The sequence below is a fragment of the Triticum urartu genome, chromosome 4A (assembly GCF_056163025.1).
Source record: "Triticum urartu cultivar PI428250 chromosome 4A, HENAU_Tu73, whole genome shotgun sequence".
In the NCBI taxonomy this organism is placed as follows: Eukaryota; Viridiplantae; Streptophyta; class Magnoliopsida; order Poales; family Poaceae; genus Triticum; species Triticum urartu.
The window spans coordinates 30,075,419-30,137,500 of record NC_141876.1 but is presented as its reverse complement, the minus strand read 5'-3'; the positions used below and the strand labels follow the sequence as shown (position 1 = coordinate 30,137,500).

Genomic DNA, 62,082 nt, shown 5'->3' with positions numbered 1-62,082 from the left:
CATAAACTTTGTATAAACCCAAAATCTTTGATCATCTCATCAAAGCGTACATTCCAACTCCGAGATGCTTACTCCAGTCCTTAGAAGGATTGCTGGAGCTTTGCATACTTATTAGCATCTTTTAGGATTGACAAAACCTTCCGGTTGTATCACATACAACCTTTCCTCAAGAGAATCATCGAGGAAACAATGTTTTGACATCCTATCTGCAAGATTTCATAAATAATGCAGTAATCGCTAATATAATTCCAACAGACTCTTAGCATCGCTACGAGTGAGAAAGTCTCATCATAGTCAACTCCTTGAACTTGTCGGAAAAAATCTTAACGACAAGTCGAGCTTTCTTAATGGTGATACTTACCATCATTGTCCGTCTTCCTTCTAAAATCCATCTGTACTCAATATCCTTACGACCATCGAGCCGTTCTGCCAAAGTCTACACTTTGTTTTCATACATGGATCCTCTCTCGGATTTTATGGCCTCGAGCCATTTATCGGAATCCGGGCCCACCATCGCTTCTCCATGGTTCGTAGGTTCATTGTTGTCTAGCAACATGACTTCCAAGACAGGATCACGTACCACTCTGAAGTAGTACGCATCCTTGTCATCCCATGAGGTTTGGTAGTGACTTGATCTGAAGTTTCATGATCACTATCATAAGCTTCCACTTCAATTGGTGTAGGTGCCACAGGAACAACTTCCTGTGCCCTGCCACACACTAGTTGAAGAGACGGTTCAATAACCTCATCAAGTCTCCACCATCCTCCCACTCAATTCTTTCGAGAGAAACTTTTCCTCGAGAAAGGACCCGATTCTAGAAACAATCCCTTATTGCTTTCGGTTCTGAGACAGGAGGTATACCCAACTGTTTTGGGTGTCCTATGAAGATGCATTTATCCGCTTTGGGTTCGAGCTTATCAGCCTGAAACTTTTTCGCATAAGCGTCGCAGCCCCAAACTTTTAAGAAATGATAGCTTAGGTTTCTCTAAACCATAGTTCATACGGTGTCATCTCATCGGAATTACGTGGTGCCTTATTTAAAGTGAATGTGGTTGTCTCTAATGCCTAACCCATAAACTATCGTGGTAATTCGATAAGAGACATCATGGTATGCATCATATCCAATAGGGTGCAGTTATGATGTTCGGACACACCATCACACTATGGTGTTCCAGGATGTATTAGTTGTGAAACAATTTCCACAATGTCTTAATTCTATGCCAAACTCGTAATTCAGATATTCATCTCTATGATCATATCATAGATATCTTATCCTCTTGTCACGACGATCTTTCAACTTCACCCTGAAATTACTTGAACCTTTCAATAATTCAGACTCGTGATTCATCAAGTAAATATACTCAACATCTACTCAAATCATCTGTGAAGTAAGAACATAACGATATCCACTACACGCCTCAGCACTCATTGGACTGCACACATCAAAATGTATTACTTCCAACAAGTTGCTTTCTAGTTCCATTTTACTGAAAACGAGGCTTTCAGTCATCTTGCCCATGTGGTATGATTTGCATGTCTCAAGTGATTCAAAATCAAGTGTGTTGAAACGGTCCATTTGCATGGAGTTTCTTCATGCATATACACCAATAGACATGGTTCGCATGTCTCAAACTTTTCAAAAATGAGTGAGCCCAAAGATCCATCAACATGGAGCTTCTTCATGCGTTTTATACCGATATGACTTACGTGGCAGTGCCACAAGTAGGTGGTACTATCATTACTATCTTATATCTTTTGGCATGAACATGTGTATCACTACGATCGAGATTCAACAAACCATTCATTTTAGGTGTAAGACCATTGAAGGTATTATTCAAATGAACAGAGTAACCATTATTCTCCTTAAATGAATAACCGTATCGCGATAGACATAATCCAATCATGTCTATGCTCAACGCAAACACCAATCTCGATGGTAGAGGGAGCGTGCGATGCTTGATCATATCAACATTGGAAACACTTCCAACACATATCGTCAGCTCACCTTTAGCTAGTATCCGTTTATTCCGTAGCTTTTATTTCGAGTTACTAACACTTAGCAAACGAACCAGTATCTAATACCCTGGTGCTACTAGGAGTACTAGTAAAGTACACATCAACACAATGTATATCCAATATACTTCTATCGACCTTTGCCAGCCTTCTCATCTACCAAGTATCTAGGGTAATTCTGCTCCAGTGGTTGTTTCCCTTATTACAGAAGCACTTAGTCTCGGGTTTGGGTTCAACCTTGGGTTTCTTCACTAGAGCTGCAACTGAATTGCCGTTTCATGAAGTATCCCTTCTTGCCCTTGCCCTTCTTGAAACTAGTGGTTTCACCAACCATCAAAAATTGATGCTCCTTCTTGATTTCTACTTTTGTGGTGTCAAACATCGCGAATATCTCAAGGATCATCATATATGCCCCCGATACATTATAGTTCATCACGAAGCTCTAGCAGCTTGGTGGTAATGACTTCGGAGAAACATCACTATCTCATTTGGAAGATCAACTCCCACTTGATTCAAATGATTGTTGTACTCAGACAATCTGAGCACAAGCTCAACAATTGAGCTTTTCTCCTTAGTTTGCAGGCTAAGAAAATCGTCGGAGGTATCATACCTCTTGACGTGGGCACGAACCTGAAATCCCAATTTCAGCCCTCGAAACATCTCATATGTTTCGTGATGTTTCAAAACGTCTTCGGTGCCTCAACTCTAAACCGTTTAACTGAACTATCACGTAATTATCAAAATGTGTATGTCAGATGTTCGCAACATCCACAGACGACGTTCGAGGTTCAGCACACTGAGCGGTGCATTAAGGACATAAGCCTTCTATGAAGCAATGAAGACAATTCTCAGTCTACGGACCTAGTCTGCATAATTGCTACTATCAACTTTCAACTAAATTTTCTCTAGGAACATATCTAAACAGTAGAACTGAAGCGCAAGCTACGACATAATTTGCGAAGACCTTTTGACTATGTTCAGGATAATTAAGTTCATCTTATGAACTCCCACTCAGATAGACATCCCTCTAGTCATCTAAGTGATTACATGATCCGAGTCAACTAGGCCGTGTCCGATCATCACGTGAGACGGACTAGTCAACATCGGTGAACATCTTCATGTTGATCGTATCTTCTATACGACTCATGCTCGACCTTTCGGTCTCTTGTGTTCCGAGGCCATGTCTGTACATGCTAGGCTCGTCAAGTCAACCTAAGTGTTTCGCGTGTGTAAATCTGTCTTACACCCGTTGTATGTGAACGTTAGAATCTATCACACCCGATCATCACGTGGTGCTTCGAAACAACGAACTGTCGCAACGGTGCACAGTTAGGGGGAACACCTTCTTGGAATTATTATGAGGGATCATCTTATTTACTACCGTCGTTCTAAGTAAACAAGATGCAAAAACATGATAAACATCACATGCAATCAAATAATAGTGACATGATATGGCCAATATCATATAGCTCCTTTGATCTCCATCTTGGGGCTCCATGATCATCTTGTCACCGACATGACACCATGATCTCCATCATCATGATCTCCATCATCGTGTCTCCATGAAGTTGCTCGCCAACTATTACTTCTACTACTATGGCTACCGGTTAGCAACAAAGTAAAGTAATTACATGGCGTTGTTCAATGACACGCAGGTCATACAATTAATAAAGACAACTCCTATGGCTCCTGCCGGTTGTCATACTCATCGACATGCAAGTCGTGATTCCTATTACAAGAACATGATCAATCTTATACATCACATATCATTCATCACATTCTTCTTGGCCATATCACATCACATAGCATACCCTGCAAAAACAAGTTAGACGTCCTCTAATTGTTGTTTGCATGTTTTACGTGGCTGCTATGGGTTTCTAGCAAGAACGTTTCTTACCTACGCAAAAACCACAACGTGATATGCCAATTGCTATTTACCCTTCATAAGGACCCTTTTCATCGAATCCGATCCGACTAAAGTGGGAGAGACAGACACCCGCTAGCCACCTTATGCAACTAGTGCATGTCAGTCGGTGGAACCAGTCTCACGTAAGAGTACGTGTAAGGTCGGTCCGGGCCGCTTCATCCCACAATGCCACCGAATCAAGATTGGACTAGTAACGGTAAGCATATTGAACAAAATCAACGCCCACAACTACTTTGTGTTCTACTCGTGCATAGAAACTACGCATAGACCTAGCTCATGATGCCACTGTTGGGGAACGTAGCATAAATTCAAAATTTTCCTACGTATCACCAAGATCTATCTATGGAGTCATCTAGCAACGATGGAGGAGTGGATCTACATACCCTTGTAGATCGCGCACGGAAGCGTTCAAGAGAACGGGGTTGATGGAGTCGTACTGGTCGTGATCCAAATCACCGATGATCCTAGCACCGAACGGACGGCACCTCCGCGTTCAACACACGTACGGAGCAGCGACGTCTCCTCCTTCTTGATCCAGCAAGGGGGAGGAGAGGTTGATGGAGATCCAGCAGCACGACGGCGTGGTGGTGGAAGTAGCGGGATTCCAACAGGGCTTCGCCAAGCGCTGCGGGAGGAGGGAGATGTGTCATGGGAGGGAGAGGGAGGCGCCAGGGCTTAGGTTCGGCTGCCCTCCCTTCCCCCCACTATATATAGGGCCAAGGGAGAGGGGGGGTGCAGCCTTGGCCCTTCCTCCAAGTAAGGGTGCGGCCAGGGAGGAGTCCATCCTCCCCAAGGCACCTAGGAGGTGCCTTCCCCCTTTAGGACTCTTTCTTTCCCTTATCTCTTGGCGCATGGGCCTCTTGGGGCTGGTGCCCTTGGCCCATATAGGCCAAGGCGCACACCCCTACAGCCCATGTGGCCCCCCGGGGCAGGTGGACCCCCTTGGTGGACCCCCGGACCCCTTTCGGCACTCCCGGTACAATACCGATAATGCGCGAAACTTTTCCGGCGACCAAAACAAGACTTCCCATATATAAATCTTTACCTCCGGACCATTCCGGAACTCCTCGTGACGTCCGGGATCTCATCCGGGACTCCGAACAACTTTCGGGTTACCGCATACTAATATCTCTATAACCCTAGCGTCACCGAACCTTAAGTGTGTAGACCCTACGGGTTCGGGAGACATGCAGACATGACCGAGATGACTCTCAGGTCAATAACCAACAGAGGGATCTGGATACCCATGTTGGATCCCACATGTTCCACGATGACCACGATGTCAAGGACTTAATCAATCCCGTATACAATTCCCTTTGTCTAGCGGTACGATACTTGCCCGAGATTCGATCGTCGGTATCCCGATACCTTGTTCAATCTCGTTACCGGCAAGTCTCTTTACTCGTTTCGTAACACATCATCCCGTGATCAACTCCTTGATCACATTGTGCACATTATGATGATGTCCTACCGAGTGGGCCCAGAGATACCTCTCCGTTTACACGGAGTGACAAATCCCAGTCTCGATTCGTGCCAACCCAACAGACACTTTCGGAGATACCTGTAGTGTACCTTTATAGCCACCCAGTTACGTTGTGACGTTTGGCACACCCAAAGCACTCCTACGGTATCCGGGAGTTGCACAATCTCATGGTCTAAGGAAATGATACTTGACATTAGAAAAGCTTTAGCATACGAACTACATGATCTTGTGCTAGGCTTAGGATTGGGTCTTTGTCCATCACATCATTCTCCCAATGATGTGATCCCGTTATCAATGACATCCAATGTCCATGGTCAGGAAACCGTAACCATCTATTGATCAACGAGCTAGTCAACTAGAGGCTTACTAGGGACATGGTGTTGTCTATGTATCCACACATGTATCTGAGTTTCCTATCAATACAATTCTAGCATGGATAATAAACGATTATCATGAACAAGGAAATATAATAATAACTAATTTATTATTGCCTCTAGGGCATATTTCCAACACTTCCCTCCTCGGCCTGGCAAAACCGTGCGGCATCCGACACGCTGCGGGGCAAATCTGCGAATGCTCCTAGAGAGCTCCGGATTCGGGTAAGTAATAGGTAATTTACTTTCACATGCTTGATTTGCATATAGAATGCCTTACCCGCCACTATCTTCTTCATCGCATCAATCTCTTGGAGGGCCTTCTGTGCTTCGGCCTTGGCACTCTTTGCACTTTCACGGGCGGTGGCAAGCTCGGACTCTCGCATCTTCAAGTCAAGCTCCAACGCCTCGTGCTTCGTCACGAGAGCGTGGAGCTCTTGCTGCACCTCGCCCACCCGTGCCTCATGCCTTTCCTGCTCGGTGCGCTCCTTGGCCGCTTCGTTTTCGGCCTTGGATAGCGCTTGCTTCAGGGTCGCCACCTCGGTCGTGGCCCCTGGCAAATTTATGATGATCCCGTCATTTTGCAATCGCATTATTTTTATATATATCCATAGACTAGGTACTACTTACCTTTGTTCTCCTCGAGCTGCCTCTTGGCAAGGCCGAGTTCTTTCTTGGACCCTTCGAGGTCGTGCTTTAGTGTAGCGACCTCCGCAGTCAGTGTGGCTGAGGCCAGCAGCGAAGCCTGCATACGCATATAGACATACTTATATTAGACTCCTGCGATGTTGTTTGATCCTCTGTTCGGCTTTTCTTTGTGAACACCAAACAGAGCATCAGGGACTACTGTCTATGCGGTAATATTTTTCCTATAAACTTACCTCAAAGCATGTTAGAAGGCTGGCACAGGCTTCAGTCAGTCTGCTCTTGGCAGACTGAACCTTCTGGACCACCGCACTCATAATAGTGCGGTGCTCTTCGTCGATGGAAGCGCTGTGAAGCGCTCCCAGCAGACTGTAGGGTGCCTCTGGATGGACAGAGGTCACCGGCACAGTCGTCTTGCCTGTTTAAGAAGGAGGCCACCTGCCCGAGTCCGGAACCACTAGGGGTTCCGGTGCGGTGTTCGGCTGAGGGCCGAACTCGGAGCCCTCTGGGGTCTTGCTCCCTCTGCTCCCAGAGTCCGGAAGGTCGCCTTGAGGCGCCTCCGAGACTGTCTCCCCTCGACCGGGTGCCTCTTGAGACAATACCTCGGCATTGTCCGTAGGGCAAGGGGAGGTGGCGGTCGGAAGTGGATCGCTATCCATATCCGATGAGCCCAGGGAGCCGTCCGACGATACGTCGATACGGGCTTGCAGAGGTTTGCATAGTCATAATTCGGCGTTAGGAGAGGCAGTGCGACAAAGGTATGCTATGAGTTATTCTGGCATCCGAATACTTACAACTTCACCAGGGGCTTGGACCTGAGCAGCTACTCATCTTCGCCTTCGGCGGCGGTGGTGGAATAGTCCGGAAGGAGAGTCCTTCCCTTCTTGGACCCTTCAGCCCCCCCCCCCCCCGGTTGGGGCGGCCTTCCTTTTTTGTCTCCCCCAACTGAAGGGGGAGCATCTTCTTCTTCCTCCTCGTCTTCGGGGGAGGAGTGTGTCGCAGAGTTATTGGACGATGAGTCCGATAACACCTGGCGTCGGGAACTCTTTCGAGTTCCCTTGGCCTTCTTGGTCTTCTCCGGCACCTTATAAGGGGCCGGAGTCAGCATCTCCGTAAGGAGAGCGTCCGCAGTGTCTTCGGGCAGAGGGGTCAGACAGTTAATCTGCCCCGACGTCTCTACCCAGTCCCGTCAAAGGGATGGAGATCAGACCCCGCACATGATTAAGCTAGGGGAAATAAAATATCCTACCGGATGTATAGAACTCACCGAATGCGCTCGGCGCTTCGCGCGTAGCCCGTGGACCTCGGTGAGGGAGGGAGGGACCTCGGCGCCCTTGAACAACACCTTCCAAACGTCCTTATGCATCGTGTCGAAGAGCTCGCTCAGAGTCTGGTGCTGGGCCGGGTCGAACTCCCACAAGTTGATGTCCCGTTGTTGGCACAGGAGGATTCGGCGGATGAGCATGACCTGTACTATGTTGACAAGCTTGAGCTTCTTGCCTGCCATATTCCGGATACATTTCTGGAGTCCGTCCAGCTCCACCGATGGACCCCAGGACAGGCCCTTCTCTTTCCAGGAAGTGAGCCGCGTGGGGATTCCGGATCGAAACTTGGGGGTGGCCACCCATTTGGCGTCACGCGGCTCGGTGATGTAGAACCATGCCGATTGCCACCCCTTTATGGTCTCCACGAAGGAACCTTCAAGCCATATAACGTTGGGCATCTTGCCCACCATGGCTCCGCCGCATTCTGCTTGTTGGCCGCCCACCACCTTCGGCTTGATATTAAAGGTCTTTAGCCACAGGCCGAAGTGGGGCCGAATGCGGAGGAAAGCCTCACACACGACGATGAACGCCGAAATGTTGAGGACGAAGTTCGGGGCCAGATCATGGAAGTCCAGCCCGTAGTAGAACATGAGACCACGGACGAATGGATGGAGGGGAAACCCCAATCCACGGAGGAAGTGGTGGAGGAAGACTACCCTCTCGTGAGGTTCAGGGGTAGGACGATCTGCCCCGCAGTGGGCAGCTAGTGCGCGATGTTCGCGGCCAAGTATCCGGCCCCGCGCAGCTTCTTGATGTGTCCCTCCGTAACGGAGGAAGCCATCCATTTGCCTCCCGCTTCGGACATAATTGGAGAAGGTTGAGGGGAAGGATGTAGGCTTGGGCGTTGGAGCTCGAGTGCGCAAGAGAGGATGAGCAAGGAGGAAGAAGGCGTGGGTAGAAAAAGGTTAAACCTTGTCCCTTTATAAGGGCGGCCGAAACTATGCGCCCCCACTAGCCTGGTGAAACTCGCTTATCCCCCAAGCGCCGTAATCGATGGCATGGTTGGGTTACCCACGCCCGTATTGATGAGAATCCCGTAATAAGGGGGACACGATCTCTGCTTTGACAAGACGTGTCAAAAAACTGCCTCGCGTTATGTGCGGGGCTAGTTAAAGGAAACGGTTCGAATAATCACCGGGCCATGGCATAATGTTGTGTTGCCAAAACAAGTCAGCAAATTAGATTTGTGGAAATATTATTCTCTCTACGGTGGTATGTGGAGCTTATTTTGCAGGGTTGGACACTATCCTTGTATTCAAATTCTTCTATGGTGTATTCGTAGGAGGAACCCGCCTTGCAATGCCGAAAACAATACTGCGCGCCGGACTCATCGTCATTGAAGCCTGGTTCAGGGGCTACTGAGGGAGTCCTGGATTAGGGGGTCTCCGGACAGTCGGACTATATCCTTTGGTCGGACTGTTGGACTATGAAGATACAAGATTGAAGACTTTGTCTTGTGTCCGGATGGGACTCTACTTGGCGTGGAAGGCAAGCTAGGCAGTACGGATATGGATATCTCCTCCTTTGTAAACACCTTGTGTAACCCTAGCCCTTTCCGGTGTCTATATAAACCGAAGGGTCTTAGTCCGTAGGACAACATACAATCATACCATATGCTAGCTTCTAGGGTTTAGCCTCTCCGATCTCGTGGTAGATCAACTCTTGTAATACTCATATCATCAAGAATAAATCAAGCAGGACGTAGGGTTTTACCTCCATCAAGAGGGCCCGAACCTGGGTAAAACATCGTGTCCCCTGCCTCCTGTTACCATCCGCCTTAGATGCACAGTTCGGGACCCCCTACCCGAGATCCGCCGGCTTTGACACCGACACTTATGGTTTTCCCCTTTTATATTCCACACTAGTTAAATCACAGTAGACTAAATTTCAAAATTGGGTCAGTCGATTTTTCAGAGCTCGCCGGAGTTCGCCGGTGCGATCGAAGGGGCTCGGGTGGGGACGGTGGTTGTGGGGGCGATGGTGGGGCCTCGTCGAGCGAAGAAAACTTGACGCGGGTGGGGGTGGGGGTGGCAGAGGAACACAGGCGGTGGGGCCGGTGGTTCGGTCGGCGGCCCGTGCGGTGTTCTGTATGGGAAGCACAGTATGTTCCTTGTCAGGAAGGGGAGCAGGGACATCTACAGTCAATAGCTGATAGAGCTGGCCTGTATGTGATCGATAGGCTTTCAATTACTAGCGGCAATACAACACCGTAATTTCCAGCCAGTTCCACTTTCCCGATTTATTTATCCTGGTTATGGTGTACCCCTGTTATGTACACTATGATTTGCCTAGTTGATGTGTGCTCTTGTTATCATGGTTTGGCAATAAACTCTCTATACAGTATATTATGAACCTATCATCTGCCAGCTATCCTTACTTCTGGAGCCTATTTTTTGTGTACTTGTGCTAGATTATATAAATGCACGCACCATATTACAGCACACATGAGCTCTCTCATCAGAATCCAGTGATAGCACACAAGTGTTTACAGGGGCGCCCCTATATTAGAATATCATCTGCATTACAAAGATAATCTCACAACTATTTATGTTTTCATGGTTCTCAGATATTATACGCAATTACAGTGAATATCAGAATCCGCGCATCAGAAGAATTTTGTGGAACATTGCAATGACTTACAAAATTGGCAGCAAGGCATTGAGTGCCATTCTGGAAGCAATGAAACTCGTACGCTCCCCACCTGTTGATTCTTGTTCAGAATATCATCCTAATGACTATTCTAACCTCGAGGAGTCAAAGGCAGATGGTCTGTCCTGTTCACCCATCAAGGTGCCTGTTCTAATTTGGCAAGGTTTTATTGATTGCGCGTATCTTGCACATGTTGTCTTGCATTTCTTCTACTTTGTTGCACCGCCATCTGCTTAGTTTACTCATCATATATGTCGAGATGCCATACCCATCCATTATCAATACATATTCCATCTATCATCATACCATGTTTTTCCACTCAAATGCTGTTCTTGTGCATCAGACATCAAAAAGGAAGAGGGTGATTGCCGAACCTGAAGGAGCACCAGAAAAGTCCTTGAAAAACGTGGTGGTGCCGGAGAAATCAGACATCACCCCACTTATATTGGTTGTACAACCAGTGACACAAAACGTAGGACCGACTCTAGCAGACTATACCCATACTTCACTGGCCACACCACTAGCCCCACCACACAGGACCTGCACTCCAGCAAAACGTATACCGATTTCATTTGCCATAGCACCAGCTGTACCACAGAAAAATCCAACTCCAGCAAAAAGTACAGCAAGTCCACTAGCCGAAGACCTATCCCAACTGCAGAGACGGCCAGTTCCTGCATATTGGAACCCCATTCCATTTATTCCCAGTTTAAAAGACAATGCTTTCAATGTTGTTAGGGACTGCGTGTATATATTCCCATCATGGGAAGATTATTGTGAAGACAAATACCATTTTCACATCTTCCTGTCCAACTTACGTGTAAGTGCTATTATTCATGGCTATTATTTTCCTGTTTTTTGCTGATTGAACACATCAATGATTTACATTACATTGTTGTAACTAGGCGAGGGTCAATCTGGATAGTCATGACGAGCAAAGCTTGCTTGTGCTTTTCAAGGAAGCATTGCAGCAGTATCGGTGTTACCTGAGGAAATCACACTTTGATGGCAAGTCTATAAACGAATTTCCGGTGAAGTCTCATGTGCTAAATTTAGAAGACATTGAATGGAAAAACCTTGTTATGCACTGGTCTCGTTCCCAGGATGAGGTACTGTCTATGAAATCACATGACAATTTGAACTTCTACTTTTCCGCATGTGCCTTACGGATCTTTTTTGCAGGAAATCTGTTCGAAGAAGAATTCCGGTTTGACAAGGACAACAAGATATCACAAATATGCTGCCCGCTGCTTTGCTCTTGTTAGTACCTGTTGTCCTGTATCACTGTACTTGCATACATACCTGGTTCATTATGTGACAGCAGTATGCATGATAGCTTGCTTATCAATTGTTCGCTCCAAATTATCTGATCTGTATGAATGGTTGCATTAGTGTAGAATATATCCAATGCCAATGTTTTTTAGCTCTGCATTGTTCTTGTAAGTACATGCTGTCCTTTATCAGTGTACTTATAATGACATGTAGTTGTTCATGTACCATCACTCTGCAGCTTATTTTCCTTTGCCCTCCATTTTCTACACATCAGATCTATATTTACTCTTACCATAAGGTTGGTACTGAAGAAGTTTAGCTGTGCATTGCTCTTGGCTGTACCTTTTGCCTGTATCGCTGCACTTACATTTATAGCTACTTGGTTATGTAGCATCACTCTTCATCTTATCTTAAATATTCTCCATTTTTCGTATATTATCACATCTATATTTACTCTTAACAAAATGTAGAATAAAGGCAATGCTTTTGAAGAAGATTCTGTGGTAAACTTCTTGAATTGCCCCCCCCCCCATCAGCATGGACAAGGCCTTTATAGAGCGTGTCTTCACCAATAATGTAAGTTTTTCCATTTCAAGCCTTCAAACTTTGTTGTATATATTTGGTTAGGCATGACTGCAACAGCTGTTTATTTTTGGTGTTTGCATCAAATTGCTTGTTTAAAGTTTATTATATGTACTTCATAAACAAAAGTTCGTCCTTTCTCAATTTAAGTTTTCAGTTGTACAACCAAGTTCCTTCTTCATACCATGTAAATTAAACTATACAGAGCAAGTGATCTTCTTTTGCACTGCATGTATGCTTCTGTTCTTCATTTGTAATCCAGTGGTGTGGTGAACCTACCCACTACAGCACAATGTCATATTCTGCAATGTCTTAACTATGAAAAATGTCATATCATTCTACTATTATTTAAACTGTCTCTTTATTTGCCAATCTGAAATGGTATAAATTGACAGGACACTAACCATTGATACTTATGAGTTCTTCATCTGCAATCCAGTGGTGTCGTGAAGCTGCCAACTCCTTCACAATGTCATTTCCTGCCATGTCTTGACCTGAACAATACCATATTGTGTTAATGCAAATTTAAACTGTGTCACTTTATTCGTCAGTAAGAAATGTGATGAATTGTCAGCACTGATATTTTTATGTGCAAAACCTGTCATTTGTCTGCTTGTTTATCTTTCAGAGTGAGGAAGATATAAGTGTTGAACAAGCGCAGTCTCATCATCTTGCTCAGCTGCTTGCGCTGCAGCTCCCCAGCAGGGCTAACCTTTCTTGAACTCTATTGAAGTGCTGTCGGTTTTGTATATTATTTTGTCGGCGTGTTTATTTGCACTGGTGGCGATCTTTGATGCCCAGTGTATGTAATCTGCTGTGTGCTTGTGCTTTATTATCATAGTGGCAAACTTTGATGCCCAGTGAATGTAATATGCCGTAATTTCTTTATTGTATAGTATAGGTTTTTTTTCTTATTCACGATGCTGCAGTTATTTTACTGTATATATATCCTGTCTTCGCAGTAAACCGGCCAAACCGTAAAATTACGATACATAATCGGGCCGTCATGCAATCACGATGTAGGTTGGGCCTGAAACGTGTCGATCAGCTCACGGGCCGGCAGCAGCCCGAAATGAACCCCGGCCCATGATTGTGCAAATCAAATCACGAGCTTTTAATAGGCCGAAAAATTGTCTCGGTCCTTGTTTGGCCCAATCAGATATCGGCTGCGAGCAGGCCGGATGCAAACCGGGCTGTAGTTAGGCCCAACTATATGACGGGCTTTTAACAGGCTGCAATTAATATAGGGTCGAAATGTTAAACGGGCCCTTAACATGCCAAAACTAATATCAGGCCGAATTACTAAGTGGGCCTTCAGCAATTGGGCCCAAAAGCATAGTGTCCATTTGACGGGCCGAATCTAATATGGGCCATAATTAGGCCCAAAACCTCTTAAAGGGCCGGACCTGATCTGGGCCGTAATTTGGCCCAGAACATGGTAGGCTTTTAACGGGCCGGATCTCATATGGGCCACTATTAGGCCCGGAGCGTGGCAGATCATTAATAGACCGTATCAAATATGGGCCGACATTTGGCCCAAAATATGGCAGCCAGTTAACGGGCCGGCCTACTATGGTCCTCAAAATCTGGTGGGCCTATAGCTGGGCCGGCCCATTAATGTCGGCGAAATCTCGTGGGCCTTTAGCTGGGCCGGCCCATTATGATCCGCAAGAATTTTGTGGGCCTTTACCTGGGCCGGCCTATTATGGCACACAAAAATCTTGTGGGCCTTTACCTGGGCCAGCCCATTATGGCCCGCGAAATCTTGTGGGTCTTTAGCTGGGCCAGCCCATTATGGTCCGTAAAATCTCGTGGGCCTTTAGCTGGGCCGGCCCATTATGGTCCACAAAATCTTGTGGGCCTTTAGTTGGGCCGGCCCATTTAAACTTGTTGGGTCGTGCCACGTGTCGACGTATCATAGGCGCCTTCTGTCCAGTGAGTGGATGACATCTGTCCCGACAATGAGCCGACACGTGTTTCCTCTAGGCAATGATGATTTTACACGTGGAAAATCCCCATTGGTCGGGGCTGTTAACGGGTTATCGGATCCAAAACCTGACCCGATAGCTTAACGGCGTTCCATTACGGTGGATGCCACGTGTTGGTCACCCTTGATGAAAGCACTTCTGTGACGCGCGATTTATCGTCATGGAAGTGGACACTTCCGTGATGATAATTTTGGTAATGTCATGGAACACTTCTACGACAGCACATGTATGACTATCTTGATTTTGTCAGAAATTTGTCATGGATGTACATGCATGACAAAAAAAGCGACCTACTGTGACAAACACGTATCATCACAGAAGTGTATTTTTTTGTAGTGCAAGAAAAGAAAAAGCACTAAGGTAATTTAACTTGCCTTCAAATAATTTTAGATGAGTTTAGTAGCTGTCAATTAATACATGAATCTACTGCAGGCTGGTACGACACAAGCTGGAAGTGCACCTACTTCTCAACCAGCAGCAAGATCAGCCCCAACTTGTGGAACTGTGATGTCTACTACACAACCTTCTTCTTGTAGACGTTGTTGGGCCTCCAAGTGCAGAGGTTTGTAGGACAGTAGCAAATTTCCCTCAAGTGGATGACCTAAGGTTTATCAATCCGTAGGAGGCGTAGGATGAAGATGGTCTCTCTCAAGCAACCCTGCAACCAAATAACAAAGAGTCTCTTGTGTCCCCAACACACCCAATACAATGATAAATTGTATAGGTGCACTAGTTCGGCGAAGAGATGGCGATACAAGTGCAATATGGATAGTAGATATGGGTATTTGTAATATGAAAGTATAAAAACAGCAAGGTAACTAATGATAAAAGTGAGCGTAAACGCTATTGCAATGCTAGGAAACAAGGCCTAGGGTTCATACTTTCGCTAGTGTAAGTTCCCTCAACAATAATAACATAATTGGATCACATAACTATCCCTAAACATGCAACAAAGAGTCACTCCAAAGTCACTAATAGCGGAGAACAAACAAAGAGATTATGGTAGGGTACGAAACCACCTCAAAGTTATTCTTTCCAATCAATCCGTTGGGCTATTCCTATAAGTGTCACAAACAGCCCTAGAGTTCGTACTAGAATAACACCTTAAGACACAAATCAACGAAAACCCTAATGTCACCTAGATACTCCAATGTCACCTCAAGTATCCGTGGGTATGATTATACGATATGCATCACACAATCTCAGATTCATCTATTCAACCAACACATAGAACCTCAACGAGTGCCCCAAAGTTCCTACCGGAGAATCGCGATGAAAACGTGTGCCAACCCCTATGCATAGGTTCATGGGCGGAACCCGCAAGTTGATCACCAAAACATACATAAAGTGAATCACGTGGTATCCCATTGTCACCATAGATACGCACGGCAAGACATACATCAAGTGTTCTCAAATCTATAAAGACTCAATCCGATAAGATAACTTCAAAGGGGAAACTCAATTCATTATAAGAGAGTAGAGGGGGAGAAAACATCATAGGGTCCAACTATAATAGCAAAGCTCGCGATACATCAAGATCGTATCACCTCAAGAACACGAGAGAGAGAGAGAGATCAAACACATAGCTACTGGTACATACCCTCAGCCCCGAGGGAGAACTACTCCCTCCTCATCATGGAGGGCACTTGGATGATGAAGATGGCCACCGGAGAAGGATTGCCCCCTCCGACAGGGTGCCGGAACGGGTCTAGATTGGTTTTCGGTGGCTACGGAGGCTTCTGGCGGCGGAACTCCCGATCTATTGTGCTCACGGATGTTTTTAGGGTATATGGAGATATATAGGCGGAAGAAGTACGTCAGGGGGGGCACGAGGGGCTCACGAGGGTGGAGGGCGTGCCCAGGGGGTGGGCGCCCCCCTGCCTCGTGACCTCCTCACAGATCCCCCGACGTGCACTCCATGTCTTCTGGGCTTCTTCCTTCCAAAAATGAGTTCCGTGAAGTTTCAGGTCAATTGGACTTCGTTTGGTTTTCCTTTTCTTCGAAACCCTAAAACAGGGTAAAAACAGAAACTGGCACTGGGCTCTGGGTTAATAGGTTAGTCCCAAAAATGATATAAAAGTGTATAATAAAGCCCATAAACATTCAAAACAGTAAATAATATAGCATGGAGCAATCAAAAATTATAGATATGTTGGAGACGTATCAAACTGCTGGAACTGCTTCAAAGTTTAAACCTCCCAGGAAAACAACTCCAACTGCGCAAGCTGGAACATCTGCTAGCAAAAAAAGGATGAAGAGAGCTGCGACATCTTCATTACCAAGCTATAAGTACTTCAATGCTAGTGGCAATGAGTAGAGCATGTCTTCTATGCTAGTGACCATGTAATGAAAACTAGCTTTTGGTGATCATAGATCATTTCCTGTTAGTATGCACTGAACTATGTGCTTGTCATGATCATATATCATTTCCTGTTGCAAACATCTGAATCCTTTTGGTGTTGTTGCAAAGAGGAAGATTATGTCTGAAATGAAAATGCCTGAGATATTTGGTCATTTGTCAACATATCCAGTTTTATGTTGTTGCAAAGATGCTCCTGCCAACATATCATGTCATAAATTGTGTCATTTGTCAACAAAACTATGCTCATTATTCAAGATAGGAAATCAAGCAACAAGGCAAATGCACAAATTGGATGATAATGCCACAATGGCCACATACTTCATTACTAGGATGAACATAGATCAACATATCATACATAGTTCCAGCCACATACTTCATTACTAGGATCAACATAGATCAACATAGTTCCAGCAAAAACTGACACTAACCAACCATTCTCCTTCTCCATACAAGGATCAACCTGACCACATATTCAGTGCACTAGAAATTTCCCTAGCACTAAACCTAGCACAAAGACAGCAAACACAACCAGAATTGTCTTATATTTGGTCTTCACTGCATCTATCTCAGCACTTTTTTCTTTCAAGTGTTCCTGCAGAGCCAGAATCACACTTTCAGTCATTGTTTGCTCTTCAACTGCATCTTCAGTCCTAGCACCCTTCAGTCTCCAAACTTCATCTCTTAAATCTCCAATCAAACCAAAAAAAAACTTGGGCAATGGATCATCATGCCACTCAATAAACCCACAACCACCATTCTATCAAAATGAACACAACGGAATGAATCAGATTAACCGAGCAGTGGCAGAAGAAAGGCACTTGCAGATGGAAAATGGAGCTCACCAGCACATGGACGCAGGCGTAGTACCTCCTGCCGAGGTTCTGCCGGCTCCACGATATCCACCTCGGCGCCTTCCTTGGCGGATTGCAATGGCAGAGCTTCGGCGGCTCGTAATCCATGGCGCCCTCGCGGTATGGAACCAACGACCTTGTCTCAGCCTCCCTCCTTCCGCTAGCTCGACGGAATCCGGGAGCGGAAGATGCCCCTGAGAACCCCGACATCGCACCCTGCCCCCCCCCCCGCCGCCGCCGCACTGCGCCACGCTCAGATCGCTGCCCCCTCGTCTCTGTCGTCGCCGTAAACCTAACAGTGAGGTCAAATCCCCCCTCTCTATCCAAATGCGTGGTCAACACACCCTCTCCATGGCCCACAAGTCAGAATCCTGGTGAAATCCCTGCCACGTCAGCAAATTAGCACTAAAACGGTCTCAGGGTTTAATTTAGACCGGGATTAGTGAGATGAGTGTGCTGATTTCAGGGATTAGGAGTTCAGGGTTCCATTTAGCTTTTCTCTACGAGTTCAGGGTTTGTTTTAGACTTTTTCCAATTACAAAACACATGGAAATATAGATTAACGCGCAGACAAGTTCTTCAAATTAATTTAAGGTGAGGCTAGAGTTTCTCATCATGTGGTGAGATTTGGTGTCAGGTGTTTCAGATTTATTCAATGGTTCACCGATTGACACACTGGTCCTTAGGGGCACATGCGCCAAGACTTTCACACTGTCATCGACAAGGTCAAGCCGGCTCCGTATTTCAATGCCACTTTGACTGTAAAAATTTGAACTGTCGTGATATGAATTATGAAAAACGCCATGCTACTTTACAAATCTTCCATTTCTCCAATTTATAAATTTACAATGAGTATGATAGAAAAGAGAATGACTTGTGATCTAGAAAACCTAAATTGCCATGCTAAACTGTAAAGTTGGCATCCTCTAGATAAAAAATGCCATGAAAAATAGTAATATGGAAATTGCCATGCTACTTTATAAAACTGTCATCTCTCTAATTTTGCCATGCTACTTTATAAAACGGTCATTTCTTGAATTTATAAATTTACCATGACAATAAAAAATGTCATACCAATAATAAAAAATCCGCCATCCTCTTGATAATAAAAACGATATGCCAGCTATAACAAAAATACAGTGCTAAAAAGTAAAAACATAAATTTATAAATGCCATGCTCTAAAAATATCGGAATTGCCATGATACTTTATGAAACTGCAATTTCTCTCATTTTATAAATTTACTATGATATAAAAAAAATGCCATGCCAATGATAATAAAACTACCATCCTCCTACTATACTAATAAATTTTTCCATGTTATTAATATTAAAATTTCATGCTCTTAATAATAAATTTGTCATCCTCCTACTATACTAATAAAGAAATGCCATGTTATTAATATTAAAATGACATGCTCTTAGTAATAAAGCTGCCATCCTTTAATAAGTGAAAATAGGGATTCTTGTTCTTTCAAGAAAGAAAAAAAATCAAGATTTTCAGTTTTTTTTTTCAAATGAAAAACCAAGTTAACTCAGATACATAATGGCGTTTGAGCATGAGTGTTCGCAAGCCCCGCTTCGGCCCAAGTGGCGAGTGTGGATGGTCCTCGTGTAGGAGTTCAAGGATCTTACGGAGCTATTGTTAGTGAAATCAAGGCGAGAGCAGCACACTTCTCCTGTAATTTTATTTTCAAAAGTTAGCTAAATTTGTTGTTTCTTTACCTAGGGATCGTCATGTGTGACTTGACCAGCCTCATGACCAAGTCTGTACCCCACCTTTTGTGGAATTTGAGTAATAAAGTGGCTTTTCCCTCAAAAGAAAAAAAGGAAGGAAGTAAAAAAAGAAACCGTTCATCACGAGAGCCGAGATAGTGAACCACTCTAGAGAGCCGAGATAGCGAACCACTCTAGTGAGCCGACCTGGCACCCGATTCACGCCATGATCCATGCCGCCACATCGCACGGCGGGAAGGGAGTTCACTAGGATCGTTCCCCTGAAGAATTCTATGAGACCAGGTCTTACGCGAGCCCCATCCTGATGAATGACATGTGGCATTCACAAATCACAAAGCATCTCCACCCCCATTTAAAATCAGGGGGGAGAGATTAGATGCTTTGTGATTTATGAATCCCACGTGTCATCTATCAGGATGGGTCTCACCTGCTAACCGTGAGACCTGGTCTCATATAATTTTTTTCCGCTCATGTGCAGGGTTCACCGCACGAATTAATGTGCAGAGCAAATAATAAAGTGACACGTGTTCTGATGGGACCAACTAATAAGGCCTTTTTTTCTAGGAGTTTCCTGATTCTCAATTCTTCTAGACTAGAGACCATGAATCTGATCGTGGCCAAGGCTGCGGCGGCGTGAGGCTGAGGTGATGGTGTGGGCAGCCAAGGCGGGGCCGCGGATGAATACGTCGCGAGGCTGAGGGGCACACAGCTATTAGACTTCGGTCGGAAAAAAGCAGCGATTGGACCATGGTTCCTTACGTAGTGGAGATGGCAGCACTCATGCGTTGAATTCACAGTCCTCGTGCATGGAGGTGAGTTGGAGCGGCGGAGCAGCACGTCCTCCGTCTTGTCCGGCTTCACGCGACGCGGGGAGCTTCATTTGTGTGGCGGCCGGCGGCGGGGGGCGTCGTCGTCAACGGGATGATAGCTAGCTACTCTCTCGAGGAAGCACCCTAGTATTACAAACGTTGATTTCTTAGGATGTAAAGCTTCATGGTCTCTACCCTCAATTAATGGTGGAGTAGAAGATTGAGAACCAGGGAACTGATAGAATAAAAAAAGAGAAATAAAAATGTCTTTTCTGATGGTCCCACTGGAACATGTGTCACTTGATTATTGGCCGTGCATATTAATCCGTGCTATGACCCCTGCACCCGAGGCAAACCCCCCTGACGAGCGGTGGTCGGACAGCATATCCGAGAAATGGAACGTGCAGGTGAGTGCACTGCATCGGAATCGCGACCAAAAGATATGCGTCGTGTGCGGGCACGTAACGTAAAGCGCCGTGCCGTGCCACTCGGCCGGTCCGGGCGATCGTCCTGCCGCGATTACCGCCTGGACGGGAATGGGTCTGGCCCGTTGCCAATGGACTACTCCGGCCGGCCACGTACAGTAGTACATACTACCTTTCTAGCAAAGCAACTTTTATCAAAAGCGATTGGTACGAAGAAGAAAAAGGCATGGAATAATGGCGGCCGGCGTGCCACGCCCGTCTTTTCCCCCTACCGGCCGCCGATCAAGGCAACATGTGCACAAGCCGTGCAAGAACGGGTCGGAGAAACAACTTCTAGTCTAGATTCTAGATTACAACTCAAGTTGGACCCTAGAAAAGAATCGTTCTCGCTGCATTTCGGTCCAGTTCAGCGCGGCACGCGGTAACACTCGCACCCGCGCCGTCGACCCCGTGCGTGTTTTCCCCTGAAAAATGAAAAGAATCTAAGCAGCAGGACCGGCCTCGACTGGCCTTTCTTTGGGCACGTGAGGTGCGTACGGGGAAATTGCGTGCACTGTGCGCCAAAAACGCAATGTTTGGCAGGGCGTCAGATCCAACACAAGCACACTACGCTACAAAACATAACAGATCATCATCAGAGTAATAAAACGAAAGGTAAAAATTCCGGTGACACTCCAACCCCCAATCCTAAATCCCTCATCACGGATCCAGCAAATGGCAAAGCAGCTGAACTGAACGTCCGTGGTGCCACCCGACCCGACCCACCACTGCCGTGCCGCGCCAGCGCCGACACACATCATTTTTACATTACAACTCGAAAACTGTTTTTTCTCCAAACAATATCTCCATATCATCATACTAAAACTATAATCAAGCTAAATTCCAATCTAAGTTCAAAAATATGAGGGATTTCAAGTAAATAATGCGTCGAATCAGAAGCAAGTTTGCAAAAACTAATTGGAGGGATCGAGGGAGCTTACATTTCTCTCTTCGGGGCCATCTTGATCCGCAAAAACGATGAAGAAACGGTGAAGATCTGAGAGGGAGAGTGGAGGAGATGAAAGAGGGAGAGAGGGGCGAGTGGGGAGAAAGAAACTGCCGACAGGGGGAGGGGGGGGGGGGGTGGGGAGATGGGCAGGGGCGCGAGGTCTCGGGCGAAATAACTGCTCGCACCCTATCGCCAGAGGCGCTGGCGGTAGGATTAGACAGCCTACCGCCAGGGGCCGTGAAGATAGGGTGCAACGGAGGGGGACGACGGTCGTCTTCGCGTGCTGATGTGGACTAGTACCCTACCGCCCCCGACGGTAAGAAAAAGGATCAAATCCTGATTTTTTTTCAACCGAGGTCAGATCCTAAATTTGTACTCCCTCCGTTCCGAATTACTTGTCTTAGATTTATCTAGATACATCCGTATCTAGACAAATCCAAAACAAATAATTTGGAACAGACGGAGTATGTCAGAAGGGTCAAAACAAGAAATTTAGCCTCCGATGACACTCCAACCCCCAATCCCAAAGCCCTCCTCACGGATCCAGCAAACGGCAGGCAGCTGAACCGAACGTCCGTGGTGCCACCCGACCCGACCCGACCCAGACCACAAACCCCGTCGTGCGTGCGACCGGCCCACCACCACCACTGCCGCGCCGCGCCAGCGCCGACGCGCGCATCGTTTTTACGTTACAACTCGCCACGAAAGCGAGAGTTGAAAGGAGCAACCGCCCACCCGACTCCTCCTCCCCCGGCCGAGTCCACCCCTCCTCTCCTCTCCTCCCTCCGCCCGCCGACACACGCGCAACGCGCGGCGCCGAACTCACCAGCCCCACCTCACCCTCCTCGTCTCTCTCGCCCCGCCGGCCGACGGATTCCCGGCCACCAAGCTCGCCTCCCGCGAGATCCCGCAGCAATGGAGGTGAGTGCGTGCGTGCGCAATCTCTCTCACGAGTCGCAACTCCCTAGTCTTATCTTCTTCTTCTCCTCCGTTGGTGCTCGCGCGGTGGTCGGGCCGGCCGTCTCTCGTAGTCGTAGCAAAACTCCGGGTTGGATGGAGGCCACGGGAGGCGTCGTCTCCGACGATTTTTGCCCGGCCTGGTCCTCCGGGGACGGCGCGGGAGGCCACGAGGACGAGCATCTCCCCGTCGCCGCTTTCCCGCTAGATTCCGCGCGTTCCTCCCCGAAAAGGCCAGCGGCCCAGCGCAATGCGGGTCAACGGCTCGACGGCGGGTGCGCGCGCCGTCTGCCTGCTCCTCGGTAAGTCCGCCGCAACCGCAATGCCGGCGAGCTCTGGATGCAGAGGGAGCCAGGGGATCCAATCGGCGCTTCGTTCCAAGTTTCTCGCGCTTGCTGGGCAATCCGTTGGTTTCCCCCCGGATTCTTAGGCTCTGAATCCGAACCGGAGCCTCTGATTTTGTTTTCTACGGGTACCGACTTTTCAAGGCCGTGGGTTAGAAACTGGTTGGTAGTAGTTCAGATCTTGAAGAGGAGCCGTTTCTAGTTTCTGTTGGGAATGTCTTTTCTTTAAGATCAGCAGATGATTTGGGCTCCTTTTGGTCAATGAATGCGCTTTCTTCTTTTTTTGCATTTAGGGAAATTAACCACTCCTGGTAACAGGGGAGCTGGCATACATTATTACTTTTGCAGCTCTAATTGTACAACAGCACGATTCCTAATGGTGTGCTGTCAACATTATCTTATTGAGCGTATGATTCTCATTGATTTACGTAGTGCTATCTACTGTATTCTTTCTGACTGAGCTGGTTGAACAACTTTATTTCTAATATGTCCTAGTATGTGACCTACATACTAGATACAAAAGGTGCAAATGACATCTATTTATATTTATAGTTCCTGGAATTACATTTTTAGCTAAAGTTTAGCATGTGGTCTCCTGTTAATAATTGATCGTGACACCTCTGGGACTGCATTAGACTGCTCATTTTCATCTATCATACAAAGTTTGTTTAATACTCCCTCCGTTTCTAAATATAAGTCCTTTTAGAGATTCCAATACTGCCTACATACAAAGCAAAATGAGTGAATCTACACTCTAAAATACGTCTATATACATCCGAATGTAGTCCGTATTGAAATATCTAAAAAGGCTTAGATTTAGAAATTAGAAACGGAGGGAGCAAATCCAAATAGAAATGTGACTTTTGAGTTCAATTTCTTCTCTCTTAATAATTGACTGTGGCACCTGGGAATACATTACACTGCTCATTTTCATTTATCATACAACATTTGTTTAGTATATGCCAAATGGAAATGTAACGTTTTTTGAGTTAAATGTCTTCTCTCTTCTGTATAGTTCAAAAAGGATATTTATTACCCAGTTGATGTTCCTGGGTCCTGACAGCTATGTGCTATCTACATTGCCATGTTCGTGTATCTAATCCATTCTCTCTAATGTTGTCCCACAATTCATACTTATGTTGTTGGTTTGAGTCATTTAACATTTCTTCAGAATGAGATTGTTCTGTAAACGCTGGAAAGTTTGGGTTTCAGGAATGCTAAACTGTGTCGACTCCTTATCCAAAAATATACAATTACTACAATCGTGCATCTTATCTCCTCCCCTGTGCTAAAGTAGCACTAGTGTCTCATGAGCAAACCCCCGACCCCCGAGCCGCTCCCGCGAGCGTCCTCGGGGGAAACCCTAGCGCGCCGCCCCTCGTCCTCCCTCGTCGATCTCTTCCCCCGCCGCCATCGTACAACGCCGCCGGGCAAAGTCCGGCCGGCGTTGGTGGCGGCGGGGATCTTGCCCCTCTCCTCGCGGTTGGCGTCCGGCGCGGCGCGAGATGGCGCTGGGCTGGGCGGGGCCCAGCGGCGTGGCGGAGGGCGTGCTGGGTGGCGGCGCCCCTGCCTGGCGGCGGTGCAGCTGCGGCTTGGGGCCCCTCCAACGCACGGCGGCTGCGGCTTCTCTGGCGGCGACGCAAGTTATCCCGGCGGCGGCTTGGCGGCGTGGCGCGGCGGACCTCCGGCGATGACTCGGCGGCGGGCTGGAGGGCTAGGCACCGTCCAGTGGTGCTGCCTCCGCGGCGGTTGCGGTTTGGGGCCCTTGACCCCGATCCGATCTGGATCTAGTGGTGCTTGGGTCTGGGCCATGGCCATGGCGGCCGGCGAGGCATGGTGTTCGTCGGGGCTTGTCGCCCTCTAGGCACCATGGGGGTGCCGGCGGTGACGCGTGCCCGGCGTGGTGACGCTGGTGGACGTGGTGGTCATCTTCCCGAGATGGCCGGCCAGAGGCTTGGTGATCGGATCTCGAGATCCATCATCTTGTCCCGGCTGCGAGTAGGGGAGACATGGTTGCCGGTGAAAACCGAGCCGACGGCAGGCGATGGCGGAGTTCTCGCCGTTACCTTGATGGAGGCATCGTCGTGTAACTACTGTCGACCCACTCGTGCTGCTCCGGGGGAAACCCTAGGATCTGGTGTTCCAGATCGGACGATGGCGGCACTGTGATGTCGTTTCTCTCTTGGGAGCATCGTTTGTGGAGCAGCGTTGGAAGTCAGAGGCAGGAGGTGGAGCGGCTTCGTCTTGCACGGAGCTTCGGTGGTGATGTCAAGTCATGCCTGACTGACAGGTGCTACGCTTTGTCATGCCTGGTCGGCAGGTGCTACGCATGACAGATCTTCCAAGGACTTCAAGCTGTGTCGTCTGGTGATACCTGGCAGCATAGCGCTGAGGTGTATCAGTGGCGACCGCGACGTGCTCAGCTGTTTGCGCGCAGGGAGGAGGTGCCGTTTGGCGCCGTGGTGGCGTCGACGATAGCTAGACCGAGCAAGGTTGATGCATCAGTACAGTTTTGAAGATGGAGCGGTGGCAGTTGGCGGCGGCGGCCTTTGAGAGCACGCCGGATCAGTGTGTGCCCCAGACCCGACAAGAGGCTAGGTTGGGGTCTTAGGTCTTAGATGTTAGGCTTGGCTGCGATGTCTGTTTGGTATTAGGCCCAGGCTATCTGCGCCCCTTCATCAACTGGATAGGTATAGCGACAGTTTGTTGCTTAGACGGCGGCTTTAGTCTTACTTTTGTATGATTTTGTAAGGTCTTGTGAGAATAATTAATAAAGTGGCCGTATGCATCTCGCCCAAATGCAGAGGCCGGGGGTCATCCTCCTTTTCTAAAAAAAAAAGCACTAGTGTCTCATATACCATTTGTTCATTTTCGGTAGATGTAAAATCACTACAGTCCAACCTCCCCTGTGCTAAAGCAGCACTAGCAATATCCCATTTGTTCATTTTCGGTAGATGTAAAATCACTACAGTCCATCTTATCACCTCCCCTGTGCTAAAGTAGCACTAGCAATATCCCATTTGCTCATCATTGATATTCTGTTGCAGGTGAGGACAGTAAAAGTTGGCAATATTTCATTGAGTGCCTCAAAAAGGGAGATCACAGAGTTCTTTTCTTTCTCTGGTGATATAGAATATGTTGAAATGCAAAGGTAAGTCATCATTACTTATTGTGTGCTTGTTTTCAATGGAGCAGAAGAGTGTTTCTTAAATATTTGCTCGTGTTTTCATCAGTGAAACTGATTGGTCACAACTTGCATACGTCACATTTAAGGACTCACAAGGAGCAGACACTGCTGTGCTTCTCTCAGTACGTTCGAGCTCCTGAAACTTATTACCTGGTGATATTTCATCTCACTGCTCTTTGGGGATTTGGCTTATAATCATGGATCGCTAATCTACAGGGAGCAACGATTGTTGATCTTTCTGTCATCATAACTCCAGTTGAGAACTATCAGTTGCCTCCTGAAGCCCACAAACAATTACCGGTAAGAATGTTTTAACTGCATGACCATTATTTTGAGTTGTATTAAACTGGAAAGAACTTACTTTCAGGCCTGGGAGTTTTAGTCTCTGAAACTGAAAAGGAACTAGGTGAATATTACAACTGTTTTAAATCAAGAATATGGTGCATTTTTTTAATAGCACTTAATTTGTGGTAGAAATAGTATTTCTTTTTCCTGCTCTTACTGTTTAATGGCTTTCTATAGACGTGGTTTCCTCTCTGGAGCAGCATTTTTTTAGTTTAGCAATTCAAAAGTAAAATATTGTAGTATTAACTTCCACCAACATTGTTTCAGTTTCTCACCATGATAAGAACATTTCTATGTCAATGAGGAGAGAAATAAAGAGACCGCATGGATTTTCTCTCAAATCAGTCTCCTGCAACTGCAGTTAGCTTAACCTCATTTTATGTTCATTTTCTTTACAAAATTATTTAGTTACTATCCTGACTACTTTTAATATGCTTTGATATTCCACTCTTCTGAATTTTCGTGCATGTCCTTGTGGGTGCAGGGAGAGAATTCTCCCTCTGCTGAATCTGCAGTCAGGAAGGCGGAGGATGTTGTGAGCAGCATGATGGCCAAGGGTTTTGTCCTCAGCAAGGACGCACTCAACATGGCAAGGTCTTTCGACGAGCGTCACAACATCATGTCCACCGCCACCGCCACTGTCGTGTCTCTAGATCACCAGTACGGCCTGAGCGAGAAGATCAGCCTGGGCCGGGCGGTCGTCGGCAGCAAGGTCAAGGAGGTGGACGAGCGGTACCAGGTGTCGGAGCTCACAAGGTCCGCCCTGGCCGCTGCCGAGCAGAAGGCCAGTGTCGCAGGCTCGGCTCTCATGGGCAACCAGTACGTCTCAGCCGGCGCCTCCTGGCTTACCAGCGCGTTCGGCATGGTGACCAAAGCGGCGGGCGACATGGGCTCCATGGCCAAGGACAAGGTCGACAAGGCCGAGGAGGAGAGGAAGGCCATCATGTGGGAAGAGAGGAACGGGCTGGTGAGCGAGTACGCGAAGATCCATCTGGACGAGCACTCCTCGTGGGAGCCTGCGGTTCTTCCCGTGGAATCGATGGACGAGCAGAAGCTCCAGGCCGTGTGACGATGAGATCTGAACAAACGGAACGGTAGCCGCTTCGACTGGTGTGTGTCATTCGTTGATTGTTACTTGTTGGATATATACAGAGATCCTTTTTTTCGCCGCTGCGCTGGAGCAAAAACAGGGTGTTGTCTGTCTATCGGCGCCTACAGTGTGATGTAAATTTTAGAGTGATGCGCTTGTGTTCCTGTCAGCTTTGTTATACCGCTAGAGCCACTGAAAGGGTTTTTTTCTTCTTGTTTTCTGCTACCATAGAATGCAACTCTACTCGTTGGATGTAATTTACCTGACGCTGTGGGAATTGAAGTTGCTTTTTCTGTTCACCCCTCTTGTAATTTGAGAACTTAATTCCAGTGTTAGCTGCTAAAATGCTTGGAAAGGACCGAGGATGTGTTGAAGATATGTGTGCTGCGTTAGAGCAACTCTAGCAGAGTGGTCATATCGCATATGAAGGATGCCGGGCCTGTGCGCAAACACAGAATCGCCCAAAGGCTGTCTACATTTCTTTGTCATATCATTCAGTGTAAACACAGAATCGCCCAAACGCTGTCTACATTTTTTTGTCATATCATTCATTTCCGTAGGGACAATTTAAGCTCAGTTTAATCTAATCCAATGCCACCCGTAGCTAGTGGAGCCGCCGGATCCCCCGGGAAGCGGTGGTTCGCCCACAATCGCTAGATCCGTCGCCGCTTGCCGCAAGGGAGGTTCGCACCTGTTGCGGTACACTTCGAGCCTGTGTTTGGGGCAAGAGGTTCCGCTCTGCCGCCAAGTTCGGCCAATAGGTTGCGTGGTATTGCCCCGGACGGTGGAGGAGATGGGAGGGGGAAGGGGGAAGGTAGCGAGTAAGGCTTTGGTGATGGGGACGCCTCGCCGCCAGGCTTTTATAGCCGAGGCTGAAGCCATTCGAACCGCCGCCCCGGGAATCGGAGGCCACAGTGCGGCGTGACTGCCAGAGGCCAGTCATTGGAACTCTGTCCCACTAATGGATGGGTGGTTATTCGTCACCATGGCTCGACGGTGGTTATCTGTGCACGGTGGTTCGTGTACCTGGCCCGCACAACTTCAAATCTCGACCGTGACATGGGGAGGAAGAAGCTGAAACTTTTCTCCCACGTTGACGGTTGGATTTGGAGCGAGTTCCGTAACCTCCCAGCCTCGAAATTTAGAGGTTGCGATGCGAGCTCATTCATGGAGCAACCTCCTTACAATGTACTCTCTCTGTAAACTAATATAAAAGCGTTCGTTTAGATCACTACTTTAGTGATCTAAAACGCTTTTATATTAGTTTATGAAGGGAGTATCGATTATGAGCCACATGGCCTCTGCTAGAGTGTCATTTTGTGCACAAATCATCATCTAACGAAAAAGGGTTTCCCGCTTTGTATTACAAAGCAACCAACCGATACAACCGACAAAAGGGGCTAGGGCGGAAACATCACAAACACGCCCAAAAAAAGGAAAGAGAAAAAAAGAAAAGAAACAAATGCCGATAACGGCGGATCAACAAAAACGACAAAGCCTCGTGACCGCTGTGTCCACCGGATATCACCCACCAAGCTCCGAGACTTCGAAGTGCCGGTACCCAACAACACCTTCAAGAAGGGACGCGACGATGACGACGCTGCTGCCAAGGGTTTCCCCCGGTACACGGCGAGGAGATAGGAAGGGTAGCCCTGACGCCCTCCAAGAAGGTCCGGCGGCACCCTCAGGCGCCACCGCGTCGGTGTCGGCCAAGCCAACAAAGATTTCTTCCGATCCCAGCCTCTACCTCAGGCACTCTGGAGCTCGCCACCAGACCGACCACCACCCTGCGCCAACACGAACACGAAGCTTCCCACGCTGTCTCACCACAGCACCGCGAAGATAGTCTGCACAACGGAGAAGAGGAGCCGGGACTAGGACAACAACACCATCGGCATACGGGAGGGCCCCACCTCCACCGTTCACGACGGTAGCTGACCGGACGCCATGACAGGAGCCTACCGGGCCCGTGGCCCCACAGGCCCGGCCGGGCCCTCAAAGGCCCGGATAGCTCCCGCCTCCGCGCAGCAGCTGGTACGCCGCCGGCGTCGATGTCCCAGTCCAAGCCGCTCCCCAGCCTCCCCATACAAAGAGTGTCGCGGTCGCGCCGGAGCCGACCCGCAAGGACCTAGAAGGAACCCTACGGGCCCAGATCTGGGCCGGGGACGCGCCCCCGGCCGGCCAGCACCACCAGACCACCCCGCCGCCAAGAGGCGGCACCATCAAGGCGAGCACCGCCGGCCTCCACACCAGGACGCCGGATTGCCACCGGCCGAAGCGCACCACCGCCGGCCATCACCGCCCGAGCAGGGGAGGACCGCGTGCGGGGAAGGGCAAGCCCACCGCCGCCAGCATCACGCGGCCGAGGGCCGGCGGCGCAGGCTGACGGCGGCGGGAGGAGGGATGCGCGCGGGAAGGAGCTGGAGACGCGCGGAGGCAGGGCCCCCGGCCGCCTCGCTCGGGGAGGTGGCGCGGGGGTACCGGGGGGGGGGGGGTGGGGGGAGGAGGGGTGGGGGGAGGAGAAGGGGAACGGGGGAGGGGCTGGCGGCTCCGCGCGGGGAAGCCGCCGGCGGCGGCGGGGAAACCCTAGGGAGCGGGGGCTCGCCTCTTCCCTCGCACAAATCATCATCTTGATGATTATTATGCAGATCGGGCCAATACGACGAGTTGCTTTTACAGCCCAAAGTCTGAAACCGCGTGGACGTGGCACTGTGACCTGTGAGAAACATGGGGCGTTGCATCCGAAGCAGCCGTGCTTAGCCGAAGCTTCTGACTTGGTTCCTCTCAAACTTGCTACTGGCTCTCGTATTTCTTGGATGATGCACGAAGCATAGCATAGCATAGTGTCCTACGACTGCGTGTGCTGTGGCCTCACGAAGGTACGTACGTCACGTCCCGGCCTTGTGGTTGACAAAGAGAAGGCGTGCCGACATGTATCCGACTCTTGTAGCACTGGCTGTTCGATGATCATGCAGCAAGAAGATTATGTTTGATGTTGCCAATGCCAGTGGCCTATCCTCCTATGGTCCTACTGGCGAGAATGGGATGTGTGGATGCCGACCATGTGTATTAGCTCAAGGTGAAGATGCTAACCATGTACTGGATTGGCTCAAGGAGAATGCAATCCTGATAAGAACAAAATATAGCTTGCACAACAAGCTTCACGTGCACACATTGGCATCTACTCCCTCCGTTCTTAAATATAAGTCTTTTTTTAGAGATTTCATTAAAGACTATATATATATATATATATATATATATATATATATAGGAAAATGGGTTAGTACTCCTAGGAGTACATATTCCCTCCCGCTAGCGACACCAGGCCCACTTAACTTTTTCAATATGGGAAATAAATAGATCTGATGCTAATTATTTCTCTCCAGCACGCCGTAGTTAGTTGACGTGATCCTATTCTTTGGGGAAAGTCGTTCCTATACAACTATACTGCCATAAACGAGACTCTGACGGACGGCGAGACGTGAAGCGGGAGATTGGAATCATAGGATCTCAACTCCAACGCGGCTCGTCGATGGGCGCCGTCGGCCGCGGCGACTCCCCGTGCAAGCGCTACATGGACCGGCAGCTGGCGGTGAAGACATATGTTGGTGGCAGCGAGCTGTTTCCTTCCGTCGGCGTACGAGCAGACGCACCCAATTCTTGTTGGTGGTGGCCATCGTTTAATCACCTTCAAGCCCACTATACAATCATCCAGAACAGCTAGCCAAGGCCATGGTACGTACTAATATGGATCAGTTCACTACTTTTCTACTCTAGAAATGGGTACTAGTAGGAATGCCGTACCAGTATTCCAATGCGTGCAATAAGCAGATGTATTATGTGCACATCTAGATTCATCTGGTACAATTGATTTAGAGATTCCAAAAACTGTTGTTGGAGGCGCGGGTATGTTGCGAAAAGATCCAACTAGTAAGTTTGGGGATCACATAATGACAATTGCAGTTTTGTTGTTTCCTATATTTTCTGTTCTAGCGCCGATTTATCATTTCCTCTTTATTTTATTACTTCCATCTAATTTTTTCTTACATGTTTCTACCCCTTTTTATATGTCAGGAAGATTAGTTCTAGTAGCCCTGGAGTAGGGAGCGCCATACAAAATCCAAGTGGTTGTGAAAAGCAGGGGGAGCCATACCAAGATTTTTATAGCACTAATCAACTATGATACATACACTTTATGGTTGCCTCATTTCAGAAGGAGTACATGTGCTGATGTGCTATGTTATACACAATAATCCGGATGAATTTATATTAATTTCAAAGCCGACTAATGCATATGTAGTACTAAAAAAAGTATATACTACCGAAGAAACAGTATATGCTAACCTGGATGATTTGGAGTATATACTCCTTCAAAAAACTACTTATTAAACTTTTTTGTGATGAACACCTGCGCGGATATACTACTCCATTTTGTTCAGTAACGAAGACGTGAAGCACTATACTACCAGTAAACTTTATCCCGATTTGTGATTAGTAATTAAATACTACTGCCCACCCGGTCCCATGAATCTAGCGAAGTAGTTGCATGCATGGCTGCATGTATGCATCGTCATGTAGCCAGTTTGGTTGCATGCGAGAAGTTAGCTAGCTACAGGATTGGATCAACCCAAAAACACACGTTAAGAGGTGGGAGTATGTACTCCTGGGAGTACAAAAGAGGAGTCCTATATATATAAGAAAAAGCAAAGATATAAAGTTTCGCTGGCGCGGCAGCAATCACAAGCGCTCGTTCGTGTGTGGATCTGGTCCCTCCTCTTACCTCATTTGTATTTTCATGTTATATCTCATTTGATGCTTATTTCCTCTTATAGCGAAAGGTGGACCACGCTTCGTGCAACACAGCAGCTCTGCGCAGACACTAGGCTGCCTAGATGTCAGCCGAGCAGGCAGGGACCAGGACGGATGTGGAGAACTGTTGAGCGAAGGTTCAAACCTTCCCTTTCCTTGCCATGAGTTTTTTCCTCATGCCTTGTTTTGTTTTTATTCTCACTAGTAGAAAACAGGGCTTTGGTCCAAGTCGGGTCAATCCATTAGTCCCGGTTCAGTCCAGAACCGGGACCAATGTGGGCATTGGTCCCGGTTCGTGAGCCCAGGGGGCCGGCCGGGCCACGTGGGCCATTGGTCCCGGTTCATCTGGACCTTTTGGTCCCGGTTGGTGGGACGAACTAGGACCAATGGGCCTTGCTCCTGGCCCACCACCATTGGTCCCGGTTGGTGGCTTGAACCGGGACCAAAGGCTCCCCTTTAGTCCCGGTTCATGTCACCAACCGGGACCAATGAGGTGCCTATATATACCCCTCGCTCACGAGCAGAGCACCCCAGTGCTCTGTTTTTCTCTGGCCGAGGGGGAGAGGGCTTGGTGGTGCTCTAGCTCACCTCCTATGCACACAAGGTGTTCGATGGAATGCCCGAGCCACACTACTTAAGCTTTCTCCTCTCCAAGCTCGACCTCCAAACTCCATTTTCCATAATATTTGTCTAGGTTTAGCGGTCCGTCACGCCCCGTCCCCGTCTTCACCGCCGTCGATCACCCGCGCCGAGCTCATCGCCGGCACCACCGTGGTGAGCCTCTTGTTCTTATCTTCTTTCTGAAAGGAAAAATATTCTTACTTGTATGTTTACATAGATACTTGTATTATTTTCTTATTTTTATTATTGCATCTTATATAGTGCGATGGTTTTGGTATCCGCCCCGTTCGGCCCTCGTCCTATCTATGATTTAGATGTGGTATATATATTATCTTTATAACTATTGGTTCATTTATTGTTTATGAAAATTATGCCGACCAACGTGACATAGATTTTATTTATGTAGGATGTATGTGAATCGGAAATGCCAACCGACCCTATTGTCGATAGGTTAAATTTAGTTGAAAAAGAAAACAATTTGTTGAAGGAAAAAATAAAAAAAATTGAGGAGGAGAAGATGATATTGGAGTTGCATGTTGCGGATGTCGTCGATGATCACAAGATCAAGATGGATGCAATGCGCTTGAAGATTAGAAAGATTAGAAAATATGCCATTCATACCGAGGCTTGGTATCATTATGCCGTTGGATCAATTGTTACCTTGGTTGGGATTATGATCGCATTTGTTTTCGCATTAAAATGTTTTACATAGTTTCAATGTATGGTTTAATTAATTAGATGCTCTGGAGAGCTATATGTTGTTAGATGAGAACTATGTATGCACTTTGGTTTTAATGTGATGATGAACTTCTATTAATTTGGACACTTAATTATATATAATGCACGCAGATGAACCGGCAATGGATGTACGGTGACAGACACACCTGCGAGTACATTAAGGGCGTGCATGAGTTTCTCGATGCGGCTGAGGCAAACAAGCAGAATGGTTTTATGTGTTGTCCATGCACTGAATGTGGGAATACGAGGTCTTACTCTAACCGGAAAATCCTTCACTCCCACCTGCTTTACAAGGGTTTCATGCCACACTATAATGTTTGGACGAGGCACGGAGAAATAGGGGTTATGATGGAAGACGGCGAAGAATAAGAAGAGTACGATTACAACTATGTGCCCCCTGAATACGGTGATGCTGCGACGGGGGGAGCTGGTGAAGATCAAGAGGAACCAGACGATGTGCCCAATGATGTTGCAACGGGTGAAGCTGCTGAAGATCAAGAGGAACCAGATGATGTGCCCGATGATGATGATCTCTGCCGGGTCATTGTCGATGCAAGGACGCAATGCGAAAGTCAAAAGGAGAAGCTGAAGTTCGATCGCACGTTAGAGGATCACAAAAAAGGTTATACCCCAATTGCAAAGATGGCAACACAAAGCTCGGTACCGTACTAGAATTGCTGCAGTGAAAGGCAAAGAATGCTGTGGCTGACAAATGATTTGAGAATCTACTGAAAATATTGAAGAAGAAGCTTCCAAAGGATAACGAATTGCCCGACAGTACATACGCAGCAAAGAAGGTCGTATGCCCTCTAGGATTGGAGGTGGAGAAGATACATGCATGCCCTAATGACTGCATCCTCTACCGCGGTGCATACAAGGATCTGAACGCATGCTCGGTATGCGGTGCATTGCGGTATAGGATCAGACGAGATGACCCTGGTGATGTTGACGGCGAACCCCCCAGGAAGAGGGTTCCTGCGAAGGTGATGTGGTATGCTCCTATAATACCACGGTTGAAATGTCTGTTCAGAAACGAAGAGCATGCCAAGTTGATGCGATGGCACAGTGAGAACCGAAAGAAAGATGGGAAGTTGAGAGCACCCGCTGACGGGTCGCAGTGGAGAAAAATCGAGAAAAAGTACTGGGATGAGTTTGCAAAGGACCCAAGGAATGTATGGTTGCTTTAAGCGCGGATGGCATTAATCCTTTCGGGGAGTAGAGCAGCAATCACAGCACCTGGCCCGTGACTCTATGTATGTATAACCTTCCTCCTTGGATGCGCATGAAGCGGAAGTTCATTATGATGCCAGTTCTCATCCAAGGCCCTAAGCAACCCGGCAACGGAATTGATGTGTACCTAAGGCCATTAGTTGAAGAACTTTTACAGCTGTGGAATGGAAACGGTGTACGTACGTGGGATGAGCACAGACAGGAGGAATTTAACCTTAAGGCGTTGCTGTTCGTGACCATCAACGATTGGCCCGCTCTCAGTAACCTTTCAGGACAGACAAATAAAGGATATCACGCATGCACGCACTGTTTAGATGACACTGAAAGTATATACTTGGACAAATGTAGGAAGAATGTGTACCTGGGCCATCGTTAATTTCTTCCGACCAACCATCAATGTCGAAAGAAAGGCAAGCATTTCAAAGGCGAGGCAGATCACCGGAAGAAGCCCGCCATGCGTACCGGTGATCACGTACTTACTATGGTCAATGATTTATACTACGTAATCTTTGGAAAGGGTCTCGGTGGACTAGCTGTTCCGAATGACGCTGAGGGACACGCACCCATGTGGAAGAAGAAATCTATATTTTGGGACCTACCCTACTGGAAAGACCTAGAGGTCCGCTCCTCAATCGACGTGATGCACGTGACGAAGAACCTTTGCGTGAACCTGCTAGGCTTCTTGGGCGTGTATGGGAAGACAAAAGATACACCTGAGGCACGGGAGGACCTGCAACGTTTGCATGAAAAAGACGGCAAGCCTCCGAAGCAGTATAAAGATCCTGCCAGCTACGCTCTTACGAAAGAAGAGAAAGAAATCTTCTTTGAATGCCTGCTCAGTATGAAGGTCATGACTGGCTTCTCGTCGAATATAAAGGGAATAATAAATATGCCAGAGAAAAAGTTTCAGAACCTAAAGTCTCATGACTGCCACGTGATTATGACGCAATTGCTTCCGGTTGCATTGAGGGGGCCTCTACCGGAAAACGTCCGATTAGCCATTGTGAAGCTATGTGCATTCCTCAATGCAATCTCTCAGAAGGTGATCGATCCAGAAATCGTACCAAGGCTAAGGAGTGATGTGGCGCAATGTCTTGTCAGTTTCGAGCTGGTGTTCCCACCATCCTTCTTCAATATCATGACGCACGTCCTAGTTCATCTAGTTGACGAGATTGTCATCCTGGGGCCCGTATTTCTACACAATATGTTCCCCTTTGAGAGGTTCATGGGAGTCCTAAAGAAATATGTCCGTAACCGCACTAGGCCAGAAGGAAGCATCTCCACGGGCCATCAAATAGAGGATGTTATCGGGTTTTGTGTTGACTTCATTCCTGGCCTTAAGAAGATAGGTCTCCCTAAATCGTGGTATGAGGGGAGACTGACTGGAAAAGGCACTCTTGGAAGAGACTCAATAATATGCAGGGACGGATATTTTTGGTCTCAAGCACACTACACAGTTCTACAGAACTCTACCTTGGTGACCCCGTATGTCGATGAACACAAGAACAGTCTGCGCTCCAAACACCCGGAGCAGTGCGACGACTAGATTACATGTGAACACATCAGGACTTTCAGCAGTTGGTTGGAAACACGTCTCAGAGGTGACAACACTGTTTGTGATGAGTTGTACTTGTTATCCAGGGGACCATCTTTGACTGTATTAACTTACAAAGGATACGAGATAAATGGGAATACATTTTACACGATCGCCCAAGATCAAAAGAGCACCAACCAAAACAGCGGTGTCCTCTTTGATGCAGCAACCGAGAGCGGAAAGGACACATATTATGGTTACATAGTGGACATATGAGAACTTGACTACGGACCTGATTTTAAGGTCCCTTTGTTTAAGTGCAAATGGGTCAATCTGTTAGGCGGCGGGGTACAGGTAGACCCACAGTATGGAATGACAACAGTGGATCTGAAAATTCTTGGGTACACTGACGAACCGTTCGTCCTAGCCAATGATGTGGCACAGATTATCTATGTGAAGGACATGTCTACCAAACCGAGAAAAAAAAGATAAGGAAGCGAATACATCATACGATGAGCCAAATCGCCACATAGTTCTTTCAGGAAAAAGGGACATCCTGGGAGTGGACGGCAAAACAGACATGTCTGAAGATTATAAAAAGTTTCATGAAATTCCTCCCTTCAATGTCAAGGCTGACCCAAGCATCCTGATAAACAATGAAGATTATCCATGGTTACGGCGCAATAAGCAAATGACACAAGTGAAGAAAAAGTAAAGACTTTCTCCCGCAACTATTATGATGATACCATGCCAACTTTGTAACACACGGACATGCTACCATTGTCCGTTTTGTACATGCACATGCTATGTGGGTGAAATTATGATACCATGCCAACTTTCAACTTTTTCAGAGTTCATTTGAAATGCTTTCATGTCTTATGGTTTGGCCCTCGTAATACCATGACCATTAGTCCCTGGCCCATGCCAACTTTCAACTTTCTAAAACTAATGGCACTAACAGAAAGTTTATAATTTTGCTCCTCGCCCCTGTCCCATGACCATTAGTCCCGGTTTATGCCACAAACCGGGACTAAAGGGTTGGTCCTCGTTGCGGGCAGAGTTTAGTCCCACCTCGCCAACCGAAGGGGGCTCACACCGGTTTATAAGCCCTTCCCTCTCTGCCTTGTTGAGCTCCTCTCAAAGTGAAAATAGATGCCCTAATAGAGAAAAGTTTAAGCTAAATTCATAGTGAATTTCTCTGAAATTCATAGAAATTTACTAGGAATTTAGGTTGAATTTTCTCTATAAGCGCATCTATTCTCATTTTTTTAGTAAGTTAATCACAAACTTGTGATCCAACAATTTTCAAAGAATTCAAATTTTAACTATTCAAATTTGAAAACTAATGGCACTAACAGAAAGTTTATAATTTTTTTAAAACTAATGGCACTAACAGAAAGTTTATAATTTTGCTAACCTAAAAGCAATCAGAATTAAAAATTAAAGCAAAAAACAAAAGAAAATAAATAATGCAAAAAACAAATCAAAAAAACAGGAAAAACTATTTTTATAGTAAAGTTAATCACAAAATAAAATAAATAAAGCAACAAAGAAAACAAAAAAACTAAAAAAGTGTTTTCAAATTTGAAAACTAATGGCACTAACAGAAAGTTTATAATTTTTCTAAAACTAAAAGCAAAAAGAATAAAAAATAAAGCAAAAAACAAAAGAAAAAAAATAAATAATGCAGAAAACAAAACAAAAAAACTGGAAAAAATAGCAACAATAATTATTTTGTTGTAAGTAGAAACAAAATAAAATAAATAAAGCAACAAAAAGTTTATAATTTTGCTGACCTAAAAGCAAAAATAATTAAAAAATAAAGCAAAAAACAAAAGAAAATAAATAATACAGAAAACAAAACAAAAAAACTGGAAAAAATAAAAATAGCAACAATAAGTATTTTGTTGTAAGTAGAAACAAAATAAAATAAATAAAGCAACAAAAAAAGTGTTTTCAAATTTGAAAACTAATGGCACTAACAGAAAGTTTATAATTTTTCTAAAACTAAAAGCAAAAAGAATTAAAAAATAAAGCAAAAAACAAAAGAAAATAAATAATGCAGAAAACAAAATAAAAAACTGGAAAAAATTAAATATAGCAACAATAAGTATTTTGTTGTAAGTAGAAAAAAAAACAAAAAAACAAAAAAAGTGCCACCTACTGGGTACCCACGGCCTGAATACGACTAGAAACCCTACCATGGGCCAGGATTCAGGCCCGTGGGAGGCCCAGCAGGCCCACAGGCACACATTGCACGGTTAGACCCGAAAGCCTGCTTTAGAGAGGAGCTCGAGAGGGAAGGCGCACCGCATCTTATAAACAGGTGCGGCTCCCTCTTAACTAGCAAGGTGGGACTAAACATTTGGGCGCGGGGAAGCACAAGGCCTTTGGTCCCGGTTGGTGGCACCAACCGGGACTAAAGAGGGGCATTGGTCACGGTTTGTGGCACCAACCGGGACTAAAGGGAGCATTGGTCACGATTGGTGCCACGAACCGTGACCAATGCCCCTCTTTAGTCCCGGTTGGTGCCACCAACCGGGACCAAAGGCCGCCGCTTCCCGCCCTTTGGGCTGCTGAAAATTGGCCTTTGGTCCCGGTTGGTGGCACCAACCGAGACTAAAGGTGGCATTAGTCCCGGTTGGTTTCACGAACCGGGACCAATGCTCTTGCTATATATACAACACTTAGCAGTTTTTGACCAAATCACCCACTTCTCCCCCGACGCCCCTGCTCCTCCTCGTCGCCGTCGCCGCCCGACGCCCCTGCTCCTCCTCATCGCCATCGCCACCGACGCCGTCAGGATGCTCGCCTTCGCCGTCGCTGCCGCCACCGACGCCGTCAGGCTGATCGCCTTTGCCGCCGCCGCCCCCTGTGAGCACAACCCCTCCCGTCCCGCGCCCCTGTCCTGCGCGGCCGCCGCGCCGCCGCCCCTGCCCTGCGCTGGCGCCGCGCGCCGCCCAGCCGCGACTTCCCTGTCAGGCCGGCGCCGCCCCCCCGATCTGTTTTTTCATGTATATATGGTGTTTTTTTTCTTCAGATTATATGTATATGTGTGAGTATATGATTGTATGTATATATGTTCTCTATGTATATATATGTTCATGTATATATGCAAAAGATAGATGCTTGTTATATATACATATGCTTGTTTTTTATATATATGTAATGATTTTTTTTATAGAATATGATGTTTTTTTCATAGATGATCCCATATATGATGTATGCACGAATGTGGATGAAATATAATGTTTTTTTGTTCATAGTACATGATGTTTTTTTAATTCACAGATTTTTTTTGTTCATGATCAGGCGGGACATTGAGGGATAATAGATGTATTTTTTCAGAATTTTCTATCATGCATAGACGGATTTTAGACCACGGGAGCACCCCCTCCCTATCGTTGCAAAATTTGCTAAGTGATATTAAGAAAGGAAGGAAAAGAAGGATAGGAAAGAAGAAAATAAGAAGAGGAAAGAAAGAACAAGAGGAGAGGAAGAAAAGGAGAAATAAACAAGAAGAAGAAAAAAGAAGAAAAAGAAGAGGAGAAGAAGAAAGGAATAGTGGAGAAGAAGAGAAAATAGAATCGGGAACTAGGGTAGAGGGTCGAGGGTTCGAGGGTTCTATAGGGTCGAGGGATCGAGGGTCGAGGGTTCCAGGGTCGTCTAGGGGTCGAGGGTTGCAGGGTCGTCGAGGGTTCGAGGGGTCTAGGGTCGCCGAGGGGTCGAGGGTCGTCGAACATGAGAGGAAGAAGATGATAAAAAAAGAAGAGGAATAAGAAAAAAAAGAGGAGAAGAAAGAATAGAGGAGAAGATCTCCTCTATTCTTTCTTCTCCTCTTTTTTTTCTTCTTCTTCTTCTTTTTTATCGGGAACGAGGGTCGTCGAGTGTCGCCGAGCGGTAGAGGAGAAACCCTAAATAGAAAGTATCGTCGGTGTGAGATACATGTACCGTCGGTGTCGGACACTACATCCACGTCCCACAAGTGGCGCGGGCTTCGACGCCCACGTCACTTGTGAGACGTGGATGTAGTGTCCGACACCAATGGCCACATGTATCTCACACCCACGATACTTGCTATTTAGGGTTTCCTCTACCGTTCGGCGACCCTGACCCTCGACGACCCTTGTTTCCGATAAAATAAAGAGGAAGAAAAAAAAGAGAATTCTCTTCTTCTCTTTTTTTCTTCTTCTTCCTCTTCTTCTCTTTTTTTTTCTTCTTCTTCCTCTTTATTTTATCGGAAACGAGGGTCGTCGACGGTCAGGGTCGCCGAGCGGTAGAGGAAACCCTAAATAGAAAGTATCTTCGGTGTGAGATACATGTGGCCGTCGGTGTCAGACACTACATCCACGTCCCACAAGTGGCGCGGGCTTCGAAGCCCGCGCCACTTGTGGGACGTGGATGTAGTGTCCGACACCGACGGCCACATGTATCTCACACCCACGATACTTGCTATTTAGGGTTTCCTCTACCGCTCGGTGACCCTCGACGACCCTCGTTCCCGATAAAAAAAAGAGGAAGAAGAAGAAAAAAAGAGGAGAAGAAAGAATAGAGGAGTTCTTACTCCTCTATTCTTTCTTCTCCTCTTTTTTTCTTCTTCCTCTTCTCTTTTTATCCTTGAAGCGTTGTCGAGGCCACCCCAAACCCTAGAGAAGCAGCGTCAAGGCCACCCCAAACCCTAGAGAAGCAGCGTCGAGGCCACTAATTAATATTAGTTCTACGTTTGCCACTAATATATCCATCTGTCATGTTTGAATAATAATTGCCATGTTGTCAATATTTGTAGAAACTATGGACACCGCCCGAGACGAAGTACAAGAAGAGTTGTTGGGGGACATAATCGCACGAGGAAGTGATGCCGTCTGCTCGTTGTTTCTCAATGACACCGATGGTCTGGAAGCAGCTGGCTATGATTATGATGGCTCCGGTGACCTAATGCCGGTGCAAGAAGGAGACCGTGAGGACGGCTCCGGTGACCCAATGCCAGTGCAAGAAGGAGACCGTGATGACGTCTTCGGTGACCGAACCGAGTCCGGCCAGGTATATATATTAGTTAAGCTTCTTCTGACTAGCTAATTGATGCATTCATTGTTTTGGTATGTACACATATTAATTAAGTCTTTTTTCTTTTTTCTAGCCCTCCGGATCGAGCACAATTTCGGTAAAGAGACGAGGCCCGAAGAAAAAGTTGAGCTCGGATGAAAAGTTTGAGATCATAGCAATTGCGCCCGACGGCCAACCGATTGAACCCCTTCGGACAAAGAGCGCATTTGTTGCTCAGTGCGGGGTTTTGGTTAGGGACAAGATCCCGATCAGCATCCAGCAATGGTTTAAGCCGGCTACAGAAGACCCTGAGGTGTCTTATGTCAATGATATGCAGAAAAATGATCTTTGGACTGAGCTGAAGTCAAATTTCACCCTACCGCCAGAGGATAATCCAGAGAAGCTAGTTAAAGAGCAATTAATCAAGTCTTTTGCTCTTAAGAGGATGGCAGAACTATTCAGGAGGTGGAAGAAAGAGCTGAATAAGTTTGTCGAAAATAATGAGACACCAGAATTCAAGGGCAGATATGAGAAGATCAGAGATCACTGGCCCGCATTTGTGGCCCACAAGACATCGGAAAAGAGTAAGAAGATGTCGACAACAAACAAGCAAAATGCTGCGAAGAAGAAGCATCACCATCGCACGGGGTCAGGTGGCTACCTCGTAGCCCGGCCTAAGTGGGCCAAGACTAAGAATGATCTGGTTGATAAAGGGATCGAACCAGAGACAATTAACTGGCCAGACCGTTGCCGGACTTGGTTCTTTGGGGCTGGCGGAACCTTGGACCCTGTAACAGGGAAGTGCATTTGGACGAACGATCAAATGGACATACCAGTCAGGAAGCTTCAGCAGTATATCGAAGCAGCGCAGCAAGGGACGTTCTTTCCAGACAGAGAGAAGGACGAGCTCACAATGGCCCTCGGGAATCCTGAGCACCCTGGACGGACACGAGGCACGCTAGGCACCATTTTATGGAAGGTTGGGTTTCCGGACGCAGGCGGTTACAAATCCCATGAGAGGAGGAAAAAAGTGCAGCAGACCCAAATGCAGGCGCTGCAAGCAAGGGTACAAGCGATAGAGGAACGAGAAGCAAATCGCAGCAAACGTACTGCCGAAGCTTCCCCCGAAGCTACCCCGCCATCTCAGCGGAGAAGCAACGTGGCTTCCACCGAGCTGCTTCAGCCGGAGCATGCCTTGACGGCTCCTGCCAGCTATCCCGTGGATGCTATCACGGAGTCTCAAAATTGCCACCTTATGACGCAATGGATGAATTTGAAGGTCAAGGCGGCTGTTGGCTCTGTTTATCCTACTGAACCCGGCGCAACTTTTCACTGCCGGCCGATTCCAGAAGGATATGCTAGGGTGATGGTGGATGAAATAACGGAGGGATTTGAGGACCTCCAGCTTGACCACCCTACCGGTGAAGGGGAGACTAGGCTGGGGTCTGCTGTGAAGACTCCATGCCTATGGCAGAAGGAGCTCATCAACCTTCCGAACTGGACGCCTCCGCCTCCTCCTCCTCCTCCGGCAAGTCAGGGCACTCCGCCTCCTCCACCGCCTCCTCCTCCGGCGAGTCAGGGCATTCCGCCTCCTCCACCGCCTCCTCCTTCGGCGAGTGACGATCAGGGCACTCGACCGGCTCCTTCTCCAGCGCGTGGCGGCACTCCGCCTCCTTCTCCGCCTGCGCCGACGCGCCCGAGCAGCCAGCCTCCTCCTTCTCCGCCTCGTCAGCAAGGGCGGAAGAGACCTGCCGCCGCTCAGGCTGCTCCGACGCGTCGTAGTCCTTCTCCTCCGCCTCGTAAGCAAGTAAAGAAGACAACCGCTCCGTCTGCTCGGCCGGCGTCTAGCAGTACAGCCAGAGGCGGGAGGACATATAGATTCGGTCCTTCTCTGAAGACTCCAGAGAAGTTACCATACGAGAGGACCCCGGAGGAGAACGCCGAGATCGCGCGAACCGAAGTGGATGACTGGTTTCAAGGGTTGAAAGCAAAGAGACATCCACCTCCGGAGGAGAAGGTAGACTCGGTGAAGCGAAGCGCACTCTGGCTGTCTTGACAAAACCACCCAAGTCTCCGCCGAAAGGAAACTATGAGCGCATTATTGGAAAGGAATTTGCCGAAGCGGAGCGGTCGGGAAGTACTGTCAGTGATCAAAGGCTGAAAGAACGACGAGCTGGAAAACAAATTGCCCAGCTCGGCGAACAAGCGAAGCAATCGTGCCCCCTCGCTCAAGGTGCCTAGTGACAACGTCGCTAATGATCCGAGGATGGTGCCCGGTTATAGAAATCTTGCCGATTACCTGCCCGACGATGTACATTATGAACCCATGGAGGTGCAGATACAAAGATACGAGTACGGGAAGCCCCTCGTCAAAGATGAAAGATCTCTATCAACGATGATGCGAAGATTGCATGATTGGTACTTGAAAATCTGCAGAGACTCTGGGGGGAGGAGTACTTTGTATGTGAAAGTTAAAAAGGAGCATGACCTCGTTGGAATTGAACTGTTGCCTGTTCCATTTGAGGAGTTCTTTCAGTTTTTCAATCAATTGGCCCTCGATAAAACAACGGTCACCTGCTACTGTCTGTAAGTAGTACTACTTCTGTCATTAAGTCTCTCTATATAGCTCAGCTCTTTCATTGCATGTATTTATAATCATCCTCACTATATTATGCAGATTGAAGATCGCTGAATTAAAGAAAAGACAAGTCGGTGATATTGGGTTCATTAACACATATCTCATAGATGCAACTCAGGTTAAATTTCATGCCGCAGATACCGAGGCCAACTTACTACGATCGTTGGTAATAAATGAAAACAAAGATATAATACTCTTTCCTTACAACTTCAAGTGAGTGTTACTGTCTTGTGCGTATTCGGTTTCCCTTATATATATATTAGTCAAGGTTATAGTAATGTAATTGATGAGTTATGCATGTGTGTGCAGTTACCACTATATTCTCCTAGAGATTAAGCTTGAGCAGGGACTAGTAACTGTCTTAGACTCAAAACGAAAAGATCCCCAGGACTATGCGGACATGACTCAAATGCTCGAGAAGTAAGTTAAATCGATCATTATCCACCATATCAGCAACTTTGTTCATTTCCTGATATATCAATTAATTGTTTTCTTTGTCTGGCAGGGTTTGGAATTTTTTTCCAAAAAAGCTCCAGGACTCCCGAAGAAGCTGCAATTTAGACACCCGAAAGTAAGTACTATAGTAGCATGTTCCGCGCATCTCCTATTGATTTGGCATTCTTGCTTATCAGTTTGATTGACCTCTATTTCTTGTAAAGTGGTTGTGGCAGGAAAAAGAGAATGATTTCTGTGGATACTACGTTTGCGAGTCCATCCGCCACACGACCTGTGAGCGGGGCTACACTGACGAACAATATGAAGTACGTAAATAACAACATTCACAATTTTATTTTTTTACCATCATTTGTGTTGAGTTTCATTCATTCATATATATATGTATTGACCCCCTTCTTCAAATTAGATGTTTCGGAAGCGGGATGAACTCCTAGCACCAGCTCGCATGCGAGCAATTCAAGAGGAACTGGCGGCATTCTTTCTTGACCACGTGATCGCTGAAGACGGAGAATACTATGTGGACCATGAGTCCGTATGATTATATTTATAAGAGATAATTATTGTATATATGTAGCCGGTAGTGTCGGATAGATATACGAGAACTTGTTGTTCGACCAATCTCTCGGAGAAGGAGAGGTGGTCGATATCACTTCTCTCTGTATGCATATATGTTCATGACGATCTTCTGTTTCCTTCGTTTGCTTACTAGCTAGCTAGCGTGTCTAGTCCTCTCTATACGTATGTATAGTACGTAACGTCGATCAAGCACGGACATAAAAGAGGACACTTCTCTCTATTAATTATAGCTAGCTAACACAATATATGAAACACCTAAATTAACCCCCCAAAACCCCCCAACCCCCCCCCCCTTCAAAAAAAAACAAAAACCCCAGCCACAGAAATGCTGACGCGTGGATGCCTATTGGTCCCGGTTGATGCCACCAACGCGTGGATGCCAATTTGGACAGAGGCAGCCTGAAATACTGCGAACGCGAAAGGTAGAACAGGTTCGGACACTGCTCGCACGGAGAAAAAATGACTTTGACCTGCACTCGTGGTGGGTATCCGATGTGCTGGGTCGCCTACATACGACGCGTTGAAGTTTTATAGAGCAATCGAGCGCCATTTTTTTAGGCAAAGCAAAGCTCTATAAATTAACGGTGTACAGGTAAATCACCCGTAACACAAACAGCCACAGCGGGCGGTACATTCGAGTCCCACTCGATATAGGTATTGAAGCTACACGAGCGACCGAGTTTTGCTAATTCATGAGCTATAGTATTCGCATTGCGACGACAAGCGTTAATGGACTGGTTGGAGAACTACATCTTCAGCTGAAATTTGATATCCTCGATGATGGCCGCATGCGATAATACGTCTACCTTCGTGAAGTCTAGCGCTTCTTGGAGTAGTTTGGAGTCCGTCTCAAAGATCGCCCTCAGTGCACCCACATCAACAGCCATCGAGATTGCTTGGGACATAGCAATCACTTCTGCAGCAAACGGATCGGCGGGTGTTCTGTGCGACCAGCTCGCGCCAGTAACACTTCTCCCGTGTGATCCCGGATCACCACTCCCCACGTCACAAAATTCTCTCCTGGCGTGAAGGCACCGTCGAGGTTGATCTTCACTCTATCATGTGGCGGGGGCTGCCATTTGCAATCTGGAACGGGTCTTGTTTTTGTTGTAAACAGCTGCATATACTCCAAGGTGTTGCTCATGGCGCGCCTGGTCAGATCGGCCACCTGGACAGGTAGTTCTCCCTCCCTGACTTTATTTCTATTATTCCATCAATGCCACCAGAAAGTGAGGATTTGCACTCGCATTTTTTCATCTAGCCCCCATAGATAGTCCTGCATTGCATGGACGGACGTAAACTACTCTAGCTCAGCTCTGAATCGTTCCAGTTGCATGGCTCTTCAAGCTTCCTTCATGGATTTGCACTTGACAAATAAATGAGCTCCATCCTCGTCTGAATCGAGCGCCATTCTTTACCTATCACCCATGTACTCTAGAGTAGCGAACCACGCCATGGATCAGGGATGATTAATGCGTGCATGGTATCGATCAGGGATGACATCATCGATGATTACATTACGGATCATTACGTTAGTAAGTACTGCATGTTGCACGGTATTCTATCAATCGATTATCAAAAAAAATGCGTCATCCCAGCTGCCTTCTTCGCTCCTGCCCTCCTACAAACTCTCGTCTAGGGTTTCCTTATCTCTCGCCGATGCCGCCGCCGGTCCACCTCGTCTCCTATGGTTCTTAGATCATAGAGGCGTGGTGGATTCCGGCCCTGAAAATGGTCCAAAGATAAAATCCTAGGCATTCACCTGACTTCACGCAACGCCTGCATATACTCCTCGACTATTGTCCTGAAAATGCATCAGGCGACCAAGTTGTCCTTGTGTTCAAAAGGCATGAAAATTATTTTTAACTATACACGAGGCGTGAAAAATACCATATATTGCCCTTGATAGCCCAGTGCCATCGCCTAGGATGAAGCTGATCTCTTCCGCCGAGTCCGTACGGTTCCACATCCTACCCAGCAGTCGTGCCTGCGGACCAAGGAAATGGTTGGAGGTATTTCCTGTACAAAATGTATCGGAAAAACACCCAAAAACAGCAAACAAACATGTGCCCGCCGACTTTTGTTGTTCTCTTCGCCATCTCCCAATCCTTGCATCTGACAGATCACTAGATACCAGTTGTAGAGAGAGTGCAGGGAGCAACCACGAAGCAAGATGCGTGATATATATAGAACCGAAGTGCTGGACGGTGGCGTCAGTAATTACAAATCCATACGGCTGCGTCCGTGTTTTACCCGGCTGTCGTTTTGCTACGTGAGTATCTCGCCTCTGCAAATTGGAGTTAATCACACGGCAGGTATTTACTACAGGACGGTGCAGAACCATATTTAACCCACCTAGACTAAATATGGCAAGTCTTGCCACCCCTTTCCAGCGCGGCATAACCATTACTGCTTCTCCAAAACGGAGCCGAGCAATGCACGCCTTGCTAGACAAAAATGGCAGTTTAAACACCAATAGAAAAGCACACAACGCCATGGAACTTTTGACAATAGCCTAAATGAGCCGACCGACTGCTCGCCCAAAGCAGCTACTGCCGCACCCTGCTGATTCAAAAGGGGGCGTGGTCACTTACCCCGGATACACCTGCAAAGCCAGGTAGTAGGCTTCCTTTTCTGGCCACTGACAACAAAAAGATCCAGCCCAGCTTTCCTCCATTATCGTGACGAAATTCAACAAATGATAAAATCAGAACCTTATCCACTCAAAGGTTCGGATCTCAAAACAAATGAAGGGTTCCGATAGCAGCCGCCCGAGCTAGTGTGGATAGCAAATCCATGCTCTCTCCCTCTCTCTCTCTCTCTCTCTCTATATATATATATATATATAGACACGTTTTAGAGGTAGATTTACTTATTTTGCTCCATATGTATTCTGCATTGGAATCTCTATAAAGACTTATATTTGGGAACGGAAGGAGTAGAACCTAGGGCCTCTTTAATTCAAAGGATTTTCGAACGTGGGAGTAGAAAAACATGGTTGCAATGTCATGTCCATCCGAATCCCACTAAGATTTGGTTGTTTGATTGCATCACACGAAAAACAAAGAACTCTTTCCAAAAGATTTGCGTGGATGCAAAATTTCCTCTGAAATATAGTAGAAATAAATCCTTAGGAAAAACTCATATATGATTCAATAATATGAATCAAACGATGGGCATAGAAATTTTTAGGAAGTATTGCAATCCTCTAAAACTTCTATGGAAATCCTATAGGTCACAGGGGGCCTAGAGACACTAGTAGAAAACAGGGCTTTGGTCACGGCTCAATATACACATTAGTCCCGGTTGCATTACGAACCGGGACTAATGTGAGCATTAGTCCCAGTTCGAGCGGCTAAAGGCATTAGTTTCGGTTCAAATGATACCTTTAGTCCCGGTTTGAGACACGAACCGGGACTAAAGGGTGCGATGCCCTTTAGTCCCTGTTCGTGTCTCAATGTCTCAAACCGGGACTAAAGGGGTTCGTGTCTCAAACTCTACCCCTCCCCCTCGTGTATCGCCATTTCAGTTTTGAAAAAAACAAAAAAAAGTAATAAAAATTTCAAAAAATAAAATCCTTTGAGATCTAGTTATATTACTACATTTACTAGTTAGGAAAATTTAAAAACTTAAATTTAGACACGTTTTACAAAGAGTGTAGGGAAAAAGTAAAACGGCTATAACTTTTGCATACGATGTCGGAAAAAAACGTATAATATATCAAAATGTTCAGCATGAAAATCCGCATCCGATTTTGCGTGCTTTCATTTTGCAAGGACCTCCTTGCCTGAAATAACTCCCATATAAACCGTAGGACTGTATATTTGTTTTAACGATTTTTTAGTGAGATCTATGAGAAACCTAGCTGGGCCTCTTTGATTCAAAGGATTTTCATAACGTAGGAATGAGAAATCATGTCCATCCGTATCCCACAAAGATTTGGTTGTTTGATTGCATTGTAGGAAAAAACAAATGGTTGTCGCCGACCACCAAACGACCCGCTCAGCCAAGCACAGCGGCCTGCCAGGCCAGCAATTTGAAGGTAACACTTCAACAAATGTTTCAAAGATTTAGAAAGTCTTGTATCAGAAATGTCTTTCCTGCAAGGGGGCAATAGCAATTGGCAGCAAATCTGCCAACGAAAGTTACAAGAACAGTGCGTGAATGCTGATGTGCTATACACGTGCAGTTAACCAACACAAAGGAATTAATAATTAACGCACTCACTGAAGCAAAGAAGATCAGAGCCATGACCAAGCTAATCTCGGGCCAACATGGTGTGCGGGCGGGCGGGCGGGCGGTCGTGCGTGATGGCCTACGTTGGCACCGTCCGCATCCTTTCTTCAAGCTTGCGCTAAACCTGAACCAGATATGATCTGCTGACTCCATGCATGGTCCAACAACACCCGCACCGTCAGCATCCATCTCACTGTCTAGTCTTATCTATCATGCATCTTTTTTATTTTTGTGTTGTGTTCATTCTCTCGTTCAGCCGGTCTACATCTTAGGACTAGTAAATATCTCCTCCGCTGCCCTGGGAGAATATCTTCTGAATTAGGGCTATGTTTTCCCACTAAGCTTGCCAATTAAGAGGTATGTACCCACGTCACCTCGAATTAAAGATGACAATGTTCGTTAGCGACGGCGGTCCTTAATCCCCCAAATGCGAGGCTTATTGGCAGAGTGGATAACCATCTAGCCCCACTTGACACTTGTTTACAAATTAGTCGGGCCCATATTAAAGTTGGCACCCATGATAGAATTATAAAGGTATCTAGCTTACATGAATTATAGTTTGTGTTGTCCTCCCACTAACCAGTCCTCTTGTGTACTTTCCTGCACTTGAACTACTTGTGTTGATGTGGTAAAGCGGACCGAAAACCTAATATTGAGAGTACAACACACATATAACAAAGTGAAACGAACATAAACATACAAAACCAAATGGTGTGCACGTCCACTAAATAGATTATACTTGTGGTAGCTACCATGCTACGTACACACTAGCAAATTTAACTTTCATGTTACCAGAAGAGGGCATCATGTTCTGAATACTAGCTTAGTTTACTATTTACATAAGAAATTATGAGAAACTAATTGTGAAACATGACTTTCGTAACTCAATTTATGGACTTGAAAGAAATTATGTACTTCAAGTTTACTATTTACATATTACATTGATGTAGTATATATCTTTTAGAAATTTTGTGTTCTCTCCGATCCAAATTACTTGTCACAGCTCTAGTAATATGGATCAGAGACGGTAACTCGATTTCTGGACTTAAGGTATTCTATTCTAATCTATCATGCATCTTTTTGTTTGTGTTGTGTTCATTCCTGCGCTCAACCAGTCTGCATCTTAGGACTAGTAAATATCCCCTCCGCTACTTGAAGAATATCTCCTGAATTAGGCATATGTTTTCACACTAAGCTTACCAATTAAGAGGTACATATCCACATCACCTGAAATTAAAGATGACAATGTTCGTTAGCAACGGCGGTCCTTTCAACCCCCAAGTGTTTGGGATTAATATCAAGATCAGGCTTAACATAGTGGATAATTATATAACCCCACTTGACACTTCTTCAAAAATTAGTCAGACTAGTTTAACAGTTTTAACACATGACAAAATTAGTCATAATACTTGAATTATAGTAGAACAGACACATATAATAAAGGGAAAAAACATAAACATACAAAGCAAAATATGTGTGTGCTAGTTCGACTGAATAACATCATACAAACCCTAAAGAATAACATAATACACGACTCGTGGTAGCTACCATGCTACAAACACACTAGCAAATTTGATCTAAGTGATATTGGAAAGCACATCATGTTCTGAATAGTACCTTACTTACTATTCACATAAGAAAATTTTGAGATACTTATGATGGTGAAATTTGACTTTCTTAACTCGATTAGTGGACTTCAATTATGTTTGGAACTTTGTGACACTGTAGATAGACGTACATTATGTTGATGTAGTGTATATATTTTAGCACCTTTTTTTTTGTGTAACACTTTGCTAGTCTAACAATGTATTGATAGCACAGTCACGAAAATAAAAGGAGAAGGTGGAGGCGGTGGCGGGAGCTGGAGAATGACGAGGCGGCAGTAGCGGCAATTGCAGTTAGGGTATAGCGTAGCGAAGTGAGGATTGATCTCAAGACATGTGAATGGAGATCTAACGGCTCAGGTGAAAACAAACCAAGTTCCACTGCCCATGCCAAATACATACATCAAAATCATAATTCCTAAAAAACATTGGTGTATTATTATACAACGGTATTAAGTTTACAAGTGTATTTTACCAGCCACCAGCGATTCTCGGCAGGAAACGTAATGGAGGAAATCGCTGTAAACATTACATGCCCAAAACGGCGACCCAACCCAAGCATCCGGAACAAACCCAACCGTCTATTTTTTTGCCAAGCAATGTTTTAAGGGGTTATTTTGGAGGAAAGCTTTGGCATAAATCTCCTTAAATTTCAGACTCAATAACATCATGAATATCCATTCTTGCAGACAAGATAAATAAGCAGATTTTCACATCGTTTTCAAAAGAAAGGTTTAAAAAGATTCAGAAGTTACACATCAAAATCTCAGCACAGTCAGCCAAATTTACTTGCGCCGCCAGGTCGTAGTATAAAGCTAACCTCACCTCCACACAAAAACATCATCCGTTACTCGATCATCAATTTCATCATTCTATTGCCAATACTGTTCTTGCGAAACACACGGCGACTCAAGATCATGGCGGCTGCCAGAGAAAGGAGGCTACCGCAGCTTCACCTCACGCTCGACGCGCCCACGTGGGCCTTCCGGTGCCCCGCCTCGGCGCCGGTCACCGCGGCGACGCCGTCCACCTCGGCGGCTCGGCCGGACGGTGAGTTCCGCCTGATCGACTTCGACAGGCTCTCCGTCCTTGGTCGCGGGAACGGCGGCACCGTCCACAAGGTCTCGCACCGCCGCACGTCGGCGCTGTACGCGCTCAAGATCATTCACCGCGGCCACCCCGGCGCCGACGAGGAGGTAGAAGTTGTACGGCGCGTCGACTCCCCGCACATCGTCCGGTGCCACTCGGTGCTCCCGACGGCGTCCGGCGACTCCGCCTTACTCCTCGAGCTGATGGACGGCGGTTCGCTCGACTCGCTCGTCCGCGCCGGCCAGGGAGGCTTCCCGGAGGAGGCCCTTGCGGAGGTGGCCGCGCAGGCGTTGTCTGGCCTAGCATACCTCCGCGCCCGCCGCGTTGTCCACCGCGACATCAAGCCGGCCAACCTCCTTATCAACAAAGCCGGGCAAGTCAAGATCGCCGACTTCGGCATAGCCGAGGTCGTCTCCCGCGCCGGCAAATACCGCGCGGCCTACGAGGGCACCGCCGCGTACATGAGCCCCGAGCGCTTCGACACGGAGCGGTCGTTGCAGGGCGACGGCGACGAGGAGGGCCCCGTCGACCCCTACGCCGCCGACGTGTGGGGGCTGGGGGTGACCGTCCTGGAGCTCCTCATGGGGCGGTACCCGCTGCTCCCCGCCGGGCAGGAGCTGAGCTGGGCGGCGCTCATGTGCGCCGTGTGCTTCGGCGAGCTGCCGGCACTTAGCGACGGTGCAGCGTCGCCGGAGCTCCGGAGTTTCGTGGCCGCTTGCCTACAGAAGGACCACCGGAAGCGAGCTTCCGTCTCAGAGCTGCTCGTGCACCCATTCGTCGCCGGGAGAGACGTAGCGGCGTCGAGACGGGCGCTAGGCGAAGTGATCAAGCAGCGGTGCTGATAGGCGTGTAAAACTGTAAATGTTGAACTGTCACATTCTCTAATCGTAAATACCTAAGCTAGGCATTTGCACATACAAATAGTGTACCATACTTTGAACTTGTGAGGGTCTTACTCTCTAAGGGTGTGTTTGACTGGGGAACAAAGTGGAATGGAATGTCATGGTTCCGTGACATTCCGTTCCACTGGAATGGGTTGATTCTGTTTCTATGTTTGGTTGGGCCTAATAAGTATAATGGAACGGTTCTGTTTTAGTGTTTGGTTGGAGATACGTGATTGAAGTCATTTGATTCATCTCACCTAATATCACTCATATACATTTCAAAAATGTGTCAAAACATAACCTAAAAAACTGTCAAAAAACAAGTCATTTACTCAAAATCGTGTTGCTGTGATTTGGAAAAGCCACCAAGATTCAGAACATAATAATGGTCACAAATCGTTGTGGCAACTGCTTGTCGCGGCTGCTTGTCCAGGTGTGGCACATGTCTTCTGAGGTGCAGCCTCCTGTCGTGATCCAACTTTGCTCGCGGTCATCCACAGCTGCCTGACGTGGAGCATCGCCGGAGATCCGGAGCGACCCGACGTGAAGCGTCGCCGGAGATCCGCAGCAACCCGACGTGAAGCCTCGCCGGAGATCCGCAGCGACCCGACGTGGAGCATCGCCGGAGATCCGGAGCAGCCCGACGCGGAGATCAGCAGCAGCCCGACGTGGAGCTGATAGGAGAGGGAGATGTGTCGCCGGACATGGAGAGATGTCGCTCGAGAGGGAGGAGGAGAGGCGGCGCCGGTGTAAGAGAGACGAGGGGCGCATATCGAGAGGGGGAGCGAGATGAGGGAGTGGCGGCGGCGTGGGAGAGCGAGATGAGGGAGTCGTGGGGAGGTGAGGGACGCGGGGCCGAGCCGTTCCGCGTGATTCCTCCAAATCGGAGGTATGAGTGTATTCCGGATCTCGGCGGAATATTCCGCTCGTGGGAATCGGGGGTTCCGGTACCTCGCTGCTACCAAACACAAGAACGAGCCCCAGGCACAGGACGGACCCGTTACGTTCCACCCAGTGATCAGAACCAAACACACCCTAAAATGGCCGGGGAGGGAGTGCGGTGCGGTGCGGATACGATGGTTGCATCGGGGAGGCTGGGGCCGTCGATGTAAGGTGCTACGCGGTCATGCCTTGGTGGCCGTGGCGACACTCGATGGAAGAGGGAGCCCGGCGCGAGGAAGGAGGAGGCAGCGGGCTTGGAGGGCGGCGTCGGCCAACGGCGGTCGCATGAGGAGGGGCCATATTTGCGCGATGCTCTAATGGATCTAGAAATATGAAATGGACTTGGTGTCCATATTTGCTCATTTCTGAATCAAACAAATTACAGCACGCCACCAGAGACTAAGTTATACGCAGCTATTTAATAACATGTGTGGACCTGAAGTTGTACATAATTTAGAAATTAGAGATTTATTTTTCAAAACGGACATCATATGTCCCCTCCGGGTTAACGCAACGCAAGTGTCATTGCCATCACCCACCCGCAGGTTCCTAAAGTTGTAGACCACATAACTCGCCATTGAGATCGTGCAACAAACCGAGGCCTTCGAGAAGGGCAACGGGAAACAACGCAATATGCATCACCATCATCTGACCCAATAAGACATTGGTCTAGTATTTCACCCGAAGCATGGACAAAAAAAATAGGAGATAGAGGTGGCACCACAAACGATCCCTCGGATGACGTATAACAATGTCCTTTAGAGTAACCGTCGCCGGTTTTGACCGACCCTCCTCGAATATACACAAATGGTCAAATCCCACCGTTAACAGTAGCCATTGTCATCCATCCAAAGACATAACCCCGCGAGACGTAACCACCCGCACCACATGGAGAAACATATCCCACGAGGCCACAAAGTGGTGCCCAAGCTCGGTTGTTGCATCGATCGGACGCACCGCAAAGTTTAGCTTTGGTACCACTATGACCGCACATGGTTGTTATTGGACACTCGATCCCGCCGCGAACAAGACAAAGCACCACACAACCAAAAAACCCCACCACCAAACATGATGCTAAACTTCCTCCGCCGGCAAGCCAATGCACCATCACGTCCGAGTTCATCATCCTCTGCCAATGAGCGCCAGATCTGTAACATCTCAATTTTTAATTTGGATGTTATTCATTAGATCATCATATGAATTCATAATTTTTGCATCTTTGAATTTGTTTTATTTGGAATTTTGATCCTAGAAACCTTAAGCAACTCAAGGACCAAATGAGAGAGTTGGAGGTTCTCACAAAAATCCAATTTTGAATTTTCAAAATTGGCAAATTGGATCATTGTACTTTATTTGAAATTATTTTCCAATTATTTCAAATAAATAAAATAATGAGAGAAGATAATATGACTTCTTAAAAAAAGCAAGAATATTGGAAATTTAATTTTGAATAAAAATATATTTTATTTGATTTTATTTGCGTGATTATTTATTTTTATTAGTACTAAAAATGTTTATTTTATTTTAGGCATATAGGTCCAAAAAATGTTCACATTAGTCCAAATATTAGGAGGGAATTATGTGATTTTTCTGGAATTTTCAAAAATATTTTTGTTATGTTTTTCGTATTTTTTTCGCCTCTAGAAAAATTGTTTTAAAAAAAAGTTAGGACCGACCAAACCGGGCCGGCCCAATTTGCCAGGCCGCGGCCCAGCCGGCCCAGCCGCCCTTCTCCGAGCTCAGGATGGAGTCCCGAGCGCAGCGGCCGCCGCACCGACCTCCGCGTCTGTGCCCCGGCCGGACTCTGCCCCCGCCTCGTTTTGCCCCTTCCCCACGCCTCCCGAGGCCACCTCTCCGCCTTTATAAGCCGCGCCCCGCCGCCCCTCTCTCTCTCATCAGCCGCCACCTATTGCCGCCGCTGCCGCCGACTACCGCAGCCCAGCGCCCCGCCGCCCCTCTCTCTCCCATCGAAGCAGCAGCAACAAGCCGCAGCACGAGCGGCCGCCGCTGCCGGCGCCGCTAGCCACCGCCGCCTACAGCCGCCTCCGCCGCCGACTGCCGCAGCCGCCTCGCCGTCGCCCTGCCGCTTTGCCGCCTCGCCCGTAGCCGCTAGCCACCACGGCGCCACCGCAGCCCCGCCGGAGACGCCGCCGACCGCCGGAGTTTCGCCGTCGGTTCTCGTTGGAAAAATGGTAAACCCTAGATCGGTTTATTTCACGGTTTTCTTTTGGTTTTTCCGGTTCGTTCGGTTTAGTTTTCGGTTAGGTCTATCTAGCGAATGTTCGTTCGTTTAGATCTGTCAACGAACGTTTTTGTTCGTTAGTCTCTGTTAGCGGACGTTCGTCCGATAGATTTTTCTTTTTCTGTTTATTTTTGGCCAGGAACCTATCCATGATTATTTTCTTCGTAAATTAGTCCCTGATATTTAAACCCTCACAACTTTTTGCTCGTTTATTCAAATCCAACAAAACCAATGCCAAATTCTTTGTTATAATCCCCTATGTTCAGATAATCAACTTAAACATGTTTTTGAAAGTTTAAAATTTGGTTTCAAACATATTTTAATTTGAACTTCTTTTGATCGTAACTTGAATTTCGTAACTCCGATTTAGTTGATTCTGCTTGCAAATCGAAGTTCTTGACCTAAACTTTCTGTTAAGATCTTTTTCTCTGGTTTTCTTTGCATCTTCATGCTTGAGTGCTTATGTATGCTATTGTTTGTCTACGATAGATTTTTCGGAGTGCGAAACTTGTTACTACGAATCTCTAGGGTTTACCGATCGTCAGCAAGGCAAGTTACACTTTGATCATACCCCTTTATTATCCAGTTTTTATGCATTAGTTTCAATCCTCAAACATTGCATGAGTAGGACTGGGAACATTGTGGTTTGCTATGTAATTGATGTGATAGGAACCTATTACCTTTGATTCACCTCGGGAATATACGTTATGCTCATATTGCTTAGCCATGCTCGTAGACGGGACTGGTATGTGAGAATCATACAAGTTGTGAGAGAAAAGAACTAAGGGAAACTTAAGGTGGCTACTTTAATACACATCTAGGTGGATTGGTTGCGGTCACCTGGAGAATCCAGTGTTGTCCTAGGATATCCCGGAGTACCCGTGTGATCATCCTATGGAATGCCACCCAGGCTCAAAGGGATCATATGATTATTTATGCTAGAAACTTCCGTGTGTAGCCACAAGCCATTATGGGCTCTGGCATAGTTAAGTAAGTTGTGTGACCTCTTTCAATGGTAGGCTAGCAGATGTAGGGAAAAGTAGGTCTAACTGTCTATCCAGAGTAAAGAGTTAATGCTTCAGAAAGACTGTGACTCGATCTTCCGATCATGGAGGTGGTCGAGTCTTGTGGGGGAAAATGCGCAAACCTCTGCATAGTGTACAAACTAATCATGGTTAGCCGTGTCCCCGGTTATGGACATCTTGAGTATCTGGTATTTGAATTATTGATTGATCTCATCACTTTACTTAATGAATTTGTCGGGTTATTAATATTATTACATGGTAATTTTGGGATTGAGTTGGGGGAACCTTCTCAATAATGACTTAAATTTGGTTGTTAAATAAAATCTATTCCTTTGTTGTAGGGAAAAATTAGCTTTATGCAAATGTTAAACTTAGAGCCACCACCAGCCAAATATGCATGTAGTGATAGCTATTATTTCATCATTGCTCTATAGTGTGATCTTGGCAGCATATTCCATGTGCTGACCTACACGGCTGCAACGTTTCATGTTGCAGAATTTACGGACGAAGAGTAAGGCGCGATAGGTCATTATCATGCACTCAATTTTTCCCTGGAGTTGGATGAACTCATTTATCTTCGAAGCTTCCACAACTATTTTATTTAGATGGCCTTCAGCCATATTATTGTAATAAGTACTCTTTATGAGACTCTCGATGTAATAAGTGTGTGATTGAACTCTGTTATAAATCCTCGAGTACTGTGTGTGTCAGCATACCGATCCAGGGATGACACTTAAGCACAGAGACTTCGATCCATTGGGACCGGGTCGCTACAAGATCCGACCATATCTAGTCACCATTGCCACCGGTGAGAGCACTCATGCAGCGTTGTATGCGCAGTGCTTGCATTATCCTACATCTTCCTCCATGACACAACACCACATAATCGCACGTGCTTTCAGGAAAAAGGCCGATAGTGACAGCTGTTGGCAGTTGCCCAAGTAAGGGGTTGTGGCACTAGGGTTTGTGTCACCACCCCGAGTCGCCCCTAGGAGGGAAACATGGTCCTATTGGGCATTCTCTTCTTTATTGTTTCGCGTTGTTGAGAATCTTTTCAATTATTGTTAATTAGCACATGATTCTATACTTCACAACAATGACTTAAAATGATAGTCGACAAAGCCTTAGACACTCCCCTAAGTAATATTGTACACACTAGGGGATCACTGCATGATAAACCCTTGATCATTCAAGCCATAGTCGTTGCATTCAAATTTTGGATGAAACGAGAGTTTGGATCGAAATTTCATAATAGTAAAATTATTTTGAGGAACAATTTAATTTTAATAGTTGATGACATTGATAATGCACATCAGATTGAAAGTACCAAAACAAACATGAACAACATAGACCCTCGATAAAACTCGTCGCCTCTAGGTTCACCACCTCTATCTTGACATTCATCCATACCTCTACTGAAGAAACCATGGTAGACCTAATTTGCACCAATTTGGTTAACCTCATATGTTTTGAAGAATTACGACAGTTGATTCATGCTGTATGTGTAACATATTTCTCATTAAATAACGCATCTTATCTTTTATAAGAGAATCAATATATTTTTGATAGAAATATAAATTTGAGATCCCATGTAGCAGTTCTTCGAACCTTGAGCCCAAGAATGTTCCGAGAAGAATCATCGGCTGAGACTGCAATAATCCTAGGAATCTGGGAAGATACCACCGTCCACAAGTAAACTAACCGACCCTCAGACGAATCACACGGGAGCTTCTCCATCCCTACATTGTGTGCATCGTTTCACAGTTGATAGCTGTAATTACGTACGTACGTACTCTATGGTACATCTTGTCGACATGTCGGTTTCATGAGATAACCAGCCTAGGTTTTGACAAGCCGCTCTATAGTACTATAGCTAGCAGCAGGGAGATGAAACTTAGGTGGCGCGAGAGCTTGAGTGCCAAGTATCTTGCGAGATCTCATATAGTATGATATGATGATTTTGTTGTACCTGCAGAGGAAAGTACGTTCAAGCATCCGCTGAAATCTTTCTTGCGCGCTATATCACTTCATAACCACGGTCGATCCAAGGCTCATGCAGCAGTTTCGCCATTGCTTCCCGTGCATGTGTGATTAACGTACGGCACTAAACTTTCAGATTTGTGAGGCAAAACCCAGGCTAATTACATTGTTGCGCATGGGTCTTCGATGGCGACAGTGTGCGTGCAACGGTGCAAGTACTAACTAGTCCTAGTGACTTCTACTAAGTAAGTAGTAACTGTTGGAAATATGAGCAAGTTACTACGAGATTTAATCCGAATAAACAGAAGATAAATCATGACCACAGCAGCAGAGATTAAACTAATCATGCGAACTAGCATAGCAGATGAACATATCACATCTAGGGCACATATTAGAAGCATGAATTCTACCACGATCTCGAACAGGAAGGATAGAATCACATACGGTGCAGCGGGTGCAGCACCGCCGGCGTTGACGTTGTCGCCCATGTCGTCGAGGATGAGGTTGCCGAGGTCGGGGAAGAAGTCGTCGTTCGCGAAGTCGTCGCTGCCAGCAGTCGCGCGAGTGCGCTTCCCAAAAATCTGATCGCCCCTCTCCCGTACAGGATCACGAGAGGCGGGATTCCGGAGGCCTGCTGTCCCTTCTCGCGGTGCACGCCAGAAGGAGGGATGGAGAAGACTTGCTTGGCGGCGCAATGATCTGAAACGGTGGTGAGAAACCATACGAAGCAGCGGCGGCTAGGGTAGACGTCTGCCTGACTATATAATGCGGGCCGGGTAGGTCGTGGGAGTAAACCCCACGTCCGAGTCGTCACGATCCAAAAGAATCGGAAACGGTTTAGTAATTAACGCATTCGTTAATTATTAATTAATGACTCATTAATTTTCCCATGCAGCAAAAAAATAGACAACGCGCATAGCTCTGTCCTCGGCTCGGCTCAATCCCGCAACCCACGGCGCGTCGTGGCGTGGCGTGGCGTGGCGTGGCGTGGCGTGGCGAGGCGAGGCGAGCGAGGAGGAGGAGCGCGCGTGTAGGTCTCCTCTTCTCATGCTCATAGAAGTGGTAGAAGAGCTCACCTTATAAACAGGTGCAACTCTCTCTCAACTTCCGGGGTGGGACTAAACTTTAGCCTCACTCACTCCACTCACATGTGTGCATGAATGGGCCAAGATAATTTCAGAATTTTAGTTGGGCTTTGGGCCAAAGGCCTACTAGCAAAATTCCAACAATCCCCCACAAAGTCTCATTGGCACATCTCATCATTTAGTTCCAAAACATTGTTTTATATATCGGTGCTTAGTGGAGACTGTGAAGTTGAACTTCCACTTAGAAATTTATGTTACACTAGATCACAACTTGAATAGTGGACTATGCCTTGAACTACAAGTTTTCTGTGCAACTAGTTTCACACAAATTCTTGACCGATACTGGGCTGCCGCAAGGCTTCCCCACGGGTGGAGCGTATACGTCATACTCCAGGGCCTTTGATGAATTTATTAGAGAACACCCAATTCTCACAGACTGCGACGTTAACAGTCAAATTCATATAGGTGTGTTCCTCAGAAGATGTTCTGCAGGACAACATCTCTGCTTACCCGAATTAGCCACTTGGAACACATTAAGATAAGTATCAACCTGCCATGCAGAGAGTATTGCATCTTCACGGAGTGGGATAATTAATATAGGGATACTCTCCTCCCAGCTGACCAACAGCTTGTCTCCCACTTCTATTTCACGGGATCTCCGATCACATAGAGTGGGTTACCACTATGGACAACTCATGCGGTGGGTCTCAAACCCATCTCCATCGATGCATTATCTATCACATTACGTGATAGACCCTTTGTGAAGGGATCTGCCAAGTTTTTCGACGCTTGGATATAATCCAACGTAATAACTCCGGAGTTCCTCAATTTTCTGACAGATTTTAGTCTCCTCTTCACATGCCTTGAGGACTTCATATTGTCCTTAGAACTGTTTATCTTGACGATCACAGTTTGATTATCACAGTTCATCAGGATAGGGGGTATTGGTTTTTCAACCATAGGTAAGTGCATCAAGAGTCCACGAAGCCACTCTGCTTCAACAGTGGCAGTGTCTAATACTGTGAGTTCTGCTTCCATAGTTGACCTCGTTAAGATGGTCTGCTTGCAAGACTTCCAGGAAACAGCGCCACCACCAAGTGTAAAAACATAACCACTTGTGGCCTTAATCTCATCAGCATCAGATATCCAGTTTGAGTCACTATAACCCTCCAGTACCCTTGGATACCCGGTGTAGTGAATCCCATAGCTCGCGGTGCCTTTCAAATAGCGCATAACTCTCTCAAGCGCATGCCAATGATCATCTCCCGGTTTTGACACAAACCGACTTAGCTTGCTCACAGTAAAAGAGATGTCAGGCCTCGTGGCACTCGCCAAATACATAAGCGAGCCAATAATCTGAGAATACCTCAGTTGATCTCTAGCAATCCGTCGATTCTTTCGAAGCAACACACTAGCATCATATGGAGTTGGAGAAGGCGTGCAGTCGCTATACCCAAAACGACTCAAGACCTTTTCCACATAATGAGACTGAAGCAGTGTGATCCCACCATTCTCATCTCTCAACAGCTTGATGTTTAAGATAACATCAGCTACTCCTAGATCCTTCATCTCAAAACAGCAAGATAAGAAATCCTTAACCTCCTTGATTAAATCAAGTTTGGTTCCAAAGATCAATATGTCGTCGACATACAGACAAAGAATAACTCCTTCGCCCCCACCATAGCGATAGTACACGCACTTGTCACCATCGTTTACTACAAAGCCGACAGCAGTTAATGTTCTTTCGAACTTCTCATGCCACTCCTTAGGAGCTTGTTTAAGGCCATATAAAGACTTTAATAACTTGCACACCTTTTCTTCCTGATCAGGTACTACAAAACCATCTGGCTGATCCATGTAAATTTCCTCCTTCAACTCTCCATTGAGGAAAGCCGTCTTAACATCCATTTGATGAACGAGAAGACCATGTGAGGCAGCCAGTGATAGTAGCACCCGAATTGTGGTCAGTCTAGCCACGGGTGAGTAAGTATCAAAGAA

The 62,082-nt window shown here is 46.7% G+C and overlaps 2 protein-coding genes and 1 pseudogene across 2 annotated transcripts; 2 read left to right on the top strand and 1 right to left on the bottom strand.

Moving 5' to 3' along the window:
- Positions 1-17,093: 17,093 nt before the first annotated feature.
- On the bottom strand, positions 17,094-17,682 carry LOC147974599 (uncharacterized). The gene is made up of 2 exons (XM_087519515.1): positions 17,464-17,682; positions 17,094-17,378 (listed from the first exon to the last, which is right to left on the bottom strand). Exons 1-2 carry the CDS (start codon positions 17,680-17,682, stop codon positions 17,094-17,096), a joined length of 504 nt encoding a protein of 167 aa, XP_087375641.1.
- Positions 17,683-22,111: 4,429 nt separating this feature from the next.
- LOC125550424 (RNA-binding (RRM/RBD/RNP motifs) family protein) lies at positions 22,112-27,651 on the top strand. The gene is made up of 5 exons (XM_048713417.2): positions 22,112-22,350; positions 25,778-25,881; positions 25,964-26,039; positions 26,134-26,217; positions 26,747-27,651. The coding sequence occupies exons 1-5, from the start codon at positions 22,345-22,347 to the stop codon at positions 27,329-27,331; spliced, it is 855 nt and encodes a 284-aa protein (XP_048569374.1). The 5' UTR covers positions 22,112-22,344; the 3' UTR covers positions 27,332-27,651.
- A 24,051-nt stretch (positions 27,652-51,702) lies between these two features.
- LOC125553461 (mitogen-activated protein kinase kinase 9 pseudogene) lies at positions 51,703-52,909 on the top strand (annotated as a pseudogene).
- Positions 52,910-62,082: the final 9,173 nt, after the last annotated feature.

Coding starts and splice junctions, on each gene's coding strand:
- LOC125550424 (XM_048713417.2), top strand. Junction 25,882..25,963: donor GAATATGTTGAAATGCAAAG/GTAAGTCATCAT, acceptor TGTTTTCATCAG/TGAAACTGATTGGTCACAAC. Junction 26,218..26,746: donor AAGCCCACAAACAATTACCG/GTAAGAATGTTT, acceptor TTGTGGGTGCAG/GGAGAGAATTCTCCCTCTGC.
- LOC147974599 (XM_087519515.1), bottom strand. CDS start 17,682: ATGTCGGGGTTCTCAGGGGCATCTTCCGCTCCCGGATTCCGTCGAGCT. Junction 17,379..17,463: donor ACGCCTGCGTCCATGTGCTG/GTGAGCTCCATT, acceptor TCATTTTGATAG/AATGGTGGTTGTGGGTTTAT.